We start from the raw sequence: 63,433 nt of genomic DNA on the forward strand, positions 1-63,433 counted from the left end.
CTATTCCCCTCTCTTCTCCTCTATTCTCCTCTATTATGCTCTATTCTACTCTATTCTCCTCTATTCTCCTCTGTTCTCCTCTGTTCTCCTCTATTCTCATCTATTCTCCTTTCATCTATTCTCCTCTATTATGCTCTGTTCTCCTCTATTCTCCTCTATTCTGCTCTATTTTCATCTTTTCTCATCTATTCTCCTCTATTATCCTCTATTCTCCTCTATTATCAAATATTCTGCTCTATTTTCATCTTTTCTCATCTATTCTCATATATTCTCCTCTATTCTCCTCTATTCTCCTCTATTCTCATCTATTCTCCTATATTATCATATATTCTCCTCTATTCTCCTCTATTCTCATCTATTCTCATCTATTCTCCTCTATTCTGCTCTATTTTCATCTTTTCTCATCTATTCTCATATATTCTCCTCTATTCTCCTCTATTCTCCTCTTTTCTCATCTATTCTCCTCTATTCTCATCTATTATGCTCTATTCTCATCTATTCTCCTCTATTCTCCTCTATTCTCATCTATTTTCCTCTATTCTAATCTATTCTCCACTATTCTCATTTATTCTCCTTACATCTATTCTCCTCTATTCTCCTCTATTCTCCAATATTCACATCTATTCTCCTTTCATCTATTCTCCTCTATTATGCTCTATTCTCATCTATTCTCCTCTATTCTCATCAATTCTCCTCTATTCTCATCTATTCTCCTCTATTCTCCTCTATTCTCATCTATTCTCCTTCTCTATTCTCCTCTATTCTCATCTATTCTCCTCTATCATCTATTCTCCTCTATTATCATCTATTCTCCTCTTATTATTATCTATTCTCCTCTATTATTATCTCTTATCATCTCTCCTATTATTGTCTCTTCTCATCTGTTCTTTTCATCTATTCTCCTCTATTCTCATCTATTCTCCTCTATTCTCATCTATTCTCCTCTATTATCATCTATTCTTATCTATTATCAAATATTCTCCTCTATTATCATCTATTCTCCTCTATTCTCATAAATTCTCCTCTATTCTCCTATATTCTCCTCTTTTTTCATCTTTTCTCATCTATTCTCATCTATTCTCCTCTATTCTCCTCTATTCTCCTCTATTATTATCTATTCTCCTCTATTATCATCTATTCTCCTCTATTATCGTCTATTCTCATCTATTCTCCTTTCATCTATTCTCCTCTATTATCCTCTATTCTCATCTATTCTCCTTTCATCTATTCTCCTCTATTCTCATCTATTCTCCTCTATTCTCCTCTATTCTCATCTATTCTCCTCTATTATCATCTATTCTCATCTATTATCAAATATTCTCCTCTATTATCATCTATTCTCCTCTATTCTCATAAATTCTCCTCTATTCTCCTCTATTCTCCTCTAATTTCATATTTTCTCATCTATTCTCATCTATTCTCCTCTATTCTCCTCTATTCTCATCTATTCTCATCTATTCTCCTCTATTATCATCTATTCTCCTCTATTATCATCTATTCTCCTCTATTATTATCTATTCTCCTCTATTATCATCTATTCTCCTCTATTATCGTCTATTCTCATCTATTCTCCTTTCATCTATTCTCCTCTATTATCCTCTATTCTCATCTATTCTCCTTTCATCTATTCTACTCTATTCTCATCTATTCTCCTCTATTATCCTCTATTCTCATCTATTCTCCTTTCATCTATTCTCATCTATTCTCCTCTATTCTCCTCTGATCTATTCTCCTCTATTCTCATCTATTCTCACCTGTTCTACTCTATTCTCCTCTCCTCTATTCTTCTCTATTCTCCTCTCCCCTCTCCTTTCTCTATCCTCCTCTCTCTATTCTCCTCTCCTCTCTCCTCTCTCTATTCTCCTTTCCTCTCTCCTTCCCCTGTAAAACTGTCTCATTCCTTTATTTAGTGAGCCCCACTTTATAGGGAGCCGAGCACCTTGTGGAAATTTGAAGAACATAAATAATCTACAGAGCAACAAGGCATCTTAGCATTTTGACTGTAAAGCAATCAAGTGAAACAGGTCCACATCTCTAAGGCACTGATGCAATTTGTGTTCTTTATTGTCACGTACAGTAATTAGTCAGATGTATATTTAGTGTGAACCCAAGGGTATCAATTGTTACATGCGTAATTAACATGTATGTACAATAGGTCTCGTACCGCATCTTGTCATCACCAAAAACGATAGTGATACATGTATTCACAACAAGCTCAGGAGTCACTCTGACAATCAACGAGGCACGGAGGACTGTCATGTTATCAGCCAATAGTCTGGAATATATCCCCCTTTAACGAGAGGACACCAGACGGTAGCTGTAAGCTAACAAGCGCTAGTTAGTATTTCCAAATGAGCGTTTTGTTGTTTCACACCCATCTTCAACGACTGCTTTCAGGAAGCGTTTTACTTACTGTACACATTGAGACAAAACAGTGATGTGTTTTGAAAAATAAGTATAAGGACGGGATTGAATCCATCTGTTGACCTTCTAACGGCTATGTTACAGCGGTCACGGAGATGGCATTCATGTAACCGCTGCAGATGGCCCAAGTCTCCCGCTAGTTCACATCAATAGCTCTTGACTGAGATATGTGTCTGCCTTTGTTGAACACACTGACTGTTAAGTCGCTCTGAAGAAGAGCGCCTGCTAAATGTCCAACATTTAAAAAATATACAATGATTTTATTTCCCGTGCAGTGCTGTTACATTTCAACACAAACTGGTGTCTTTGAGGGGTACATCGAACTTGTAAATCATACGAGCAATTTTTTTTTTTTTTACAAAAGAATATGAAGTCAAGATTCTGCAGACGAGGGAGATGAGAGAATTGGAATTGTAACCATTAGAATGTATTCAGTCCATTCCATCATCAGTCTTCAGACACACATTTAGCCACAACTATTATGGTGTCATGAGGAAGTGTTGAAGAAATAGCTTTCATTACATTCTATCCTTTGGAAACATAAAATGGTTCTGAAATTCATTCCAAGTGTCACGGTGCCGACAATCTAATCATAACAGAGCCCTTACTTGCTCAGACTTTGCTGATAGCCACTTTATTGACGAAATATGTACTTACAATGACTGAGATATGTGGTTGTCCCACCTACAGCATCTTAAGATGAATGCACTAACTGTTAGTCGCTCTGGACAATGTAAATCGGTACCAGATTATTTTCAGAGAAATAAGACCGGAATTCTCCCTGCTGAAGTTTTGATCAAAGAGGAAGTTAATGTTAATGTGTGTGTGTGCATGTGTGTGTGTGCATGTGTGCATGTGTGTGCATGTGTGTGCATGTGTGTGCATGTGTGTGCATGTGTGTGTTGATGATAAAGTATGTAGACGCCATTCTTACCGTATGGGGTTAACATAAACAACACGAGCTGGGATCCCCTAAGCCACTGTACTCTGGCTCATTATCTCTACACTCAAAACCACAGCATATCAGTTGCTACGGCAACTCCTGCTGAGTGTTAGACTGTCCGACAATGGACACCGTGACGTACAGTAAATCTCTACCTGTTACGGTTTGGGACACGACTACATGCATTCCCAAGGCTCGGCATGTAAAGTAATGAGTGAGGAGAGATTACACACGCCTGATAAAACGGACTCCGTTAGTCTCTTACTCAGCCATTTCTCATGTCATACACTGTTTTTCATGGATGTTGGCTAGGGAGATAAGACTACTCAATTGCATGTTGAAAACTATAGTATGGAGGACTATGATTTTCTTGGGAAGAGGTGTAACCTTGATACGGTAGAGGAGGGAGGGAGGGAGGGAGGGAGAGAGAGAGAGAGAGAGGGAGGGAGACTTGTTTTTGCATGGACATTTCCATGGAGGACTTTGACCAATTGGAAGTTGTCAACTGGGTGGATCACACAATTCCATCCATGTTATTAATAGGGATCAGCTAATGAATTATACTTGTGAGCAGACATTCTATAACTGCAGGTTGCAGTAAATAGCCAACCTTGTCTTTATACCTGTTCAAACAACACACTCTGGGTGGCAGAGTAAAGTAACCCTTTCAGGATGTTTACCAACTCATAAATGTAGCAGCAGAAGAGAATTGACTTCTTCAAAATGGGGATGGCCTCAATGGTGCTGTACATATGGTGCTGTACATACGGTGCTGTACATACGGTGCTGTACATATGGTGCTGTACATATGGTGCTGTACATATGGTGCTGTACATACGGTGCTGTACATACGGTGCTGTACATACGGTGCTGTACATACGGTGCTGTACATACGGTGCTGTACATACGGTGCTGTACATACGGTGCTGTACATACGGTGCTGTACATACGGTGCTGTACATACGGTGCTGTACATATGGTGCTGTACATATGGTGCTGTACATACGGTGCTGTACATATGGTGCTGTACATACGCTTACAGATGCCATAATGGGACAGATACAAAGATATATTGTCGAACTAAGTCTATGAGACAGCGATAGAGAAAGAGAGAGAAAATAAAAAATATATATATACAGTTGAAGTCGGAAGTTTACATACACTTAGGTTGGAGTCATTATATCTCGTTTTTCAACCACTCCACACATTTCTTGTTGACAAACTAATGTTTTGGCAAGTCGGTCAGGACATCTACTTTGTTTACATCAACAATTGTTTACAGACAGATTATTTAGCTTATAATTCACTGAATCACAATTCCAGTGGGTCAGGAGTTAACGTGCACTAAGTTTACTGTGAATTTAAACAGCTTGGAAAATTCCAGAAGATTATGTCATGGCTTTAGAAGCTTCTGATAGGCTAATTGACATCATTTGAGTCAATTGGAGGTGTACCTGTGGATGTATTTCAAGGCCTACCTTCAAACCCAGTGGCTCTTTCCTTGACATCATGGGAAAATCAAAAGAAATCAGTCAAGACCTGGTTCATCCTTAGGAGCAATTTCCAAATGCCTGAAGGTACCACGTTCATCTGTACAAACAATAGTACGCAAGTATAAATGGGACCATCATGGGACCACACAGCTGTCATACCGCTCAGGAAGGAGACGCGTTCTGTCTCCTTGAACGTACTTTGGTGTGAAAAGTGCAAATCAATCCCAGAACAACAGCAAAGGACCTTGTGAAGATGATGGAGGAAACAGGTACAAAGTATCTATATACACAGTAAAACGAGTCCTATATCGACATAACCTGAAGGCCGCTCAGCAAGGAAGAAGCCACTGCTCCGAATCCGCCATAAAAAAGCCAGACTACAGTTTGCAACTGCACATGGGGGCAAAGATCATACTTTTTGGAGAAATGTCCTCTGGTCTGATGAAACAAAAATAGAACTGTTTCGCCAGCCTAGTTGTTAGAGTGTTGGACTAGTAACCGGAAGGTTGCAAGTTAAAATCCCCGAGCTGACAAGGTACAAATCTGTTGTTCTGCCCCTGAACAGGCAGTTAACCCACTGTTCTTAGGCTGTCATTGAAAATAAGAATTTGTTCTTAACTGACTTGCCTTGTTAAATAAAGGTAAAGTAAAAATGAATAATGACCATTGTTATGTTTGGAGGAAAAAGGGGGATGCTTGCATGGCGAAGAACACCATCCCAACTATGAAGCACGGGGGTGGCAGCATCATGTTGCGGGGGTCCATTGCTGCAGGAGGGACTGGTGCACTTCACAAAATAGATGGAATCATGAGGAGGAAAATTATGTGGATATATTGAAGCAACATCTCAAGACATCAGTCAGGAAGTTAAAGCTTGGTTGCAAATGGACAATGACCCCAAGAATACTACCAAAGTTGTGGCAAAATGGCTTAAGGACAAGAAAGTCAAGGTATCTGGACTGGCCATCACAAAGCCCTGACCTCAATCCTATAGAACATTTGTGGGCAGAACTGAAAAAGTGTGTGAGAGCAAGGAGTCTATGTTTGTTTTTCTATGTTTGGTTTCTGTTTCGGCCTAGTATGGTTCTCAATCAGAGGCAGGTGTCGTTAGTTGTCTCTGATTGAGAATCATACTTAGGTAGCCTGGGTTGCACTGTTGGTTTGTGGGTGTTTGTTTCCGTGTCAGTGTTTGTCGCCACACGGTACTGTTTCGGTTTCGGTTCTTCACGTTTCTTTTGTTACTTTTTATTCATTGTTCAGTGGTTTCTTTGATTAAAGTTTTGGAGACTTACCACACTGCATCTTGGTCCGATCCTTACTCCTCTTCAGACGAAGAGGAGATCTGCCGTTACAGAATCACCCACCAAAACAGGACCAAGCAGCGTGGCAACAGGCAGCAGCAGCAGGAGCAGCGCTATAAGGAGGAATGGACATGGGAGGACATTTTGGACTGCAAGGGTTGCTACCCATGGGAACAGGTGGAGGCAGCTAGGAGAGCAGAGGCAGCCGGAGAGAGGAGCCAGCGATACGAGGGAACACGGCTGGCAAGAAAGCCCGAGAGGCAGCCCCCCCCAAAACATTTTTTTGGGGGTGGACACGAGGAGTGTGGCTAAGGCAGGTAGGAGACCTGCGCCAACTCCCTGTGCTTACCGGAGAGCGAGAGGGACCGGGCAGGCACCATGTTATGCGGTGGAGTGCACGGTGTCCCCAGTGCGTGTGCCTAGCCCGGTACATTCCAGCTCCTCGTATCAGCCGGGCTAGAGTGGGCATCGAGCCAGGTGCCATGAAGCCGGCTCTACGCAGCTGGTCTCCAGTGCGTCTCCGCGGGCCGGCATACATGGCACCAGCCCTATGCATGGTGTCCCCGGTTCGCCATCACAGCCCAGTGCGGGCTATTCCACCTCGCCGCACTGGCCTGGCTACGGGGAGCATTCAACCAGGTAAGGTTGGGCAGGCTCGGTGCTCAAGAGCTCCAGTGCGCCTGCACGGTCCGGGCTATCCGGTGCCACCTCCACGCACCAGCCCTCCGTTGGCAGCCCCCCGCACCAGGCTGTCACTCCGTCTTCACCCTACAGGTGCTCCCGCCTGTCCAGCGCTGCCAGAGCCTCCCGTCTGTCCTGAGCCGCCAGAGCCTCCCGTCTGTCCTGAGCCACCAGAGCCTCGCATCTGTCCTGAGCTGCTAGAGTCTCCCATCTGTCCTGAGCTGCTAGAGTCTCCCGTCTGTCCTGAGCCGCCAGAGTCTCCCGTCTGTCCTGTGCCGCCAGAGTCTCCCATCTGTCCTGAGCCGCCAGAGTCTCCTGTCTGTCCTGAGCCGCCAGGAGCTGCCAGAGCCATCAGTCAGCCAGGAGCTGCCAGAAGTTACAGGTCTGTGAGAGCCAGAAATCTTGCTTTTTTTGTAGGTGACCAAATACTTATTTTCCACCATAATTTGCTAATAAATTCATTAAAAATCCTACAATGTGATTTACTGGATTTTTTTTCTTCTCATTTTGTCTGTCATAGTTGAAGTGTACCTATGCTGAAAATTACAGGCCTCTCTCATCTTTTTAAGTGGGAGAACTTGCACAATTGGTGGCTGACTAAATACTTTTTTGCCCCACTTTAACTACATATAGAGACAGAGATGTAGCTACATACAGAGACAGACAGAGTTATAACTACATACAGTTGATGTCGGAAGTTTACATACACCTTAGCCAAATACATTTAAACTCAGTTTTTCACAATTCCTGACATTTAATTACAGTAAAAATTCCCTGTCTTAGGTCAGTTAGTATAACAACTTCATTTTGAGTATGTGAAATGTCAGAATAATAGTAGAGAGAATGATTTGGTCAGCTGTTATTTTTCTCCTCACATTCCCAGTGGGTCAGAAGTTCACATACACTCAATTAGTATTTGGTAGCATTGCCTTTAAATTGTTTTACAAACGTTTTGGGTATCCATCTACAAGCTTTCCACAATAAGTTGGATGAATTTTGGCCCATTCCTCCTGAAGAAGCTGGTGTATCTGAGTCAGGTTTGTAGGCCTCCTTGCTCACACAGGCTTTTTAAATTCTGCCCACAAATTTTCTAAAGGATTGAGTTCCGGCCTTTGAGATGGCCACTCCAATATCTTGACTTTGTTGTCCTTAAGCCGTTTTGCTTTGGAAGTATGCTTTGGGTCATTGTCCATTTGGAAGACCCATTTGCGACCAAGCTTTAACTTCCTGACTGATGTCTTGAGATGTTGCTTCAATATATTCACATATTTTTTCCTCCTCATGATGCCATCTATTTTGTGAAGTGCACCAGTCCCTCCTTATTGATTTGCACTTTTCGCCACCGAAGTACGTTCATCTCTAGGAGACAGAACGCGTCTCCTTCCTGAGTGGTATGACGGATCTGTGGTCAGATGGTGTTTATACTTACGTAGGTCTTGTCTGATTTCTTTTGATTTTCCTATGATGTCAAGCAAAGAGGCACTGAGTTTGAAGGTAGGCCTTGAACTACATCCACAGGTACACCTCCAATTGACTCATATTATATAAATTTGTCTATCAGAAGCTTCTAAAGCCACGACATCATGTTCTGGAATTTTCCAAGCTGTTTAATGGCACAGTCAACTTAGTGTATGTAAACTTCTGACCCACTGGAATTGTGGTACAGTGAATAATAAATGAAGTAATCTGCCTGTAAACAATTGTTGGAAACATTTCTTGTGTCGTGCACAAAGTAGATGTCCTACCCGACTTGCCAAAACATTAGTTTGTTAACAAGAAATTTGTGGAGTGGTTGAAAAACAAGTTTTAATGACTCCAACCTAAGTGTATGTAAACCTCCAACTTCAACTGTACATATATACTGATAGCATTAGAGAGATGAAATGTGTGAGTAGAAACAGAGAAGGAGGATGTAAACACTGGTTAGGAAGGAAACAACAGAAACGTTCAGAACAGACGCCCTGCGCCTGTCGCTCTACTCTCCGGCTCAGGAATACAAAGCCTTGATTACAGGAGGAGAGAACAACATAAGCCTTGTGATGAGCCTTATGGCTCCTTGTAATCACTGGGCTAGAGGGATCAGGAGAGAAAGAGAGGAAAGATAGGAGGAGTGAGAAAGAATGAAAGAAAAACTAAATAAACAGACGTAGATGGTGGAATTCAGAACAACAAAGAGAGAGGACTGTAGAGAAAGAAGAGAGGGACAGAGAGATAGAATACAGAGAGATACAGAGAGGAGTACAGAGAGATAGAATACAGAGAGATACAGAGAGGAGTACAGAGAGATGAAGAGAGGAATACAGAGAGATACAGAGAGGAGTACAGAGAGATAGAATACAGAGAGATAAAGAGGGGAGTATAGAGAGATAAAGAGGGGAGTATAGAGAGATAAAGAGAGGAGTACAGAGAGATAGAATACAGAGAGATACAGAGAGGAGTACAGAGAGATAAAGAGAGGAGTACAGAGAGATAAAGAGAGGAGTACAGAGAGATAGAGGAATACGGAGAGATATAGAGAGGAATACAGAGAGATGAAGAGAGGAATACAGAGAGAGGAATACAGAGAGATGAAGAGAGGAATACAGAGATAAAGAGAGGAGTACAGAGAGATAAAGAGGGGAGTATAGAGAGATAAAGAGAGGAGTACAGAGAGATAAAGAGAGGAGTACAGAGAGATAAAGAGAGGAGTACAGAGAGATAAAGAGAGGAGTACAGAGAGATAAAGAGAGGAGTACAGAGAGATAAAGAGGGGAGTACAGAGAGATAAAGAGGGGAGTATAGATAGATAAAGAGGGGAGTATAGAGAGATAAAGAGAGGAGTACAGAGAGATAAAGAGAGGAGTACAGAGAGATAAAGAGAGGAGTACGGAGAGATAGAGGAATACGGAGAGATATAGAGAGGAATACAGAGAGATGAAGAGAGGAATACAGAGAGAGGAATACAGAGAGATGAAGAGAGGAATACAGAGATAAAGCGAGGAATACAGAGAGATGAAGAGAGGAATACAGAGAGATAAAGAGAGGAATACAGAGAGATAAAGAGAGAAATACAGAGAGATAAAGAGAGGAATACAGAGAGATAAAGAGAGGAATACAGAGAGAGGAATACAGAGAGATGAAGAGAGGAATACAGAGAGATAAAGAGAGATGAATAAAAGGTGGGAGAACATGTGTGTGTGCATGCAATAGAGAAAGAGATAGGGAGGGGAGAGAGGGTTGGAGGGGAGGGAGGGAGGGACAGAGACAAGGGGGAAGGTGTAATTGGCGGTGTGTTTAACACCTCTGTATGTGTGCTGAGCCAGAGCAGACTAGTGAACAAGCCTCTGTCTGTATCTGAACCATAATACTCCATCCTGTCTGACACCCTCAGCCCCTCCTCTCCACCTCACACAATAGCAGCCTGATAAAGACGGAAGGAAGGACAGAGTGAAATCAAAGAGCAAGAGAGGAAAAAACGGGAAAGATTGAGAGAGATTGGCGGGGGGGCGAGAGGAGAGGAAGAGGAGTGAAAGGGAAAGTGGAGGCAGTGGCTTGATACAGCTGCAATTAAGGGAGCGATGCTCTGCCAGGGGAAAATGCTCATTTTAATTTAGCTTCCTTTGTGTAAGCAGCTGATTGGCTATCTATTAGGATGCAAGGGTCTCTGGGGAAAAAAATATGTGTTTGGCACAACGTCAATCACAGGGCCTCATTTAGTTTGATTATTGGCATACATACACACACACACACACACACACTCATGCACACGCACACACACACACACACACACACACACACACACACACACACACACACACACACACTGTCGTGGGCCTTCAGGAGATGCTTTGTCAGCCATCTTCCTCAGCCACAACTCCTTGTTCCATCCTGGGGTTGTTCTGACCTACATGACACTACAGTTCAGGAGCAAGTCACCATCTGGAGGGAGGGCACAGCAGTATCCCTCACGGCCCACGCGATATCAGGCACACACAGGCCCTGCCATCCACACCTTCTGCTGCCAGGTACAGAAACACAGTCACCCTATCTGCTATCCCAATCGCTATCTAGCACTACGGCCAGTTCCACTGTTCATACGAAGTAGGATGCATGCTCAATTATCACAGCATACAACTACTTACAATGCATTACGTTACTGCCTCAGCATATTTCCTCGAATACATTAATTCAAGTACATTATGCATGTATGCATGTCCAATCTACACTATGATTTAATTCCAAGTACACTACACTCTTCAATCCATGTTAAGCCAGTTTATTTTAAATCTACATGGGGCCCATAGTGAATGTGGATCAACTAATTTTTGTATTTATTTTAATTTGATTTTTTTTAACCTTTATTTAACTAGGCAAGTCAGTTAAGAACAAATTCTTATTTTCAATGACGGCCTAGGAACAGTGGGTTAACTGCCTGTTCAGGGGCAGAATGACAGATTTGTACCTTGTCAGCTCGGGGATTTGAACTTGCCTTCCAACCTTCTAGTTGATAGTCCAACGCTCTAACCACAAGGCTACCCTGCCGCCCCAACAGATTATAGTGATCAAATTGTCCTGAAGAGTATTGATCATTATTAGAGGGGTGCATTAGTATAGTGTGGATATTGGAAAAGGAAATATGGCTCCCATGGCCACAGACATTATCCTGCATACACAGAGATATACAGCACATAACAACATGGTATCACTGCAATGAAGAAAAAGAGAGATCCCATGAGACATCTCATTTTCTCCTCCACCTTTGACTCTCTCAATCCTCCTTTATTCTCACAACTAGCTGTCTGGGGTTCTCTCATTCTCTGTCTGGTTTCCACTCTGTCTGGTTCCCTCTGGTTTATCTCTGTCTGGTTTACTCTATCTGGTTTATCTCTGTCTGGTTTACTCTATCTGGTTTATCTCTGTCTGGTTTCCACTCTGTCTGGTTTATCTCTGTCTGGTTTCCACTCTGTCTGGTTTATCCCTGTCTGGTTTCCACTCTGTCCGGTTTATCTCTGTCTGGTTTATCTCTGTCTGGTTTATCTCTGTCTGGTTTACTCTGTCTGGTTTATCTCTGTCTGGTTTTGCTCTGTCTGGTTTACTCTGTCTGGTTTATCTCTGTCTGGTTTATCTCTGTCTGGTTTACTCTGTCTGGTTTATCTCTGTCTGGTTTCCTCTCTATCTGGTTTATCTCTGTCTGGTTTCCACTCTGTCCGGTTTATCTCTGTCTGGTTTCCTCTCTGTCTGGTTTATCTCTGTCTGGTTTATCTCTGTCTGGTTTATCTCTGTCGTATTCCTCTTTGTCTTGTTTCCTCTCTGTCTGGGTTCCACTCTGTCTGGTTTATCTCTGTCTGGTTTCCACTCTGTCTGGTTTATCTCTGTCTGGTTTATCTCTGTCTGGTTTCCTCTCTGTCTGGTTTATCTCTGTCTGGTTTATCTCCCTCTGGTTTATCTCTGTCTGGTTTATCTCCCTCTGGTTTATCTCTGTCTGGTTGATCTCTGTCTGGTTTATCTCTGTCTGGTTTATCTCCCTCTGGTTTATCTCTGTCTGGTTTATCTCTGTCTAGTTTCCTCTCTGTCTGGTTTCCTCTCTGTCTGGTTTCCTCTCTGTCTGGTTTATCTCCCTCTGGTTTATCTCTGTCTGGTTTATCTCCCTCTGGTTTATCTCTGTCTGGTTGATCTCTGTCTGGTTTATCTCCCTCTGGTTTATCTCTGTCTGGTTTATCTCTGTCTAGTTTCCTCTCTGTCTGGTTTCCTCTCTGTCTGGTTTATCTCTGTCTAGTTTCCTCTCTGTCTGGTTTCCCGCTCTGTCTGGTTTATCTCTGTCTGCTTTCCACTTTGTCAGGTTTATCTCTGTCTGGTGTTCCACCCTGTCTGGTTTAATCTCTGTCTGGTTTAATCTCTGTCTGGTTTCAGCTCTTTCTGGTTTTCTTATTTCTTATTTCTTATGATAAATATAATTCAAAATAAGTATAGCCAGTTATAATTGAAATGGCTTAGGAGATAACAAAAAAAGACTATCAGTATTTACCTGGCTAAAAGAGAAGAAATATAATATCTATTGTTTACAGGAAACTCATTCAACAATTTTAGATGAAATTTTGTGGGAAGAGCAATGGGGAGGATGAAATATATTTCTCCCATGGGCAAAAACATTCAAAAAGGGGTGATGATATTAATTAACAGTAACTTTGATCAAAATGTGCAACAGATCCTCAAGGTAGAGGAATGATTGTAAATATGTTATTGGACCATAACAGATATGGCTCATTAACCTGTACGGTCCAAATAATGATGATCCATGCTTCATTAAAAATATAAACTCAGCAAAAAAAGAAACGTCCTCTCACTGTCAACTGTGTTTATTTTCAGCAAACTTAACATGTGTAAATATTTGCGTGAACATAACAAGATTCAACAACTGAGACATAAACTAAACAAGTTCCACAGACATGTGACTAACAGAAATTGAATAATGTGTCCCTGAACAAAGGGGGGAGGGGTCAAAATCAAAAGTAACAGTCAGTATTTGGTGTGGCCACCAGCTGCATTAAGTACTACAGTGCACCTCCTCCTCGTGGACTGCACCAGATTTGCCAGTTCTTACTGTGAGATGTTACCCCACTCTTCCACCAAGGCAAGTTCCGGACATCTCTGGGGGGGAATGGCCCTAGCCATCACCCTCCGATCCAACAGGTCCTCGACGTGCTCAAAGAGAATGAGATCCGGGCTCTTCGCAGGCTATGGCAGAATACTGACATTCCTGTGTTACAGAAAATCACGCACAGAACGAGCAGTATGGCTGGTGGCATTGTCATGCTGGAGGGTCATGTCAGGATGAGCCTGCAGGAAGGGTAACACATGAGGGAGGAGGATGTCTTCCCTGTTTTTTAAATTTTTTATTTCACCTTTATTTAACCAGGTAGGCTAGTTGAGAACAAGTTCTCATTTGCAACTGCGACCTGGCCAAGATAAAGCATAGCAGTGTGAACAGACAACACAGAGTTACACATGGAGTAAACAATTAACAAGTCAATAACACAGTAGAAAAAAAGGGGAGTCTATATACATTGTGTGCAAAGGCATGAGGAGGTAGGCGAATAATTACAATTTTGCAGATTAACACTGGAGTGATAAATGATCAGATGGTCATGTACAGGTAGAGATATTGGTGTGCAAAAGAGCAGAAAAGTAAATAAATAAAAACAGTATGGGGATGAGGTAGGTGAAAATGGGTGGGCTATTTACCGATAGACTATGTACAGCTGCAGCGATCGGTTAGCTGCTCAGATAGCAGATGTTTGAAGTTGGTGAGGGAGATGAAAGTCTCCAACTTCAGCGATTTTTGCAATTCGTTCCAGTCACAGGCAGCAGAGAACTGGAACGAAAGGCGGCCGAATGAGGTGTTGGCTTTAGGGATGATCAGTGAGATACACCTGCTGGAGCGTGTGCTACGGATGGGTGTTGCCATCGTGACCAGTGAACTGAGATAAGGCGGAGCTTTACCTAGCATGGACTTGTAGATGACCTGGAGCCAGTGGGTCTGGCGACGAATATGTAGCGAGGGCCAGCCGACTAGAGCATACAAGTCGCAGTGGTGGGTGGTATAAGGTGCTTTAGTGACAAAGCGGATGGCACTGTAATAAACTGCATCCAGTTTGCTGAGTAGAGTGTTGGAAGCAATTTTGTAGATGACATCGCCGAAGTCGAGGATTGGTAGGATAGTCAGTTTTAGTAGGGTAAGTTTGGCGGCGTGAGTGAAGGAGGCTTTGTTGCGGCATAGAAAGCCGATTCTTGATTTGATTTTCGATTGGAGATGTTTGATATGAGTCTGGAAGGAGAGTTTACAGTCTAGCCAGACACCTAGGTACTTATAGATGTCCACATATTCAAGGTCGGAACCATCCAGGGTGGTGATGCTGGTCAGGCGTGCGGGTGCAGGCAGAGAACGGTTGAAAAGCATGCATTTGGTTTTACTAGCGTTTAAGAGCAGTTGGAGGCCACGGAAGGAGTGTTGTATGGCATTGAAGCTCATTTGGAGGTTAGATAGCACAGTGTCCAAGGACGGGCCGGAAGTATATAGAATGGTGTCGTCTGCGTAGAGGTGGATCAGGGAATCACCCTCAGCAAGAGCGACATCATTGATATATACAGAGAAAAGAGTCGGCCTGAGAATTGAACCCTGTGGTACCCCCATAGATACTGCCAGAGGTCCGGACAACAGGCCCACCGATTTGACACACTGAACTCTGTCTGCAAAGTAGTTGGTGAACCAGGCGAGGCAGTCATTTGAGAAACCAAAGCTAAGGAGTCTGCCGATAAGAATACGATGATTGACAGAGTCGAACGCCTTGGCCAGGTCGATGAAGACGGCTGCACAGTGCTGTCTTTTATCGATGGCGGTTATGATATTGTTTAGTACCTTGAGCGTGGCTGAGGTGCACCCATGACCAGCTCGGAAACCAGATTGCACAGGGGAGAACGTACGGTGGGATTCGAAATGGTCAGTGATCTGTTTATTAACTTGGCTTTCGAATACTTTAGAGAGGCAGGGCAGGATGGATATAGGTCTATAACAGTTTGGGTCTAGAGTGTCACTCCCTTTGAAGAAGGGGATGACCACGGCAGCTTTCCAATCTTTAGGGATCTCGGACGATTCGAAAGAGAGGTTGAACAGACTGGTAGTAAGGGTTGCAATTCAAGTCACACTTAACCAGCATGGCTACCACAGCACTCTGCAGCGATACGCCATCCCACCTTGTTTGCGCTTAGTGGGACTATCATTTGTTTTTCAAGAAGACAATGACCCAACACACCTTCAGGATATGTAAGGGCTATTTGACCAAGAATAAGAGTGATGGAGTGCTGCATCAGATGACCTGGCCTCCACAATCACCTGACCTCAACCCAATTTAGATGGTTTGGGATGAGTTGGACCGCAGAGTGAAGGAAAAGCAGCCAACAACTACTCAGCATATGTGGGATCTCCTTCAAGACTGTTGGAAAAGCATTCAAGGTGATGCTGGTTGAGAGAATGCCAAGAGTGTGCAAAGCTGTGATCAAGGCAAAGGGTGGCTAGTTTGAATAATCTAAAATCTAAAATATACTTTGATTTGTTTAACACTTTTTAACTTACTACATGATTCCATATGTGTTATTTCATAGTTTTGATGTCTTCACTATATTCTACGATGAAGAAAATAGTAAAAATAAAGAAAAACCCTTGAATGAGTAGGTGTGTCAAATGTTTTGACTGGTGCTGTATATATACATAGAAATATATATATTTACAAAATCAATACTGTATATGGGGGATTGTAAATGATGCAGACAATTAAATTGATGGAAGTTACAATCTATCTGTAATATAAAAAACATATAAATGAGAAAAATAATAAGAAATAAATATAACCAAGCAGAGGTGGAGTTGCCTACTCACTATCAAAGGAGTTATAGGCAGGAGGCGGAAATCTATCAAGGTGGAGTGAACGACGTGTAGGAATCTGCTTTATTTTGGAGAACTCCACTCCACCACATCGCTTCCTGTCTGGAAAGCCCTTAATACACACACACACACACACACACACACACACACACACACACACACACACACACACACACACACACACACACACACACACACACACACACACACACACACACACACACACACACACACACACACACACACACACACACACACACACGGATACAATCTCTTACAGAGAGTAAGTAGTAAGGGAGCTTCTTCAAGCCCAAAGCATCCAATCACTATAGGTGGAGGTAGTCTGAAAAGATCTTTACCCTTGATTTAGAGGCCATTTAAGATGCATTAGCTCCTCAGTAATTACGTGGAACTCAATTATGACAGTCCACTGAAGACAAGGAAAAAAACGTAGGGCTTAGGTTTTTAAGCAGTGGTAAATGTGGTATATTCATTTGGAGTTAATTTAGTTAGTTGAGGGGTAAAATAGCCAATGGTGATGTTTTAAACTGCAAAACTGGATGTAGTTTGTGCCGAGACTACTGGAATTACCGGAACTATAGTGACTACAGGGATTACAGGAACTATAGGGGCTACTGGGACTACTGGGAAAACAGGGACTACAGGAACTATAGGGACTACTGGGACTACTGGAATTACAGGAACTATAGGGGCTACTGGGACTACTGGATTTACAGGAACTATAGGGGCTACTGGGACTACTGGATTTACAGGAACTATAGGGGCTACTGGGACTACTGGGAAAACAGGGATTACATGAACTATAGGGGCTACTGGGACTACTGGGACTACAGGGATTACAGGAACTATATGGGCTACTGGGACTACTGGGAATAAAGGGACTATGGTGACTACAGTGACTACTGGGACTACAGAGACTACAAGTACAACAGGGACTACTCAGATTACTGGGACTATAGTGACTGCTGGGACTACAGTGACTACTGGGACTACAGGGACTGCTGGGACTACAGTGACTACTGGGACTACAGAGACTACTGGGACTACATAGACTACAAGTACAGCAGGGACTACTCAGATTACTGGGACTACAGTAACTACTGGGACTACAGAGACTACAAGTACAACAGGGACTAATCAGATTACTGGGAGTACAGTGACTACTGGGACTACAGTGGCTACAGTGACTACAGGGACTGCAAGGACAACAGGGACTACTCAGACTTCTGGGACTACCATGACTACTGGGACTACAGTGACTACAGGGACTGATGTGACTACAGTGACTACAGTGACTACTGGGACTACTGGGACTACAGACACTACAGTGACTACAGGGACTACAGGGACTACTTGGATTACAGTGACTACTGGGACTACTGGGACTACAGACACTACAGGGACTACTGGGACTACAGACACTACATGGACTACTGGGATTACAGTGACTACAGGGACTACTTGGATTACAGTGACTACAGGGACTACTTGGTCTTCCAGTCTTGCTGTTCTGCTGGCCTGCTGGCCTGCTTTTAGTCTCCATAATAGGGCCTAATCTAACTACTCAAGAGCGATCAGCACACTGTGATACATGGGATTTTCACACAGCCTACCCTCTCTTCCTCTCTTACTCTCCTCCTCTGTCAACATATGAATAAATTAAGAGCTGATTCGCCCCGAGTAAGAAACAGTGGGCAGAGAGAGCAGGGCTGTATCCCAAATGGCACCCTATTCCCTATTTAGTGGACTAAATTTGACCAGAGCCCTGTAGGATTTCAGGTCAAAACTAGTGCACTGCATAAGGAATAGCGCTCCATTTGGGACGAAGCCCAGTTCCTTACTTAATACAGTATTCCTCCAGGGGCTACTCCCTGCATGGGCTCTTCCACATGAAAGATGGAATGTGTTTTATAGTAGGACAATATCTCTACCTTGTCAAATTATCTCTCACACTATATGTGTGTGTTTGTGTGTGTGTGTGTGTGTGTCTGCATCTCTTCGCTTTCATCTTTCTCTTTATTTCTATCCCAGTGTGATGTTGTTCAAGTGTACATTCACCACACAGACATGGACAACATATGCTCATGAACACCTACATATGCCGTGGTGCAGGTGTACCATAGCCACAACCCGTGGTCAGTTGCAGCAAACTAACAGAGAGAGCTTCACCTAGATTAGGCCCACAGAGCCTCAAACGGTCAGTCAGTTTATATCTCTTGCTAATCCCCCACTTTTTAAAAGTCAAACAAAGTGGGATTAGCCCGTGTAACAGGAAGTGAGATAGACAGGAACAGCTGGCGACGCTTTTCAGCAAGTCCCCTCCTCCCCTCTCCTCCCCTCCTCCCCCTATTCTCCCCTCCCCTCCTCCCCCTATTCTCCCCTCCCTTCCTCCCCCTATTCTCCCCTCCCCTCCTCCCCTATTCTCCCCTCCCCTCCTCCCCCTATTCTCCCCACCCTCCTCCCCCTATTCTCTCCTCCCCTCCTCCCCCTATTCTCCCTCCTCCCCCCCTATTCTCCCCTCCCCTCCCCTATTCTCTCCTCCCCTCCTCCCCTATTCTCCCCTCCCCTCCTCCCCCTATTCTCTCCTCCTCTCCTCCCCCCCTATTCTCCCCTCCCCTCCTCCCCCTATTCTCTCCTCCCCTCCTCCCCCCTATTCTCCCCTCCCCTCCTCCCCCTATTCTCTCCTCCCCTCCTCCCCCTATTCTCCCCTCCTCCTTATTCTCTCCTCCCCTCCTCCCCCTATTCTCTCCTCCCTTCCTCCCCCTATTCTCCCCTCCCTTCCTCCCCCTATTCTCTCCTCCCCTCCTCCCCCTGTCCCCCCTCCCCTCCCCCTCCTCCCCTATTCTCTCCTCCCCTCCTCCCCTTATTCTCTCCTCCCGTCCTCCCCCTATTCTCTCCTCCCCTCCTCCCCCTATTCTCCCCTCCCTTCCTCCCCCCCTATTCTCTCCTCCCTTCCTCCCCCTATTCTCGCCTCCCCTCCTCCCCCCCTATTCTCCCCTCCCTTCCTCCCCCTATTCTCTCCTCCCCTCCTCCCCCTATTCTCCCCTCCCCTCCCCTCCTCCCCCTATTCTCTCCTCCCCTCCTCCCCCTATTCTCCCCTCCCTTCCTCCCCCTATTCTCTCCTCCCTTCCTCCCCCTATTCTCTCCTCCCTTCCTCCCCCTATTCTCCCCTCCCTTCCTCCCCCTATTCTCTCCTCCCTTCCTCCCCCTATTCTCTCCTCCCCTCCTCCCCCTATTCTCCCCTCCCTTCCTCCCCCTATTCTCTCCTCCCTTCCTCCCCCTATTCTCTCCTCCCTTCCTCCTCCTATTCTCTCCTCCTCTGTGAAACCTAACTTTGTAAAGGCAAATGAGGGCACAAGAAGCAATGAGAGCGGCAAGTGTGAGGAGAGCTAGATGTGCCGTCCTCGTGGGCTTTCTTTCTGAACGGGTTGTTTTGTCAAGTCTTCTTCTTCTCCAGATTGATTGGGATTTGAAGCCCCCCTCTATCTCCTGTCTGTTGTGGAATTTACTCCATGGAGACAAGGGTCCTTGAGATTAGATGAGGTGTTGTTCTATTTCTCTTGCAAAGCTGAGTCTTTTTAGATTGTAGAATTTGCCCGGCAGAGGGAATGCGTTGACTCAAGCAGAGATGTCAGTTGATGTGTCAGGTTTGACAAATAGCTTTTGGTCAAGAGGCTACGATAGTGCATGTGTTGATGTGTCTGTCTCTGTGTAGCCAAGACATGTACAGAAACCATTCTACAAACAAACACAAACACCACTCTTCTAGAGACAGCAAGCTGCCGGAGGCTTTGCAGATTCTTTTAGCTAGGCCTTCATTGCCTTATTAACTCTGACCATTGATGAGAGCGGGAAAACGCAGAGGGAGAGCAAAAACAGCCGAGATATCGAGAGATATCGAGAGAGATATTGAGAGAGAGAGAGAGAGAGAGAGAGAGAGAAGGGATGGAGAGAGGTGCACACACAGAGAGGTGATTGGATTTCAAAGTGGGGTCAGTTCCAATTGGAGTGAGAGGTCAAGGGTCATATTAAAGCATGAGAATAACATCTGGTTAAAGGTATAAGCACTGTTTCCAGTATGGATACCCTGGGAGTCCCTCCAACTTAACCTTTGACCCTTAACCTCAGGACACCATAATGCAACACTCATCATTACTCAGTCGTTTTATTCCCATGTGTAAAACCCTAATTCATCAATAAAGAGACCAGAGATTTGTTTGTCTACTTTTCAGGCTCCTGAGTGGTGCATGGTCTAAGGCACTGCATCTCAGTGCAAGAGGTGTCATTACAGTCCCTGGTTTGAATCCAGGCTGAATCACATCTGGCTGGGATTAGGAATCCCATAGGGTGGCGCACAATTGGCCCAGCGTTGTCTGGGGCAGGCTGTCATTGTAAATAAGAAATTGTTCTTAACTGACTTGCCTAGTTAAATAAAGGTTACATTTTAAAAAATGTATGCACTTTTCACACACACACACACACAAACACACACACACACACACACACACACACACACACACACACACACACAATGGATAAATTGTGTGTTTAATCCCAGGGGTAGATACTAATTTGTATTTTTTAATTTATTTTTTAAATCTAAAACATTAATCCTTAATTTATAAATTTGATGTTTATTAAAATTGAACGATGCTGAGCAAGAGGAGTCAACCCAGGGTGTCAAAAACACCTCGGAATTTGACGTTTGGAGCAAATTAGAAATTTGACGTTTGAGAAACATGGATAAACGTCAGATTCTAAAGTCAAATTGGTAAAATTGTGAGATCTTGTTGCACGCACACACACACACACACACACACCCCTCCATTCACCACCCACACTCACACACATCACATACACACATACACACACATACAGTCTTGTATAGCTAATCTTGTGGGGACACACAATTCAGTCCCATTCAAAATCCAATTTCCCTAACCCTTAAAACCTAACGCTAACCCGTACCCTTACAAAAAGCCTAACCCATGACCTAACCCTAACCCTAGCACTAAACATAACCTTAACCACCCCCCACCCCCCACACACACACACACACAAGGTGTTTGACCCTGTTGAATGGCTGTCAGTTGTGCTCAGCCTACGCCGTAGTAGTTCTGCTCCGTGTGTGAATGTGAGCCAATAGATCCAGCAGTAGCACACAGACATGAAAGAGCAGGCATAGCAGAACACACAGTAATGCCCACTTTAGGTCACTACACACTCACACACATACACACACACACAAACTCACACACACGCGCAAGAACATGCACACGCACACACACACACACACACACACACACACACAAACACACTCACACACACACACTCACACGCAAGAACATGCACACGCACACACAGACACACACCCACGCACATACACACAAACACACACACACACACACACTCACACACACACACACACACACATTTACACACACACACACTCACACGCAAGAACATGCACACGAACACACAGACACACCCACGCACATACACACAAACACATACTCACTCACACACACACACACACACACACACACACACACACACACACACACACACACACACACACACACACACATACACACATATGCAAACATATGCACACGCACAAACACACACACCCACATGCACACACACACACTCACACTCTCACAAACAGAAGGATGTATTCACACACATGCCACACACACACACACACACACACACACACACACACATACACACATATGCAAACATATGCACACGCACAAACACACACACACACACCCACACGCACACACACACTCACACTCTCACAAACAGAAGGACGTAATTCACACACATGCCACACACACACACACACACAGAGACACACACACACACACAAGACTCTAAGGGGAATGAGATGACCCTATGTTAAGGCTGGATGGAGGTGTTCTGACAATAGATACATGACCCTTAGCTCAGTGTCTGTCACTATATACATTATCTAGGCTACAGTTCTGTCTGTCTCTATATACATTATCTAGGCTACAGTTCTGTCTGTCTCTATATGTAGTTATATCTCTCTCTGCCTCAGTATGTAATATCTCTGTCTGTCTCTATATGTAGTTATATCTCTGTCCTTCTCTATATGTAGTTATACCTCTGTCTGTCTCTATATGTAGTTATATCTCTGTCTCTATATGCAGTTATATCTCTGTCTGTCTCTATATGTAGTTATATCTCTGTCTCTATATGCAGTTATATCTCTGTCTGTCTCTATATGTAGTTATATCTCTGTCTGTCTCTATATGTAGTTATATCTCTGTCTGTCTCTATATGTAGTTATATCTCTGTCTGTCTATATGTAGTTATATCTCTGTCTGTCTCTATATGTAGTTATATCTCTGTCTGTCTCTATATGTAGTTATATCTCTGTCTCTATATGTAGTTTATATCTCTGTCTGTCTCTATATGTAGTTATATCTCTGTCTGTCTCTATATGTAGTTATATCTCTGTCTGTCTCTATATGTAGTTATATCTCTGTCTTCTCTATATGTAGTTATATCTCTGTCTGTCTCTATATGTAGTTATATCTCTGTCTGTCTCTATATGTAGTTATATCTCTGTCTGTCTCTATATGTAGTTATATCTCTGTCTGTCTCTATATGTAGTTATATCTCTGTCTGTCTCTATATGTAGTTATATCTCTGTCTGTCTCTATATGTAGTTATATCTCTGTCTCTCTATATGTAGTTATATCTCTGTCTGTCTCTATATGTAGTCTATATGTAGTTATATCTCTGTCTGTCTCTATATGTAGTTATATCTCTGTCTGTCTCTATATGTAGTTATATCTCTGTCTGTCTCTATATGTAGTTATATCTCTGTCTGTCTCTATATGTAGTTATATCTCTGTCTGTCTCTATATGTAGTTATATCTCTGTCTGTCTCTATATGTAGTTATATCTCTGTCTCTATATGTAGTTATATCTCTGTCTGTCTCTATATGTAGTTATATCTCTGTCTCTATATGTTATATCTCTGTCTCTATATGTTATATCTCTGTCTCTGTCTGTCTCTATATGTAGTTATATCTCTGTCTGTCTCTATATGTAGTTATATCTCTGTCTGTCTCTATATGTAGTTATATCTCTGTCTGTCTCTATATGTAGTTATATCTCTGTCTCTATATGTAGTTATATCTCTGTCTCTATATGTAGTTATATCTCTGTCTGTCTCTATATGTAGTTATATCTCTGTCTGTCTCTATATGTAGTTATATCTCTGTCTGTCTCTATATGTAGTTATATCTCTGTCTCTATATGTAGTTATATCTCTGTCTTCTCTATATGTAGTTATATCTCTGTCTGTCTCTATATGTAGTTATATCTCTGTCTGTCTCTATATGTAGTTATATCTCTGTCTGTCTCTATATGTAGTTATATCTCTGTTATATCTGTCTCTATATGTAGTTATATCTCTGTCTCTATATGTAGTTATATCTCTGTCTCTATATGTAGTTATATATCTCTGTCTCTATATGTTATATCTGTCTCTATATGTAGTTATATCTCTGTCTCTATATGTAGTTATATCTCTGTCTGTCTCTATATGTAGTTATATCTCTGTCTCTATATGTAGTTATATCTCTGTCCTTCTCTATATGTAGTTATATCTCTGTCTGTCTCTATATGTAGTTATATCTCTGTCTCTATATGTAGTTATATCTCTGTCTGTCTCTATATGTAGTTATATCTCTGTCTCTATATGTAGTCATATCTTTGTCTCTATATGTAGTCATATCTCTGTCTCTATATGTAGTCATATCTCTGTCTCTATATGTAGTTATATCTCTGTCTCTATATGTAGTTATATCTCTGTCTCTATATGTAGTTATATCTCTGTCTCTATATGTAGTTATATCTCTGTCTGTCTCTATATGTAGTTATATCTCTGTCTCTATATGTAGTTATATCTCTGTCTGTCTCTATATGTAGTTATATCTCTGTCTGTCTCTATATGTAGTTATATCTCTGTCTCTATATGTAGTTATATCTCTGTCCTTCTCTATATGTAGTTATACCTCTGTCTGTCTCTATATGTAGTTATATCTCTGTCTCTATATGCAGTTATATCTCTGTCTGTCTCTATATGTAGTTATATCTCTGTCTCTATATGCAGTTATATCTCTGTCTGTCTCTATATGTAGTTATATCTCTGTCTCTATATGTAGTTATATCTCTGTCTGTCTCTATATGTAGTTATATCTCTGTCTGTCTCTATATGTAGTTATATCTCTGTCTCTATATGTAGTTATATCTCTGTCTGTCTCTATATGTAGTTATATCTCTGTCTCTATATGCAGTTATATCTCTGTCTGTCTCTATATGTAGTTATATCTCTGTCTGTCTCTATATGTAGTTATATCTCTGTCTGTCTCTATATGTAGTTATATCTCTGTCTCTATATGTAGTTATATCTCTGTCTGTCTCTATATGTAGTTATATCTCTGTCTGTCTCTATATGTAGTTATATCTCTGTCTCTATATGTAGTTATATCTCTGTCTGTCTCTATATGTAGTTATATCTCTGTCTGTCTCTATATGTAGTTATATCTCTGTCTCTATATGTAGTTATATCTCTGTCTGTCTCTATATGTAGTTATATCTCTGTCTGTCTCTATATGTAGTTATATCTCTGTCTGTCTCTATATGTAGTTATATCTCTGTCTGTCTCTATATGTAGTTATATCTCTGTCTGTCTCTATATGTAGTTATATCTCTGTCTGTCTCTATATGTAGTTATATCTCTGTCTGTCTCTATATGTAGTTATATCTCTGTCTGTCTCTATATGTAGTTATATCTCTGTCTGTCTCTATATGTAGTTATATCTCTGTCTGTCTCTATATGTAGTTATATCTCTGTCTCTATATGTAGTTATATCTCTGTCTGTCTCTATATGTAGTTATATCTCTGTCTGTCTCTATATGTAGTTATATCTCTGTCTGTCTCTATATGTAGTTATATCTCTGTCTGTCTCTATATGTAGTTATATCTCTGTCTGTCTCTATATGTAGTTATATCTCTGTCTGTCTCTATATGTAGTTATATCTCTGTCTGTCTCTATATGTAGTTATATCTCTGTCTGTCTCTATATGTAGTTATATCTCTGTCTGTCTCTATATGTAGTTATATCTCTGTCTGTCTCTATATGTAGTTATATCTCTGTCTTCTCTATATGTAGTTATATCTCTGTCTGTCTCTATATGTAGTTATATCTCTGTCTGTCTCTATATGTAGTTATATCTCTGTCTGTCTCTATATGTAGTTATATCTCTGTCTGTCTCTATATGTAGTTATATCTCTGTCTGTCTCTATATGTAGTTATATCTCTGTCTCTATATGTAGTTATATCTCTGTCTGTCTCTATATGTAGTTATATCTCTGTCTGTCTCTATATGTAGTTATATCTCTGTCTCTATATGCAGTTATATCTCTGTCTGTCTCTATATGTAGTTATATCTCTGTCTCTATATGTAGTTATATCTCTGTCTCTATATGTAGTTATATCTCTGTCTGTCTCTATATGTAGTTATATCTCTGTCTCTATATGTAGTTATATCTCTGTCTGTCTCTATATGTAGTTATATCTCTGTCTGTCTCTATATGTAGTTATATCTCTGTCTCTATATGTAGTCATATCTCTGTCTGTCTCTATATGTAGTTATATCTCTGTCTCTATATGTAGTTATATCTCTGTCTGTCTCTATATGTAGTTATATCTCTGTCTCTATATGTAGTTATATCTCTGTCTGTCTCTATATGTAGTTATATCTCTGTCTCTATATGTAGTTATATCTCTGTCTCTATATGTAGTTATATCTCTGTCTCTATATGTAGTTATATCTCTGTCTCTATATGTAGTTATATCTCTGTCTGTCTCTATATGTAGTTATATCTCTGTCTGTCTCTATATGTAGTTATATCTCTGTCTCTATATGTAGTTATATCTCTGTCTGTCTCTATATGTAGTTATATCTCTGTCTGTCTCTATATGTAGTTATATCTCTGTCTCTATATGTAGTCATATCTCTGTCTCTATATGTAGTTATATCTCTGTCTCTATATGTAGTTATATCTCTGTCTCTATATGTAGTTATATCTCTGTCTGTCTCTATATGTAGTTATATCTCTGTCTGTCTCTATATGTAGTTATATCTCTGTCTCTATATGTAGTTATATCTCTGTCTCTATATGTAGTTATATCTCTGTCTCTATATGTAGTCATATCTCTGTCTCTATATGTAGTCATATCTCTGTCTCTATATGTAGTCATATCTCTGTCTCTATATGTAGTTATATCTCTGTCTCTATATGTAGTTATATCTCTGTCTGTCTCTATATGTAGTTATATCTCTGTCTCTATATGTAGTTATATCTCTGTCTGTCTCTATATGTAGTTATATCTCTGTCTCTATATGTAGTTATATCTCTGTCTCTATATGCATTTATATCTCTGTCTGTCTCTATATGTAGTTATGTCTCTGTCTGTCTCTATATGTAGTTATATCTCTGTCTCTATATGTAGTCATATCTCTGTCTCTATATGTAGTCATATCTCTGTCTCTATATGTAGTTATATCTCTGTCTCTATATGTAGTTATATCTCTGTCTGTCTCTATATGCATTTATATCTCTGTCTGTCTCTATATGTAGTTATGTCTCTGTCTGTCTCTATATGTAGTTATATCTCTGTCTGTCTCTATATGTAGTTATATCTCTGTCTGTCTCTATATGTAGTTATATCTCTGTATGTCTATATATGTAGTTATATCTCTGTCTGTCTCTATATGTAGTTATATCTCTGTCTGACTCTATATGTAGTTATATCTCTGTCTGTCTCTATATGGAGTTATATCTCTGTGTAACGCTCGAAGAGTGATGGGTGAAGAGTGATGGGTGAAGAGTGATGGGTGAAGAGTGATGGGTGTGGAGTGATGGGTGAAGAGTGATGGGTGAAGAGTGATGGGTGTGGATGGGTGAAGAGTTATATCTCTGTCTCTATATGTAGTTATATCTCTGAAGAGTGATGGGTGAAGAGTGATGGGTGAGGAGTGATGGGTGTGGAGTGATGGGTGAAGAGTGATGGGTGTGGAGTGATGGGTGTGGAGTGATGGGTGAGTGATGGGTGAAGAATGATGGGTGAAGATGGGTGAGTGATGGGTGTGGAGGATGGGTGAAGAGTGATGGGTGTGGAGTGATGGGTGAAGAGTGATGGGTGAAGAGTGATGGGTGTGGAGTGATGGGTGAAGAGTGGAGTGATGGGTGTGAAGAGTGATGGGTGAAGAGTGATGGGTGAAGAGTGATGGGTGTGGAGAGTGATGGGTGAAGAGTGATGGGTGAAGAGTGATGGGTGTGGAGTGATGGGTGAAGAGTGATGGGTGAAGAGTGATGGGTGAAGAGTGATGGGTGAGGAGTGATGGGTGTGGAGTGATGGGTGAAGAGTGATGGGTGTGGAGTGATGGGTGTGGAGTGATGGGTGTGGAGTGATGATGGGTGAAGAATGATGGGTGTGGAGTGATGGGTGTGGAGTGATGGGTGTGGAGTGATGGGTGAAGAGTGATGGGTGTGGAGTGATGGGTGAAGAGTGATGGGTGAAGAGTGATGGGTGTGGGGTGAGTGATGGGTGAAGAGTGATGAGTGAAGAGTGATGGGTGAAGAGTGATGGGTGTGGAGTGATGGGTGAAGAGTGATGGGTGAAGAGTGATGGGTGAAGAGTGATGGTTGAAGAGTGATGGGTGAAGAGTGATGGGTGAAGAGTGATGGGTGAAGAGTGATGGGTGAAGAGTGATGGGTGTGGAGTGATGGGTGAAGAGTGATGGGTGAAGAGTGATGGGTGAAGAGTGATGGGTGAAGAGTGATGGGTGTGGAGTGATGGGTGAAGAGTGATGGGTGAAGAGTGATGGGTGAAGAGTGATGGGTGTGGAGTGATGGGTGAAGAGTGATGGGTGAAGAGTGATGGGTGAAGAGTGATGGGTGAAGAGTGATGGGTGAAGAGTGATGGGTGTGGAGTCAGGCGCAGAGAGCAGAGGATTCGGGAAAAAACGCTTTAATGTCCAAACAGGAAAACGTACAATGGGTGACGCCGAACACAGGCCTAAATACACATACCCAAGTACAAACTGGTACCTCCCTGGACAGCGGAAAAACCCAACAATAATCAATAACACCTCTTGACATAAACAGTAACAAGCCCACACAAACACAGGCGGGCTAACCAAACTTAATTAACCCCAACCCAAAAACCCCAACAAGGAACAGGTGAAACCAATTAGACAAAACCAAACAAAAAGGGAAAAAGGGATCGGTGGCAGCTACTAGACGGGCGATGACGAGCGCCGAGCGCCACCCGAACGGGAAGGGGAGCTACCTCCGGTGATATTCGTGACAGTACTGTCACGTCCTGGTCTAAGTATTTTGTGTTTTTCTTCATGTATTGGGTCAGGCCAGGGTGTGGCATGGGGTTTTTGTATTGTGGTGTGTTTTGTCTTGGGGTTTTGGTGTGTATGTATTGGGATTGTAGCTAGTGGGGTTATCTAGCAAAGTCTATGGCTGTCTGGAGTGGTTCTCAATCAGAGGCAGGTGTTTATCGTTGTCTCTGATTGGGAACCATATTTAGGCAGCCATATTCCATATTCATATTTGTCGTGGGTGATTGTCCTTAGTGTCCTTGTTCCTGTCTATGTGTTAGGTTACACAAGTATAGGCTGTTTCGGTTTTCATTACTTTTGTAGTGTTTGTATTTAGGTTCGTGTTACGTTTGCTTATTAAATTATGGATCGCAATCTACACGCTGCATTTGGGTCCGACTCTCCTTCACACCTAGAAAACCGTAACAGAATCACCCACCACCAACGGACCAAGCAGCGTGTCAACAGGCAGGAGCAGCCCAAAGAGGAGATGCGCTATAAGGATTTCTGGACATGGGAGGAAATCCTAAACGGAGAAGGACCCTGGGCTCACCTTGGAGAATATCGCCGCCCCAAAGAAGAACTGGAGGCGGCGAAAGCGGAGAGGCGCCGGTATGAGGAGGCAGCACGGCGACTCGGAAGGAAGCCTGAGAGTCAGCCCCAAAAATTTCTTGGGGGGGGGCTCAGGGAGAGTGTGGCAGAGTCAGGAGTCAGACCTGAGCCAACTCTCCCTGTTTATCGTGAGGAGCCAAGGAAGAGACCAGGGCCAGAGCCGGTGTTGGAGGTGAGCGAAACAGAGACTGTGAAGGAGTTAATGGGGAAATTGGAGGAGAGAGAAATGAGGGATGTTGACAAATGCAGCACAACAAATGCTGTGTTGGTGCTTTTTGCATGGAATTCGCCCGACGGAACGTGTCGGGGATTTGATGGCACCTGGGTTAGCGCTCCATACTCGTCCTGAGGTGCGTGTTAGTCGGCTGGTGAAGTTGGTGCCAGCATCACGCACCAGGCCTCCTGTGCACATCCCTAGCCTTGCACGTCCTGTGCCAGCACTGCTCTCAAGATCTCCAGTACGCCTTCACGGTCTAGCCCATCCTGTGCCACCTCCACACTCCAGCCCTCCGGTAGCAGCTCCCCGCACCAGGCTTCCTGTGCGTGATCTCGGTTCAGTACCACCAGTACCAGCACCACGCATCAGGCCTACAGTGCGCCTCGCCTCTCCAGCGCTGCCGGAGCCTTTCTCCTCTCCTGCGCTGCCGGAGTCTCCCGTCTGTTCAGCGCTGCCGGAGCCTTTCTCCTCTACAGCGCTGCTGGAGTCTCCCGCCTGTTCAGCACAGCCAGAGCCTTTCTCCTCTACAGCGCTGCTGGAGTCTCCCGCCTGTTCAGCGCAGCCAGAGCCTCTCTCCTCTCCTGCGCTGCCGGAGTCTCCCGCCTGTTCAGCGCAGCCAGAGCTGCCAGCCTGCATGGAGAAGCCAGAGCTGCCAGCCGGCATGGAGTAGCCAGAGCTGTCAGTCTGCATAGAGCAGCCAGAGGTGTCAGTCTGCATGGAGCAGCCAGAGCTGCCAGCCTGCATGGAGCAGCCAGAGATGTCAGTCTGCATGGAGCAGCCAGAGCTGTCAGTCTGCAAGGAGCTGTCAGTCTGCAAGGAGCTGCCAGTCTGTAAGGAGCTGCCAGTCTGTAAGGAGCTGCCAGTCTGCAAGGAGCTGCCAGTCTGCACGGAGCCGCCAGAGCTGCCAGTCTGTAAGAAGCCGCCAGAGCTGTCAGCCTACATGGAGCAGCCAGAGCCGCCAGTCAGCATGGAGCAGCCAGAGCCGCCAGTCAGCATGGAGCAGCCAGATCTTTCAGTCTGCCAGGATCCGCCAGTCGGCCAGACTCTTCCAGATCTGCCAGTCAGCCAGACTCTTCCAGATCTGCCAGTCAGCCAGACTCTTCCAGATCTGCCAGTCAGCCAGACTCTTCCAGATCTGCCAGTCAACCAGACTCTTCCGGATCTGCCAGTCAACCAGACTCTTCCAGATCTGCCAGTCAACCAGACTCTTCCAGATCTGCCAGTCAACCAGACTCTTCCAGATCTGCCAGTCAACCAGACTCTTCCAGATCTGCCAGTCAACCAGACTCTTCCAGATCCGCCAGTCAGCCGGGATCTGACAGAACTGCCAGTCGGCCAGGATCTGCCAGTCGGCCAGGATCTGCCAGTCGGCCAGGATCCGCCAGTCGGCCAGGATCCGCCAGTCAGCCAGGATCCGCCAGATCCGCCAGTCAGCCAGGATCTGCCAGTCAGCCAGGATCTGCCAGTCAGCCAGGATCTGCTGAAACCACCAGCCAGCCAGGATCTGGTAGATCTACCTACCTGCCTGAGCTTCCTCTCACTCCTGAGCTTCCTCTCACTCCTGAGCTTCATCTCACTCCTGAGCTTTCTCTCACTCCTGAGCTTTCTCTCACTCCCGAGCTTTCTCTCACTCCCGAGCTTTCTCTCACTCCCGAGCTTTCTCTCACTCCCGAGCTTTCTCTCACTCCCGAGCTTCCCCTTAGTCCCGAGCTGCCTCAGTCCCGAGCTGTCCTTCAGTCCCGATCTGCTCCTCAGTCCAGTGGGTTTCTGGGTGAGGACTACTAAGGCCATGGTCGGCGGCGAGGGTGGACTATCCAGGGACGCGAGGAGAGGGGACTAAGACATTGACTGGGAGGGTTCCATGTCCCGCGCCGGAGCCGCCACCATGGACAGACGCCCACCCGGACCCTCCCTATTGTTTTGAGGTGCGTTTGGGAGTCCGCACCTTAGGGGGGGGGTTCTGTCACGCCCTGGTCTAAGTATTTTGTGTTTTTCTTCATGTATTGGGTCAGGCCAGGGTGTGGCATGGGGTTTTTGTATTGTGGTGTGTTTTGTCTTGGGGTTTTGGTGTGTATGTATTGGGATTGTAGCTAGTGGGGTTATCTAGCAAAGTCTATGGCTGTCTGGAGTGGTTCTCAATCAGAGGCAGGTGTTTATCGTTGTCTCTGATTGGGAACCATATTTAGGCAGCCATATTCTTTGAGTTTGTCGTGTGTGATTGTCCTTAGTGTCCTTGTTCCTGTCTATGTGTTAGGTTACACAAGTATAGGCTGTTTCGGTTTTCATTACTTTTGTAGTGTTTGTATTTAGATTCGTGTTACGTTTGTTTATTAAATTATGGATCGCAATCTACACGCTGCATTTTGGTCCGACTCTCCTTCACACCTAGAAAACCGTAACAAGTACCCCCACTGCGCCGACACCGGCTTCGAGGATGACACGGGCGACACGCTGGGCGATCCGGGTGTAGGCGATGGAACTCCCTAAGCATAGATGGATCCAATATGTCCCCCACCAAGACCCAGCACCTCTCCTCCGGCCCGTACCCCTCCCAGTCCAGGAGGTACTGCAGGCCCCTCACCCGGCATCTCGAGTCCAGAATGGCCCGTATCGTGTATGCCGGGGACCCCTCGAAGTCCAGAGGTGGGTGGAGGGACCTCCGGAACCTCACCTTCCTGCAGGGGACAAGCTACAACTGGCCTGTGGTGAGACACATGAAACGAGGGGTTAATACGATAATACGAAGGAAGTAATAATCGATAACACACCTCGTTTATTCTCCTCAGGACTTTGGCCCCACACACTGCGGACCCAGCTTCCGGCAGGGCAGGCGGAGGGGCAGGAGAGCTAGACCCTGTCCCCCGGTGTGAACACGGGGGCCTCACTGCGGTGACGGTCAGCGCTCCTCTTCTGCAGTCCACTCGACTGACGTAATGATTCCTGGACTGCCCTCCAGGTCTCCTTAGAGCGCTGCACACACTCGTCCACCGCAGGAGCCTCTGTCTGGCTCTGATGCCATGGTGCCAGGACCGGCTGGTACCCCAACATGCACTGAAACGGTGACATGTTGGTAGAGGAGTGGCGTAGTGAGTTCTGGGCAATTTCAGCCCAGGGGATGTATCTCGCCCACTTCCCCGGCCGGTCCTGGCAATACGACCGCAGAAACCTACCCACCTCCTGGTTCACTCTCCTCACCTGCCCATTACTCTCCGGGTGATACCCCGAGGTCAGGCTGACCGAGACCCCCAGACGTTCCATAAACATCTTCCACACTCGGGATGTAAACTGTGGACCCCGATTAGAAACGATGTCCTCGGGCACCCCGTAGTGCCAGAAGACATGGGTGAACAGAGCCTCCGCAGTCTGTAGGGCCGTAGGGAGACCGGATAACGGGATAAGACGGCAGGACTTAGAGAACCGACCAGGATTGTCGTGTTTCCCTGAGACGGGGGAAGATCAGTGAGAAAGTCCACCGATAGATGGGACCACGGCCGTTGTGGAACGGGGAGGGGTTGTAACTTCCCTCGTGGCAAGTGCCTAGGAGCCTTGCTCTGGGCGCACACCGAACAGGAGAAGACATAGAATCGCACGTCCTTAACTAAGGTGGGCCACCAGTACTTCCCCCTAAGACCCCGCACTGTCCTTGAAATTCCCGGGTGACCCGACGAGGGTAGACTATGAGCCCACCGAATCAATTGATCAGGAACAGCGAGCGGCATGTACCTACGACCCTCCGGGCACTGTGGAGGCGCAGGTTCCTCCCTTAGTGCCCGCTCGATGTCCGTGTCCACCTCCCATACTACCGGTGCCACCAGCCTAGCCGCCGGAATGATGGGAGTTGGATCGATGGACCGGTCCTCGGTGTCGTAGAGACGGGACAGCGCGTGGGCCTTAGTGTTGAGGGAACCTGGTCTAAAAGAGATTGTGAATCGAAATCTGGTGAAATACATGGCCCACCTTGCCTGACGAGGATTCAGTCTCCTAGCTGCTCGGATATACTCCAGGTTATGGTGGTCAGTCCAGATGAGGAAAGGGTGCTTAACCCCCTCGAGCCAGTGTCTCCACACCTTCAGGGCGTTAACCACAGCCAACAACTCTCTGTCCCCCACGTCATAGTTTTGCTCCGCCGGCCCAAGCTTCTTCTTCAAAAAAAACATGGGGGCGGAGCTTCGGTGGCGTACCCGAGCGCTGTGAGAGCACGGCTCCAACCCCAGCCTCGGATGTGTCCACCTCTACTATGAACGCCAAAGAGGGGTCCGGATGTGCCAACACTGGCGTGTCAGGTGAACAGCGCCTTCAAACGACGGAAAGCTCCATCCGCCTCTGCCGACCACTGCAAAAGCACAGGCACCCCCTTCAGCAGTGAGGTAATGGGAGCCACTACCTGACCAAAACCACAGATAAACCTCTGGTAGTAATTGGCAAACCCTAAGAACCGCTGCACCTCCTTTACCGTGGTTGTAGTCGGCCAATTACTCATGGCCTTGACGCAGTCACACTCCATCACCACGCCCAAGGTGGAAATGCGATAACCCAGGAAGGAAACGGCTCGTTTGGAAAACTTACATTTCTCTTCCTTCATGTACAGGTCATGCTCCAGCAGTCGCCCAAGAACCTTGAGCACCAGAGACACATGCGCGGCACGTGTGGCGGAGTAGATCAAGATATCGTCAATATACACCACCACACCCTGTCCGTGCAGGTCCCTGAGAATCTCGTCGACGAAGGATTGAAAGATGTCTGGAGCATTCTTTAACCCGTACGGCATGACGAGGTACTCATAATGGCCAGATGTGGTACTAAACGTGGTTTTCCACTCATCTCCCTCCCGAATACTCACCAGATTATACGCGCTCCTGAGGTCCAGTTTTGTGAAGAACCCCGTGAAATTATTCCACAGTAGCGATGAGAGGTAGTGGGTAACTAAAACCCACCGTGATGGAATTGAGACCTCGATAATCAATACACGGACACAAACCACCCTCCTTTTTCTTCACAAAAAAGAAACTTGAGGAGACGGGTGACATGGACGGCCGAATGTACCCCTGTCCCAGAGCTTCCGTGACATATGTCTCCATAGCCAACGTCTCCTCCTGGGACAAAGGACACACGTGACTCCTGGGGGCAGTGCAGCGTTTACCTGGATGTTTATCACGCAATCCCCCTGTCATTGGGGTGGCAATTGGGTCGCCTTCTTTTCACTGAAGGCGATAGCCAAATCGGAATACTCAGCGGGAATGCGCACGGTGGAACCCTGGTCTGGACTCTCCACCGTTGTCGCACCGAAGGAAACTCCTACACACCTGCCTGAACACTCATCAGACCACCCCTGGAGAGTTCCTGTTTCCACGTAATCGTAGGATTGTGAATAGCCAGCCAGGGAATCCCCAGCACCACCGGAAACGCAGGTGAATCGATAAGGAACAGACTAATCCGCTCCTTATGATTCCCCCGCGTAATCATCTCCTGAGGAACCGTGGCCTCCCTGACCATCCCTGACCCTAACGGTCGACTATCTAGGGAGTGCACGGGGAAGGGGGGTCTACCTGTACTAACGGAATCCTCAACCTCTGGGCGAGTCCGCGATCAATAAAGTTCCCAGCTGCGCCTGAATCGACTAGCGCCTTATGCTGGAGAGAAGGAGAAAACTTAAGGAAACAAATTAATAAAAACATGTGACCAACAGGAAGCTCTGGGTGAGTGTGGTGCTGACTCACCTGGGGTGTCCGAGAAGTGTTCTGCCTGCCCTCTCGACTCCCAGATGGACTCCTCCAGCACCGACCGGAAGTGTGCCCTCTCCGGCCACAGCTGGTGCAGGAGGAGCCTCCTCCTCCGGTCTCCCTAGATGCAGCCCCCCCTAGCTCTATAGGTATGGGAGCGGGAGGGCCTTGAGGTGGAACAGACAGGACCCTTTCAGAACGTCCGCGAGCAGCCAGCAGATTGTCTAGCCAGATCGACAGGTCTATGAGCTCGTCCAGGGTGACGCTCCAGCGGCCAAGATCCGGAACTCCAGCGCGAAGTCCTGTGCGCTCCTCGTCCCCTGCCTGAGATGGAACAATCTCTCACCCACATCTCGGCCCTCCAGAGGGTGATCGAACACGGCCCGAAAACGGCGCGTGAACTCCGGGTAGGGACCCCTCGCAGAGTCGGCCCGTTCCAGGTGGCATTGGCCCACTCCAGGGCTCTACCTGTCAAGAAAGAGACGAGGACACTCACGCTCTCCTCGTCCGAGGGAGCCGGCTGAACAGTGGCCAGGTACAGCTCGAGTTGGAGCAGGAATTCCTGGCATCCCCGGTGATATTCGTGACACTGTCTGTTTCTATATGTAGTTATATCTTTGTCTCTGTATGTAGTTGTATATCTGTCTCTATATCTAGTTATATGTATTTTTATTTATTTTATTTCACCTTTTTTTTAACCATGTAGGCAAGTTGAGAACAAGTTCTCATTTACAATTGCGACCTGGCCAAGATAAAGCAGAGCAGTTCGACACATTCAACAACACAGGGTTACACATGGAGTAAAACAAACATACAGTCAATAATACAGTAGAAAAATAAGTCTATATATAATGTGAGCAAATTAGGTGAGATAAGGGAGGTAAAGGCAAAAAAAAGGCCATGGTGGCGAATTAAATACAATATAGCAAGTAAAACACTGGAATGGTCGATTTGCCATGGAGGAATGTGCAAAGTAGAGATAGAAATAATGGGATGCAAAGGAGAAAAATAAATAAATAAATAAATAAATGCAGTAGGGGGAGAGGTAGTTGTTTGAGCTAAATTATAGATGGCCCATGTACTGGTGCAGTAATCTGTGAGCTGCTCTGACAGCCGGTGCTTAAAGCTAGTGAGGGAGATATGTGTTTCCAGTTTCAGAGATTTTTGTAGTTCGTTCCAGTCATTGGCAGCAGAGAACTGGAAGGAGTTTTGGGGCTGAGATAAGGGGGGACTTTACCTAGCATGGTCTTGTAGATGACCTGGAGCCAGTGGGTTTGGCGCTGAGTATGAAGCGAGGGCCAGCCAACGAGAGCGTACAGGTCGCAGTGGTGGTTAGTATATGGGGCTTTGGTGACAAAACGGATGGCACTGTGATAGACTGCATCAAATTTATTGAGTCGGGTATTGAAGGCTATTTTGTAAATGACATCACCGAAGTCAAGGATCGGTAGGATGGTCAGTTTTATAAGGGTATGTTTGGCAGCATGAGTGAAGGATGCTTTGTTGCGGAATAGGAAGCCAATTCTAGATTTAACTTTGGATTGGAGATGTTTGATGTGAGTCTGGAAGGAGAGTTTACAGTCTAACCAGACACCTAGGTATTTGTAGTTGTCCACATATTCTAAGTCAGAACCGTCCAGAGTAGTGATGTTTCGGTTTCACTTGTATTTAAGAGCAGGCCACGGAAGGAGAGTTGTATGGCATTGAAGCTCGTCTGGAGGGTTGTTAACACAGTGTCCAAAGAAGGGCCAGAAGTATACAGAATGGTGTCGTCTGCATAGAGGTGGATCAGAGAATCACCAGCAGCAAAAGCGACATCATTGATGTATACAGAGAAGAGAGTCGGTTCAAGAATTGAACCCTGTGGCACCCCCATAGAGACTGCCAGAGGCCCCAACAACAGGTCCTCCGATTTGACACACTGAACTCTATCAGAGAAGTAGTTGGTGAACCAGGCAAGGCAATTATTAGAGAAACTAAGGCTGTCGAGTCTGCCGATGAGGATGTGGTGATTGACAGAGTCGAAAGCCTTGGCCAAGTCAATGAATACGGCTGCACAGTATTGTTTCTTATCGATGGCGGTTAAGATATCATTTAGAACCTTGAGCGTGGCTGAGGTGCACCCATGACCAGCTCTGAAACAAGATTGCATAGCGGAGAAGGTATGGTGGGATTCGAAATGGTCGGTGATCTGTTTGTTGACTTGGCTTTCGAAGACCTTAAACCTTATCATGCTCTATTACAAACGCAACATGTACAGTTCATATATTGAAATCAGTCAAATTAAATAAATTCATTAGGCCCTAATATATGGATTTCACATGACTGTGAATACAGATATGCATCTGTTGGTCACAGAGAACCTTTTTTTAAAGGTAGGGGCGTGGATCAGATAACCAGTCAATATCTGAAAACCATTTGCCTCATGCATCGCAACACATTTCTTCACATAGAGTTGATCAGGCTGTTGATTATGGCCTGTGGAATGTTGTCCCTCTCTTCTTCAATGGCAGTGCGAAGTTGCTGGATATTGGCGGGAACTGGAACACGCAGTTGTACACGCCGGTCCAGAGCATCCCAAACATACTCAATGGGTTGACATGTCTGGTGAGTATGCATGCTGGGGCATTTTCAGCTTCCAGGTCTTGTGTACAGATCCTTGCAACATGGGGCCATGCATTATCATGCTGAAACGTAAGGTGATGGTGGCGGATGAATGGCAAGACAATGGACTTCAGGATTTAGTCACGGTATCTGTGCATTAAAATGACCATTGATAAAAAGCAATTGTGTTTGTTGCCCGTAGCATATGCCTGCCCATACCATAACCCCACCTCCACCTCCACCTCTGTTCACAAGGTTTACATCAGAAAGCTGCTCACAACAAATCTGGTAGGGTGGACATTCCTGCAGTCAGCATGTCAGCTGCATTCTCCTTCAAAATTTGACACATCTGTAGCATTGTGTTGTGTGACAAAACTGCACATTTTAGAGTGGCCTTTTATTGTTCCCCAGCAGAAGACGCACCTGTGTAATGATCATGCCGTTTAATCAGCTTCTTGAATATTCCACACCTGTCAGGTGAATGGATTATCTGGGCAAATAAAAAATGCTCAGTAACAGGGATGTAAACACAGTTGTGCAGTTTTTTGTGCATATTAGTGTGTCCCCCAAACTGTTCGTACACTACAGACAGAAGTCGGCTGTATCAACTTCAGATGAGTCCTAAGACACTTGTGTGGGGTCCTGCACACTACACTTCCTTGGATGGGTGACACGGCCTCAACAGGCTTTGCATTCTCTACAGAAGGTAGAGGTGGTAGGTGCTTTTCATTGTTCAGCAAAGTGAAACACAACATGTTGCGTTCTCTCTGTAGCTCTCTCCTATCAATCTGTCCTTCAATCCTATGGTATCTCAGCGTTTTATTCATATTTTATCTGTGGGTTACCATCATAGTGTACGTGCTACATGCACAGGGAAGTGCCATTGCGATAGGATGTGGGAGTGAAGTTGTCATGTCGCAACTTCCTCTTTTCTACCGAAGATGCTATAGTAATGTACCTCTCTCTCTCTCTCTCTCACATACATACACACACACATATACACACACATACACACCTCTCTACCACCCCTGTATAGGCACTTTCAACAGCACTCTACACACATCTTGGGTGGAACCGCAGATACAACTGAAAGGGAGAGTGTAGTAGGATCAAGGAACAGGTTGTTTTTATTGATGTGTGTGTTTGTAGGGGGTGTTTGAGTGTGTGTTTGAGAGAGAGAGATAGAGGGGGAGAGAGAGAGAGAGAGAGGGGGAGACATATTTGTAAGAGTCAGTATGTGCATGATGTTAGGAAGATAAAAGTCCATTGTGAATTCTTATCCAAACTCTTTTAAAAAGGAAAATCTAACACATTTTTAACAATAACATTGCAATCATTTAGAGTCAAGCTGGGATTGCCTGGATAGTTTGTGAAGCTTTTATATTATTCACTCAGCACTCAGTGAAAGCCTACCAACTTTCTATCCAAGAAATGCAGCTGGGAGAAAAAGAAGAAGATGAAGGAAGAGGAGGAAGAAGGGAGGGCTTTCTTGGCTTCTTTTGTGGCTTTGATTTGTATTGGTCAGTATCCTTTCTAAGCTGGAATGTGTTTCACTCCCTCTTTTCTGCCTCTGTTCCCTCTATATATCTATCTATCTATCTATCTATCTATCTATCTATCTATCTATCTATCTATCTATCTATCTATCTATCTATCTATCTATCTATCTATCTATCTATCTATCTATCTATCTATCTATCTATCTATCTATCTATCTATCTATCTATCTATATATCTATCTATCTAGCTGTGGATAGAGGTCCCTCTATCTATCTATCTATCTATCTATCTATCTATCTATCTATCTATCTATCTATCTATCTATCTATCTATCTATCTATCTATCTATCTATCTATCTATCTATCTATCTATCTATCTATCTATCTATCTATCTATCTATCTATCTATCTATCTATCTATCTATCTATCTATCTATCTATCTAGCTGTGGATAGAGGTCCCTCTATCTATCTATCTATCTATCTATCTATCTATCTATCTATCTATCTATCTATCTATCTATCTATCTATCTATCTATCTATCTATCTATCTATCTATCTATCTATCTATCTATCTATCTATCTATCTATCTATCTATCTATCTATCTATCTATCTATCTATCTATCTATCTATCTATCTATCTATCTATCTATCTATCTATCTATCTATCTATCTATCTAATTCAATTCAAGGGGCTTTATTGGCATGGGAAACATGTTAACATTGCCAAAGCAAGTGAGGTAGATAATATACAAAAGTGAAATAAACAATAAAAATTAACAGTAAACATTACACATACAGAAGTTTCAAAACAATAAATACATTACAAATGTCATATAACGTATATGTACAGTGTTGCAACGATGCACAAATGGTTAAGGGTACACAAGGGGAAATAAATAAGCATAAATATGGGTTATATTTACAATGGTGGTTGTTCTTCCATCTATCTATCTATCTATCTATCTATCTATCTATCTATCTATCTATCTATCTATCTATCTATCTATCTATCTATCTATCTATCTATCTATCTATCTATCTATCTATCTATCTATCTATCTATCTATCTATCTATCTATCTATGTGTGGACAGAGGTCCCTCTATCTATCTATGTGTGGATAGAGGTCTCTCTCTCTCTCTCTCTCTCTCTCTCTCTGCGTGTGTAAGTGAGGCAGCGGAGTGCTCCAGTCTGTCACAATCGCAATGTTCCCCATTAATATGACAAACACACTCGACATCCCATTTCCCCACACGCGACACCAAATGGATGATGGGAAGTTGATATCCTGCCATCGCCGAGCAGCGCATGCATGCTACAGCCCCATCTGGGGCCCCAGAGGAGCTGCCGCTGCCACTCTCCAAGATGGCTGACACGCATGACTGTCACCTGACGCCGTACCGAGTGAAGGGCAGTTTCAGGAGGAGTAAGAAAAAAGGGAAGAAATACATTGTGACACTCTTAAGTAAGCTGACCAGACGTTTCGATGCTCAACATGCTGCTTCTTGACATGAGATAACATTTGGCGGATTCATCGGAGCATTGGGACTGTGGTGGATACGCGGTGTCACAAAGTTCTGAGCTCCAACTGTGTACTGTACCGTATGTTGCTGTGTGTGTCCATCCGTCCGTGAGTGTGTATGAGTGTGTGTGTGTGCACGTGTGTGTGTGTGAGTGTATCTGGTCACAAGCTCTACTGATGTCAGCGATATTGACTCTTTGATGCTCGTTTTGAGGTGGGCCATTATAGCTGTTGATGGTGGTAGTGTGAAGGCCTGGTGGTGGATGGTGTCTCATCAGCATTCAGTTGCTGCCATCTTGTGGTTTACATGGAGAACTGCATATTTCTGCTCTAGTTGCTGCCCCTGTCAGTAATGTTTCAGTCACATCCTGTGAGAACCACCTCTAGGGCCCAATACTGATCTTTTGCCACTAACTGGTCTTTAGACCATTCCGATCCGACCTTTTGGCCTGCTAGCATGGCAGCTTATTGGTACTGGTGAGTAGCCTGTAGGCTCTAGCATTCACCAGTTGGCTAAAGCTGATCCAGTTTACCTGTAGTGGAGAGTGGGTTAAGTTGAGCCAGCGGGGTAATTTGATCCACCCTTGATTACTAAGGAAACAATACACAAAATGTTTAGGGCGAGGTCATCACTACATGGAGTCTGTGAAGGAAGAAACCACGTGAACAAAATGTTTAGGGCGAGGTCATCACTACATGGAGTCTGTGAAGGAAGAAACCACATGGACAAAATGTTTAGGGCGAGGTCATCACTACATGGAGTCTGTGAAGGAAGAAACCACGTGGACAAAATGTTTAGGGCGAGGTCATCACTACATGGAGTCTGTGAAGGAAGAAACCACGTGGACAAAATGTTTAGGGCGAGTCATCACTACATGGAGTCTGTGAAGGAAGAAACCACGTGGACAAAATGTTTAGGGCGAGGTCATCACTACATGGAGTCTGTGAAGGAAGAAACCACGTGGACAAAATGTTTAGGGCGAGGTCATCACTACATGGAGTCTGTGAAGGAAGAAACCACGTGGACAAAATGTTTAGGGCGAGGTCATCACTACATGGAGTCTGTGAAGGAAGAAACCACGTGAACAAAGTGGCAAAAAAAAAACGTATTTTCACCAAGTCACATTCATTTATTGTGTTAGAGGTTTCATGATTCTTGTATCTAAACCAAAGTAGATCATTGTAAGATTGTTCTATACATCAGTTGGAGTCTCTATAAGCTTCAATATGAGGTCCTAAACCTGGCATGAAAGAGCATCCTTGTAGCTGTGAGGGCTAATAGAGTCAAAATGTTTGCCTTGGAGTAAGTTGACCCAATGGCCATGGGGTAAGTCGAGCCAATAGTTGACCCAATGGCCATGGGGTAAGTCGAGCCAATAGTTGACCCAATGGCCATGGGGTAAGTCGAGCCAATAGTTGAGCCAATGGCCATGGGGTAAATCGAGCCAATAGTTGACCCAATGGCAAGTTTAGCAAATTGAAGTTTCCAGGTGTAATGCAAGGCATTATCGCTGGGATATGAGGTAACTGGCCTATGTTAAAAGTGTTTTAAGTGTTCGTTAGGTGGATGCTACCATGAATACGGATAATCATAGTAGCGTCCACATTCATGTAGAAGTGTTTAGAAACATTCATTTGTTTTTTTACCATAAAATGACACAAAATGACACAATACGTTATTTACCATTCATTTCAATTGGGCACAAAATACTTTTAAAAACAACCAAAACAAACAGCAAAAGCATCCAACAAATTAGTAGTCAGAACCTTGTTGTAGTCATTGTGTACTATGAACATGGGACCAAATAGTTAAACTTTTGACTACTTTAATACACATATTATTGAATATGTCCCAATACTTTCAGTCCCCTAAAGTGGGGACGACGACAGTTGAAGTCAGAAGATTACATACACCTTAGCCAAATACATTTAAACTCCGTTTTTCACAATTACTGACATTTAATCCTAGTAAAAATTCCCTGTCTTAGGTCAGTTAGGATCACCACTTTATTTTAAGAATGTGAAATGTCAGAATAATAGTAGAGAGAACGATTTATTTCAGCTGTTATTTCTTTCATCAAATTCCCAGTGGGTCAAAAGTTTACACTCAATTAGTATTTGGTAGCACTGCCTTTAAATTGTTTAACTTGGGTAAAACATTTCAGGTAGCCTTCCACAAGCTTCCCACAATAAATTGGGTGAATTTTGGCCCATTCCTCCTGACAGAGCTGGTGTAACTGAGTCAGGTTTGTAGGCCTCCTTGCTCGCACACACTTTTTCAGTTCTGCCCACAAATTTCCTATAGGATTGAGGTCAGGGATTTGTGATGGAAACTCTAATACCTTGACTTTGTTGTCCTTAAGCCATTTTGCCACAACTTTGGAAGTATGCTTGGGGTCATTGTCCATTTGGAAGACCCATTTGAGACCAAGCATTAACTTCCTGACTCATGTCTTGAGATGTTGCTTCTATATATCCACAAAATTTTCCTCCTCATGATGCCATCTATTATATGAAGTACACCAGGCTCTCCTGCAGCAAAGCACCCCCACAACATGATGCTGACCAGAGGACATGTCTCAAAAAAGTTCGATCTTTGTCCCCATGTGCAGTTGCAAACTGTAGTCTGGCTTTTTTATGGCGGTTTTAGAGCAGTGGCTTCTTCCTTGCTGAGCGGCCTTTCAGGTTATGTTGATGTAGGACTCGATTTACTGTGGATATAGATACTTTTGTACCCGTTTCCTCCAGCATCTTCACAAGGTCCTTTGCTGTTGTTCTGGGATTGATTTTCACTTTTCGCACCACAGTATGTTCATCTCTAGGAGGCAGAACGTCTCGTTCCTGAGCGGTATGATGGCTCCATGGTGTTTATACTTGCGTACTATTGTTTGTACAGATGAACGTGGTACCTTCAGGCGTTTGGAAATTTGAATGAATTTATTTGCAAATTATGGTGGAAAATAAGTATTTGGTCAATAACAAAAGTTTATCTCAATACTTTGTTATATACATTTTGTTGGTAATGATAGAGGTCAAACGTTTTCTGTAAGTCTTCACATGGTTTTCACACACTGTTGCTGGTATTTTGGCCCATTCCTCCATGCAGATCTCCTCTAGAGCAGTGATGTTTTGGGGTTGTTGCTGGGCAACACGGACTTTCAACTCCCTCCAAAGATTTTCTATGGGGTTGAGATCTGGAGACTGGCTAGGCCAGTCCAGGACCTTGAAATGCTCAAAATGTATATAACAATGTATTGAGAATACTGTATTGAGAATACCAAATACTTATTTTCCACCTTAATTTGCAAATTAATTAATTAAACATCCTACAATGTGATTTATCTATTTTGTCATCGTTGAAGTGTACGTATGATGAAAATTACAGGCCTCTCTCATCTTTTTAAGTGGGAGAACTTGCACAATTGGTGGCTGACTAAATACTTTTTTGCCCCACTGTATCTATGGTAGTGTTTATCATGTTACCTCATCAGCATAGCAGGTATCTATGATTGTGTTCATCATATTACCTCATCATTTTAGCAGGTATCTATGGTAGTGTTTATCATGTTACCTCATCAGCATAGTAGGTATCTATGGTAGTGTTTATCATGTTACCTCATCAGCATAGCAGGTATCTATGGTAGTGTTTATCATGTTACCTCATCAGCATAGCAGGTATCTATGGTAGTGTTTATCATGTTACCTCATCATTATAGCAGGTATCTATGGTAGTGTTTATCATGTTACCTCATCATTATAGCAGGTATCTATGGTAGTGTTTATCATGTTACCTCATCAGCATAGCAGGTATCTATGGTAGTGTTTATCATGTTACCTCATCAGCATAGCAGGTATCTATGGTAGTGTTTATCATGTTACCTCATCATTATAGCAGGTATCTATGGTAGTGTTTATCATGTTACCTCATCAGCATAGTAGGTATCTATGGTAGTGTTTATCATGTTACCTCATCAGCATAGCAGGTATGTATGGAAGTGTTTATCATGTTACCTCATCAGCATAGCAGGTATCTATGGTAGTGTTTATCATGTTACCTCATCATTATAGCAGGTATCTATGGTAGTGTTTATCATGTTACCTCATCAGCATAGCAGGTATCTATGGTAGTGTTTATCATGTTACCTCATCAGCATAGCAGGTATCTATGGAAGTGTTTATCATGTTACCTCATCATTATAGCAGGTATCTATGGTAGTGTTTATCATGTTACCTCATCATCCTATCCCAAACGATTCAATAAAATAAAAACATTGTTTTTGGTCTCTGTCATTCAGTTAAACCTGTATTTGATTGAACACTGTTTCCAAGTCATTCCAATGAAATGATGTTGAACCAATGTGGAATAGAGGTCGAATTGACATCTGTTTCCAAGTCATTCCAATGAAATGATGTTGAACCAATGTGGAATAGAGGTCGAATTGACAACTGTTTCCAAGTCATTCCAATGAAATGATGTTGAACCAATGTGGAATAGAGGTCGAATTGACAACTGTTTCCAAGTCATTCCAATGAAATGATGTTGAACCAATGTGGAATAGAGGTCGAATTGACAACTGTTTCCAAGTCATTCCAATGAAATGATGTTGAACCAATGTGGAATAGAGGTCGAATTGACAACTGTTTCCAAGTCATTCCAATGAAATGATGTTGAACCAATGTGGAATAGAGGTCGAATTGACATCTGTTTCCAAGTCATTCCAATGAAATGATGTTGAACCAATGTGGAATAGAGGTCGAATTGACAACTGTTTCCAAGTCATTCCAATGAAATGATGTTGAACCAATGTGGAATAGAGGTCGAATTGACATCTGTTTCCAGTGGGATGTTTTCCAAATCTGTAACGTTCACATGAATTCTGATTATTTCCAGGGATACACAACATCCTGAAATATATGTAGACAACGTTGTTAGATAGAATACTATATTTCCTTTGATAGAAGGACACTGAATGTAACAAATGGCTCAATTCGGCCCACTCTGAAGGATAGATGGTTTAGCCTCTTGTACATACCTGTGCTAAAAGGCCAAACTGTGTTTCTAATCTACTGAACACAGATTGTGCACTAGACATTACCAAGGTACAATTCCTCTGAGATTTAAAGTTGAGCTCTATCATGTAAATATAAACATAAAAATACAAATATCATGTAAATATAAACATAAAAATACAAATATCATGTAAATATAAACATAAAAATACAAATATCACGTAAACATAAATATACAAATACCATGTAAATATACACATAAATATACAAATACCATGTAAATATACACATAAATATACAAATATCATGTAAATATAAACATAAATATACAAATATCATGTAAATATAAACATAAATATACAAATATCATGTAAATATAAACATAAATATACAAATATCATGTAAATATACACATAAATATACAAATAGCATGTAAATATACACATAAATATACAAATATCATGTAAATATAAACATAAATATACAAATATCATGTAAATATAAACATAAATATACAAATATCATGTAAATATAAACATAAATATACAAATATCATGTAAATATAAACATAAATATACAAATATCATGTAAATATAAACATAAATATACAAATATCATGTAAATATAAACATAAATATACAAATATCATGTAAATATAAACATAAATATACAAATATCATGTAAATATACAAAATATCATGTAAATATACACATATCATGTAAATATAAACATAAATATACAAATATCATGTAAATATACACATAAATATACAAATATCATGTAAATATAAACATATAAATATACAAATATCATGTAAATATAAACATAAATATACAAATATCATGTAAATATAAACATAAATATACAAATATCATGTAAATATAAACATAAATATACAAATATCATGTAAATATAAACATAAATATACAAATATCATGTAAATATAAACATAAATATACAAATATCATGTAAATATAAACATAAATATACAAATATCATGTAAATATAAACATAAATATACAAATATCACGTAAATCATGTAAAAGGCCCTGAAGCCAAACTGCTGAATGTAAGCCAGTGGAGGCTGCTCAGAGGACGGCTCAAAATAATGGCTGGAACGGAGCGAATGGAACGTATCAAACACATCGAAACCATGGAGAACATGTGTTTGATATATCTGATACCATTCCACTCATTCTAGCCGTTACCACGAGCCCGTCCTCCCCAATTAAAGTGCCACGACCTCCTGTGGCGTAAGCCTATACTGTATTGCTGCGTTTACACAGGCAGCCCAATTCTGATCGTTTGCCAATAATTGGCCTTTTGACCAATCAGATCAGAGCTTTTGCCAACAATTGGGCAAAAGATCAGAATTGGGCTGCTTGTATAAATGCAGTCTACACGTGAACAACAGAGCTCGATACACTAATACAATCAGATCATGAAGCCTGCCTAACAAGCAGTTGTTTCCCCCCTTTAAAACACCACATTCATTAATACAGTATAGTTTCCTGCTTTCCCGCTCAATCTCTCTCCTTTTGTCTTCATTGATAGAACTATGTGTGGTTAGTTACTGCTTCCAACAACACCTCGGGATGTTTTCGCTCATCCCACTCCTCATGGTGTGGACTGGACTCCCTCTTTGGTAGGATATGCTTGGAATCAAAAAGGCAAATTATAACACCCTAATTGGTTTCTGTGGGATAGGTAAAACAGATTTAAATGGATTGCCATTAATTGTCTTTTGTGAGACCACATTATCTTCCACAATTCGAGGAGGCTTTAAACAAACCAATTAATTTACTTCGCTCCCCTCCTTTCCTTCCCTCTCTCTCACACTTTCTTTCGGCTCTTGTATTTCTCTCGCTCTCTTTCTGTAACACCACAGTTTCTCAGGCCAGATGTATATACCTCTCTCCTCTCTTTCTGTAACACCACTGTTTCTCAGGCCAGATGTATATACCTCTCTCCTCTCTTTCTGTAACACCACTGTTTCTCAGGCCAGATGTATATACCTCTCTCCTCTCTTTCTGTAACACCACTGTTTCTCAGGCCAGATGTATATACCTCTCTCCTCTCTTTCTGTAACACCACTGTTTCTCAGGCCAGATGTATATACCTCTCTCCTCTCTTTCTGTAACACCACTGTTTCTCAGGCCAGATGTATATACCTCTCTCCTCTCTTTCTGTAACACCACTGTTTCTCAGGCCAGATGTATATACCTCTCTCCTCTCTTTCTGTAACACCACTGTTTCTCAGGCCAGATGTATATACCTCTCTCCTCTCTTTCTGTAACACCACTGTTTCTCAGGCCACCACTGTTTCTCATGTATATACCTCTCTCCTCTCTTTCTGTAACACCACTGTTTCTCAGGCCAGATGTATATACCTCTCTCCTCTCTTTCTGTAACACCACTGTTTCTCAGGCCAGATGTATATACCTCTCTCCTCTCTTTCTGTAACACCACTGTTTCTCAGGCCAGATGTATATACCTCTCTCCTCTCTTTCTGTAACACCACTGTTTCTCAGGCCAGATGTATATACCTCTCTCCTCTCTTTCTGTAACACCACTGTTTCTCAGGCCAGATGTATATACCTCTCTCCTCTCTTTCTGTAACACCACTGTTTCTCAGGCCAGATGTATATACCTCTCTCCCCTCTTTCTGTAACACCACTGTTTCTCAGGCCAGATGTATATACCTCTCTCCCCTCTTTCTGTAACACCACTGTTTCTCAGGCCAGATGTATATACCTCTCTCCTCTCTTTCGGTCATACCACCGTTTCCCACACATGCTGAGCACTTGTTGGCTGCTTTTACTTCACTTTGCGGTCCAACTCATCCCAAACCATCTCAATTTGGTTGAGGTCGGGTGATTGTGGGGGCCAGGTCATCTGGTGCAGCACTCCATCACTCTCCTTCTTGCTCAAATATCCCTTGCACAGCCTGGAGGTGTGTTGGGTCATTGTCCTGATGAAAAACAAATTATAGTGGGACTAAGTGCAAACCAGATGGGACGGCGTATCGCTGCAGAATGCTGTGGTAGCCATGCTGGTTAAGTGTGCCTTCTAAATAAATCACAGACAGTGTCACGAGCAAAGCACCCCCACACCATCACACTGCCTACTCAATGCTTCACGGTGGGAACCACACGGGTAGAGATCAATCGTTCACCTACTCTTCACGGAGGTTGGAACCAAAAATCTCAAATTTGGACTCATCAGAGCAAAGGACAGATTTCCACCGGTTTATTGTCCATTGCTCGTGTTTCTTGGCCCCAAGCAAGTCTCTTCTTATTATTGATGTCCTTTAGTAGTGTTTTCTTTGCAGCAATTCGACCATGAAGGCCTGATTCACATCGTCTCCTCTGAACAGATGATGTTGTGAAATGTCTGTTACTTGAACTTTGTGAAGCATTTATTTGGGCTGCAATTTCTGAGGCTGGAAACTCTAATGAACTTATTCTCTGCAGCAGAGGTGACTCTGGGTCTTCCTTTCCTGTGGTGGTCCTCATGAGAGCCAGTTTCATCATAGTGCATGATGGTTATTGTGACTGCACTTGAAGAAACGTTCAATATTCTTTACATTTTCCACATTGACTGACCTATTGATGGACTGTTGTTTCTCTTTGCTTATTTGAGCTGTTCTTGCCATAATATGAACATTGTCTTTTCCCAAATAGGGCTATCTTCTGTATACCACTCCTAACCTTGTCACAACACAACTGATAGGCTCAAACATTCCAAATGAACTTTTAACAAGGCACACCTGTTAATTAAAACGCATGCTAGGTGACTACCTCATGAAGAGAGAATGCCAAGAGTGTGCAAAGCGGTCATCAAGGCAAAGGGTGGCTACTTTGACGAATCTCAAAACTCAAGATTTGTTTAACACTTTTTTGGTTACTACATGATTCCATGTGTTATTTCATAGTTTTGATGTCTTTTTGAAACCAAGCCATGAGTTTTGAAACCAAGCCATGAGGTTGAAGGAATTGTCCGTAGAGCTTCTAGACAGGATTGTGTCGAGGCACAGATCTGGGAAAGAGTACCAAAAAAATGGAAGAAGTTCTTAAATGGAAGAAGTTTGGAACCACCAAGACTCATCCTAGAGCTGGCCACCCGGCCAAACTGAGCAATCGGTGGAGAAGGGCCTTGGTCAGGTAGGTGACCAAGAACCCAATGGGCACTCTGACAGAGCTCAAGAGTTCCTGAGGGAGAACCTTCCAAAAGGACAACCATCTCTGCAGCACTCCACCAATCAGGCCTTTATGGTAGAGTGGCCAGACGAAAGCCACTCCTCAGTAAAAGGCACATGACAGCCCACTTGGAGTTGCCAAAAGGCAGCTAAAGGACTCTCAGATCATGAGAAACAAGATTTTCTGGTCTGATGAAATTAAGATCGAACTCTTTGGCATAAATGCCAAGCGTGACGTCTGGAGGAAACCTGGCACCATCCCTACGGTGAAGCATGGTGGTGAGGGGATGTTTTTCAGCGGCAGGGACTGGGAGACCAGTGAGGAATGAGGGAAAGATGAACGGAGCAATGTACAAAGAGATCCTTGATGAAAACCTGCTCCAGAGCACTCAGGACTTCAGACTGGGGTTGAAGGTTCACCTTCCAACAGGACAACAACCCAAAGCACACAGTCAAGACAACGTAGGAGTGGCTAAGTCTCTGAATATCCTTGGGTGGCCCAGCCACAGCCTAGACTTGAACCCGATCGAACATCTCTGGAGAGAACTGGAAACAGCTGTGCAACATCGCTCCCCATCCAACCTGACAGAGCTTGAGAGGATCTGCAGAGAAGAATGGGATAAACTCCCCAAATACAGGTGTGCCAAGCTTGTTGCATCATACCCAAGAAGACTTGAGGCTGTAATTGCTGACACCGGTGCTTCAACAAATTCCTGAGTACAGGGTCTGAATACTTACGTAAATGTGATACTTCCATCTTTATTTGTATTAGATTTGCAAAGTTTTCAAAGAAAGTGTTTTGTTTCGTCATTATGGGGTATTGTGATGTCATTATGGGATATTGTGATGTCATTATGGGGTATTGTGTGTAGATTGATGAGAAAAAACAATAACAATTTAGTCCATTTTAGAATAAGGCTGTAACGCAACAAAATGTGGATAAAGTCAAGAGGTCTGAATACATTCCATATGCACTCTGTGTATGTGACCAATCCAATTGGATGACTAAGGGTTGAAAGATCCCCTCACTTCTCAGAAAGGGAGTTTAGTGATTGTGGAAGATTTCCCTCAATTCTACTTAGTTTACGTTTACTCATCATGACCGGCACTGCACACAAACACGTACGCACGCGCACAGCCACGCACACACACACACACATAAGCACAGCTACGCACGCGCACAGCCACACACACAGACATAGCCACACACACAGACATAAGCACAGCCACGCACACACACACACACACATAAGCACAGCTACGCACGCGCACAGCCACACACAGACATAAGCACAGCCACGCACACACACACAAAACAGCACGCACGCGCACAGCCACACACACACACACATAAGCACAGCTACGCACGCACACAGCCACACACACAGACATAAGCACAGCTACGCACGCGCACAGCCACACACAGACATAAGCACAGCTACGCACGCGCACAGCACACACAGACATAAGCACAGCTACGCACGCGCACAGCCACACACAGACATAAGCACAGCCACGCACGCGCACAGCCACACACACAGACATAAGCACAGCCACGCACACACACACACACGCACGTACGCACAGCCACACACACACACACAACAACACACACACACACACACGTACGCACGCACAGCACACACACACATAAGCACAGCTACGCACGCGCACAGCCACACACAGACATAAGCACAGCCACACACAAACACACACACACACACACACACACACACACACAACACGTATGCACGCACACACACACATAAGCACAGCTACGCACAGCACAGCCACACACACACACACACACACACACAAGCACACCCACACACACACACATAAGCACACCCACGCACATTACATTGTGAAAAAGCATTTCTTACCATAAAGTAACAACAAAATGCCAACAGTAAAGCTGCCGTTCAACTTTATTTACTGTAAATTAAATGTGTAAAGTTCAAAGGTTTTGTAGTCTATTTCTTATTTTATGTATATTTCCTTCATATTACAATGTCGTCTTGTTGTAAAACAAGCATTTGGACCTACGTATTCATCAAGCAGCCACAGACCTCGTGTTGTTTCTATGTCAGAAAGCAGGAAGACAAACTTTGAGATCTAACTATCATTCTTCTCTTCCTGACAGCTCCTCCTGCCACCACAGCAGACCTCGTGTTGTTCCTGTCAGAAAGTAGAGAAGCTCATAGAAGATTACAGCAGCATACTGTATGAAACCCAGGGATGCATTCATGAACACAATGTTTAAACGTGTTAGAAAAAGACGTTGGGGTACCAATCAAACAAGAATTCAATGAATTCAAATCATTAAAACTGACTGGTACCAAGGCTACTCTAACAAATCCTAAGAAGTAAGAAGAAGAATGACTTGGTGTAAATGGTAACATACCAAGTCAGACATGTGGTTCATGCCACATTCGAAGGTTGACTCTCCACTGTCATATTTCTTGTTGTGTTCTATGACCCTGGTCCTACACTCGAGCCAGATCTTCTTGCGCTTGGCTTCCTCCTCCTTGGATTTGTACTTCTTCCCTGTAAATACACACATTCTGTAAATGAGAATTATAAGTACTTTGTTAAACTGTGCAGTGTACAAGATTTTCAGTCTCATCACTGTATTCTTCGTGTTGTATGGAAGGAAGTGTTCTGTCTACATGACGAACACAGGCTAGGATTGTTTTTCCGACAGGGGGTATTTGATTATGCCCTAATTATTTTTCAACATCTGGGGAGAAGGAAACATGTATTGTCTGTGTGAATTCATCTCATCATGATCATGCGACAGTCGGGTACATGCTACAATGATCAATTATGCATAAAACAAATCTAATTTTGTTTTGAGTTTTGTAGAACAAGCAATTGACACAGGCACACACCTTTGGTTTATAAGCTGTGTTTTATATGGGTTGTGTAACCAAAATGTGTGACAGTGAAGGGAAAAAAAAATATTATAAAGAAAGTAATCACATTCTATCAGGTACACAGAGGAAAAAAAGCTAACTTCAGCACACTGGTAATCTTACAACAATTTAATGGATCTTATTTAACCTATCATTATTACCATGTTTTTCTTTCCACTCTTCAAACTCTTTGTCCACATCTTGACGTTCACTTGCCATATTCACTCACAGCCACAACCAGGCAGAACAGAAGAAGCTTCAAACTGAAAAAAAACATGACAAGTTATGTCCTATGTGATTATGTGCAACTATATTTATTAAAGTCACAATCCTAAATTGTGAGTTTATCAACAGTAGTTCTAAGTTCATGAGGCTTTATATTCTTCATGAATCAATGGGTAGACAGTAAACACACTCCTGGAATAAACTAAATAAAAAAGTGGAATTAAAATGGATGTAATTCCCAACGATTTACACAAAATACTCTAATGTCAAAGTGTAAGACACATTCTAACATTTGTATTCTCCTGCTGAAAAGGTAAATGCGTCTCTCAGTGTCTGTTGGAAAGCAGACAACCAGATTCTCCTGTAGGACTTTTCCGTTGCTCAGCGTGATTCTGTATTTTTTTTTTTATCCTTAAAAAAAATCCCCATACCTGGCCAATGACAAGCATACCCATAACCACCATGCTTGAAAATATGAAGAGTGGTACTCAGTAATGTGATGTATTGGATTTTCCCCAAACATAACACTTTGTATTCAGGACATAAAGTTAATTTCTTCAGTGCCTTGTTGCAAACAGGATGCATGTTTCGGAATATTTTTAATTCTGTACAGGCTTCCTTCTTTTCACTCTGTCATTTAGGTTAGTATTGTGGATGTAAAGGATGTGAAACGCTAGCTTAGTTAGCGGTGGTGCGCGCTAAATAGTGTTTCAATTGGTGACGTCACTTGCTCTGAGACCTTGAAGTAGTAGTTCCCCTTGCTCTGCAAGGGCCGCGGCTTTGGTGGAGCGATGGGTAGCGATGCTTCGAGGGTGACTGTTGTTGATGTGTGCAGAGGGTCCCTGGTTCGCGCGAGGGGATGGTCTGAAGTTATACTGTTACATGGAGTAACTACAATGTTGTTGATCCATCCTCAGTTGTTTTCTTCTATCACAGTCATTAAACTCTGTAACTGTTTTAAAGTCCCCATTGGCCTCATGGTGAAATCCCCGAGAAGTGTCCTTCCTCTCCGGCAACTGAGTTAGTAAGGATGCCTGTATCTTTGTAGTGACTTGGTGTATTGAAACACCATCTAAAGTGTAATTAAGAACTTCATCATGCTCAAAGGGATATTCAATGTCTGCTTCTACCAATAGCTGCCCTTCTTTGTGAGGCATTGGAAAGCCTCCCTGGTCTTTGTGGTTGAATCTGTGTTTGAAATTCACTGCTCGGCTGAGTGAGATCATGCAACTTAGGTGACTTGTTATGCACATTTTCACTCCTGAATGTATTTAGATTAGGCATAAAAGTGTTCAATACTTATTGACTGGGGTATTGTGTGCAGGCCGGTGACACAAAATCTCTATTTAATACATTTCAAATTCAGGCAGTAACACCACAAAATGTTTCTGAAGGCACTGTATATAATTAATTGATCTTTGTTTTATTTAAACTTGGCAAGTCAGTTAAGAACAAATTCCTATTTACAATCACAGCATACACCGGCCAAACTCAGACGATGCTGGGCCAATTGTGCACCGCCCTATGGGACTCTCAACCACGCCCGGTTGTGATACAGCCTGGGTTCTAACCAGGGTGTCTGTAGTGACGCCTCAAACACTGAGACGCAGTGCCTTAAACTGCTGCGTCACTCGGGAGCCCACAGGGAATTGACCAAGGAACAGCTGTACATATTGAAGATTCTACCTTTAATGAAGCTATTAGTATAAACGTTCCTCAGACAATATTGTCACACTCTATGAGAGAGAAAATGTAGGGTTTTTCCCTTACCTGTTCCAGAGTGCAGGAGCAAAAATACGTTTTCAAATAAGCAGTGCAGATACTCTCTAACGAAGGGAGGGATGAGGAAAGGACGTCAGAGGAAAAGGGACGTACATGGTCAATGGAGAGGAAGTCGTATTTCTTTGCCCAATGTTATATTCTCTCATTAGCTGCCAATCTTTATTCTCATAGTTGAAACACCAGATTTGCCATGTAAACTGCCAACAGTGTATTTGGTAAATGGAATCGGATAAATATTAGATGCACTATGTGTGTAGGTTACTATTTACTAACACTACAAACCCTTTCTACACTTGACTCGATGTATGCGTTTTGTGTTGTGGATTATTAATCTAGCAATCAGAATATCAGAGTTTAGCGCACAGTAAAGTTGTACTGTACAAAACAATGAGAAAAACCTTCTGAAAAACTGTGAATCTGGAATTTTCTGCGGTAACACTCAACGGACAAAATGAAAGCTAGAAAATGGTACTGCCCACTTCCTGAAGCAGAACCATAGATATATATCATATAGAACGGCTATGGCTTAATACACATGGCTTTCTATGAAAATAACCCTTCTATAAAAGTATTTATTCTCTGTAATGCTTTGGAGCGTGATGCCCGTGTGGTAAATTACCGTAACTCGATCCGTTGCCACCATATATGACGATACGAGCCCTTCTTTCAACGAGCGCTTGTATTGCAGTTAATTGAGTCTTTGATTTCATAAAATATCTTTGAGGAGTAAACAGGGAAACAACAACGAGTCGCAGACAGTTCGCAATAGAACATACCAGAGGAGGGTATTGTTTACTAGGCTATCTAAATGATTGGGATCATCTGGTTCTCATGATGTGTCATCTCCATCAATCCTATTGGAATCCTATTGTTCTACCTTTTGTTCTATTGGAAATCAAAACTCATCCGATTGGATCATATATATTTTTTTATCCGTTTTGTAGGATTTTGTCTAATCAGAATCCTAATACCGGTATTGCTATGTCCTTACTAAAAGGGTGAATAAAGGAATATAGAATGGTTTCATTTTCAATTAAGGCACAATGAAGATTTAATGTGTGTTTTTATACATTCTGTTTCTCTGTATTACAGCAAGTCTGATAAAGATTATTGCCAACTGAAAGTGTGACTTCTTTCCCTAATGATTTCCTAAGGCTGCAGTATTTTGTCAGATATCTGTTATTCCATACCAAGGCTAGACGAGGCTGAATGGCAAGTTGGCAACTAATTCATCTCAGTGATACATGACTATTCAGTCTGTTCAATCTAATTCATCTCATTGGTACATGACTGTTCAGTCTGTTCAATCTAATTCATCTCATTGGTACATGACTGTTCAGTCTGTTCAATCTAATTAATCTCATTGGTACGTGACTATTCAGTCTGTTCAATCTAATTCATCTCATTGGTACGTGACTGTTCAATCTAATTCATCTCATTGGTACATGACTGTTCAGTCTGTTTAATCTAATTCATCTCATTGGTACATGACTGTTCAGTCTGTTCAATCTAATTCATCTCATTGGTACATGACTGTTCAGTCTGTTCAATCTAATTAATCTCATTGGTACGTGACTATTCAGTCTGTTCAATCTAATTCATCTCATTGGTACGTGACTGTTCAATCTAATTCATCTCATTGGTACATGACTGTTCAGTCTGTTTAATCTAATTCATCTCATTGGTACATGACTGTTCAGTCTGTTTAATCTAATTCATCTCATTGGTACATGACTGTTCAGTCTGTTTAATCTAATTCATCTCATTGGTACATGACTGTTCAGTCTGTTCAATCTAATTCATCTCATTGGTACGTGACTATTCAGTCTGTTTAATCTAATTCATCTCATTGGTACATGACTGTTCAGTCTGTTTAATCTAATTCATCTCATTGGTACATGACTGTTCAGTCTGTTTAATCTAATTCATCTCATTGGTACATGACTGTTCAGTCTGTTCAATCTAATTCATCTCATTGGTACATGACTGTTCAGTCTGTTTAATCTAATTCATCTCATTGGTACATGACTGTTCAGTCTGTTTAATCTAATTCATCTCATTGGTACATGACTGTTCAGTCTGTTTAATCTAATTCATCTCATTGGTACATGACTGTTCAGTCTGTTCAATCTAATTCATCTCATTGGTACGTGACTATTCAGTCTGTTCAATCTAATTCATCTCATTGGTACATGACTGTTCAGTCTGTTTAATATTCCATAATTGAAAATATAGATTTCTTGGCTGAATTAACATTTTTATCAAAACTTCAAAAGGGACATACATACACAATAAAGGAAGTTTTTAATTTACATAATTTATAGTCACAGACACTCCCTTTCATCTGCTTAACTAGGGGAATGGGATGGAGAAATGATTTACAATAGGCAGGGTGGGGTTAACTAGAGTAATGGGATGGAGAAATGATTTACAATAGGCAGGGTGGGGTTAACTAGAGTAATGGGATGGAGAAATGGTTTACAATAGGCAGGGTGGGGTTAACTAGAGGAATGGGATGGAGAAATGGTTTACAATAGGCAGGGTGGGGTTAACTAGAGGAATGGGATGGAGAAATGGTTTACAATAGGCAGGGTGGGGTTAACTAGAGTAATGGGATGGAGAAATGATTTACAATAGGCAGGGTGGGGTTAACTAGAGTAATGGGATGGAGAAATGATTTACAATAGGCAGGGTGGGGTTAACTAGAGTAATGGGATGGAGAAATGGTTTACAATAGGCAGGGTGGGGTTAACTAGAGGAATGGGATGGAGAAATGGTTTACAATAGGCAGGGTGGGGTTAACTAGAGTAATGGGATGGAGAAATGATTTACAATAGGCAGGGTGGGGTTAACTAGGGGAATGGGATGGAGAAATGATTTACAATAGGCAGGGTGGGGTTAACTAGAGTAATGGGATGGAGAAATGGTTTACAATAGGCAGGGTGGGGTTAACTAGAGTAATGGGATGGAGAAATGGTTTACAATAGGCAGGGTGGGGTTAACTAGAGTAATGGGATGGAGAAATGGTTTACAATAGGCAGGGTGGGGTTAACTAGAGTAATGGGATGGAGAAATGGTTTACAATAGGCAGGGTGGGGTTAACTAGAGTAATGGGATGGAGAAATGGTTTACAATAGGTAGTAGGGTGGGGTTAACTAGAGGAATGGGATGGAGAAATGATTTACAATAGGCAGGGTGGGGTTAACTAGAGTAATGGGATGGAGAAATGGTTTACAATAGGTAGTAGGGTGGGGTTAACTAGAGGAATGGGATGGAGAAATGATTTACAATAGGCAGGGTGGGGTTAACTAGAGTAATGGGATGGAGAAATGATTTACAATAGGCAGGGTGGGGTTAACTAGAGTAATGGGATGGAGAAATGGTTTACAATAGGCAGGGTGGGGTTAACTAGAGTAATGGGATGGAGAAATGGTTTACAATAGGCAGGGTGGGGTTAACTAGAGTAATGGGATGGAGAAATGGTTTACAATAGGCAGGGTGGGGTTAACTAGAGTAATGGGATGGAGAAATGGTTTACAATAGGCAGGGTGGGGTTAACTAGAGTAATGGGATGGAGAAATGGTTTACAATAGGCAGGGTGGGGTTAACTAGAGGAATGGGATGGAGAAATGGTTTACAATAGGCAGGGTGGGGTTAACTAGAGGAATGGGATGGAGAAATGGTTTACAATAGGCAGGGTGGGGTTAACTAGAGGAATGGGATGGAGAAATGGTTTACAATAGGCAGGGTGGGGTTAACTAGAGGAATGGGATGGAGAAATGGTTTACAATAGGTAGTAGGGTGGGGTTAACTAGAGGAATGGGATGGAGAAATGGTTTACAATAGGTAGGGTGGGGTTTAACTAGAGGAATGGGATGGAGAAATGGTTTACAATAGGCAGGGTGGGGTTAACTAGAGGAATCTGATGGAGAAATGGTTTACAATTGGCATGGTGGGTTTAACTAGAGGAATGGGATGGAGAAATGGTTTACAATAGGTAGTAGGGTGGGGTTAACTAGAGGAATGGGATGGAGAAATGGTTTACAATAGGCAGGGTGGGGTTAACTAGAGTAATGGGATGGAGAAATAGTTTTCAATAGGCAGGGTGGGGTTTAACTAGAGGAATGGGATGGAGAAATGGTTTACAATTGGCATGGTGGGTTTAACTAGAGGAATGGGATGGAGAAATGGTTTACAATAGGTAGTAGGGTGGGGTTAACTAGAGGAATGGGATGGAGAAATGGTTTACAATAGGCAGGGTGGGGTTAACTAGAGTAATGGGATGGAGAAATGGTTTACAATAGGTAGTAGGGTGGGGTTAACTAGAGGAATGGGATGGAGAAATGGTTTACAATAGGCAGGGTGGGGTTAACTAGAGTAATGGGATGGAGAAATAGTTTACAATAGGCAGGGTGGGGTTAACTAGAGGAATGGGATGGAGAAATAGTTTTCAATAGGCAGGGTGGGGTTTAACTAGAGGAATGGGATGGAGAAATGTTTTACAATAGGCATGGTGGGGTTTACCAAGGGGAATGAGTCCCAAAGGGCACCCTATTTCCCATTCCTGAACCGACGTGGGTGGACAGAGGTAGGGCGGAGAGGTAGGGAAGGGACTAGGGGGGTTGGGTGGATGTGTTGTATGGAGGCAGGGTGGTTGGGAAATGGCAAAATTTTTGTACTTACATTGATGTACATTTTGTAAAACTTGAACAAAAATATATATACCAACAACAACAAAAAGTTTGATGACAGCTTTGCCACAGTACTACCTGGCCTGATGACCCCTGGCTGTTCCCAGTCCACCTGGTCGTGCTGCTGTTCCAGTTTTAACTGTTCTGCTTGCAGCTATGGAGCCCTGACCTGTTCACCCGACGTGCTACTTTGCCCCAGACCTGCTATATTAGATTGAAGGTCCTTCACGCCAGCAGGAATTTTAAAGAATAAGGCCGGGAGAAAACAGCAGCCTAGGTTGTAGCTCCTGAGGAGCAACAGCTCTCTCTCTCTCTCTCTCTCTCTCAATTCAATTTAATTCGCTGTATTGGGATGACGTCACAATGTACATATTGCCAAAGATTATTTTGGATATTTACAATATAAAAATAAATAAAAATGAGAATCAAAATTGTCAACGGGATAACAGTAACAACAATAACCAAGGGTCAAAATAACCATACATTCAACAATAACAATAAGCATACAGTAGTCTCTCTCTCTCTCTCTCTCTCTTTCGCTCTCACTCTACCACGCCTCTCGACCTCTGAATGCTCGGCTATGAAAATCCACCTGACATTTACTCCTGAGGTACTGACCTGTTGCTCCCTCTATAACCACTGGTATTATTTGTTGACCCTGCTGGTCATCTATGAACGTTTGAACATCTTGAAGAACAATTTGGCCTTAATGGCCATGTACTCTTATAATCTCCACCTGGCACAGCCAGAAGAGGACTGGTCACCCCTCAGAGCCTTCTGTAACCCTAACCTTCACCCTAACCTAATTCTAACCCTAATTCTAACCCCAACCTTAAACCTAACCCCTAAGCTTAAAATAGCCTTTGTTCTCATGGGGATGCGGGAAATGTTCCCACAAGGTGAAATTGTCCTTGTTTTACTATCCTTGTGAGGACTTTTTGGGGATTTTAGGTCCCCTCAAGGGTAGAAGAACCAACCAACCCACCCACCCACACACACACACACACACACATACCCCACACACACACACACACACACACACACAAAGTGGAGAGTGATTTCTGATGCTTGACCTCTGGGGTCAAGATACTGTAAGGTTAGGACTAAGGTTGAAATATCACCTCACTTCAAAGGAAGTATGTGAAAGTGACAGATTGGGCCATGGTGGTCATGGTAAGGTTATGGTCAGGACCAAGAATGTCAACATAATCATCAGCAACAAAAGAAGGTTCCTTCGGGGGTCGAGTAGGGATAGTTGTGTGCTCAGGTTGGGGTCAGGGGCAGGACGTGCCATGGGGTGGAGATGCTTACGAAGTGGCTTCTTAGGCTGTTAGGGATCAGAAAAACAGTTTTATTGAAACACAAGACAAAGCCTTTCACCATAACCTACTGACTGTATGATCAGCTCACTGATCAGCTCACTCACCTTATCTCAGCTCACTGGTCACCATAGCAGCACCCACTGTATTATTGACTGTATGTTTTGTTTATTCCATGTGTAACTCTTGTGTTGTTGTATGTGTCGAATTGCTACGCTTTATCTTGGCCAGGTCGCAGTTGCAAATGAGAACTTGTTCTCAACTAGCCTACCTGGTTAAATAAAGGTGAAATAAAAATAAAATAAAAAAATAAATATGAGGAGCCATATAGAATCTTGGGTATTTTCTTTTCTTCTACCTGGAAGCTTTTTGCTTCGTCAACATGATCAGATCATGTAGTGGTTGAGGATGATCATGTCAAGAAGTGCATGAATATCACTAATATATAGTGAACGCTCTATTGGCTGTCCCAATAGGAGAACCCTTTTTTGTTCCAGGTAGAATCCTTATTGATTTTAGGTAGAACCCTTTTGTGTTCTGTGTAGAACCCTCTGTGGAAAGGTTCTTCATGGAACCCAAAAGGGTTCTACCTGGAACCAAAATTAATTACTCAAAGGGTGCTCCTATGGGGACAGTCGAAGAACCATTTTAGGTTCTATGTAGCACTTTTTTGTGTACCTTGTTAGCAGAAATGACTGGAGCTGGACGGTCGCATTTACGGTCTCTCTGGTACCAATCCCTTTTCTGTAAGAGGAAACAACGTCAACAACTGAGAGGCGTGACATAAATGACATCCCATAATCCATCATTCTACTCTGTGATCCTGTGCAATGTAATGACTCACTCATGCTGCCAAACATGCCCTCGTAAAACTGACCATCCTAAAGATCCTCGACTTCGGCGATGTCATCTATAAAATAGCCTCCAACACTCTACTCATTAGACTGGATGCAGTCTATCACAGTGCCATCCGTTTTGTCACCAAAGTCTCATATACTACCCACCACTGTGACCTGTTCACTGTCGTTGTCTGGCCCTCGCTTCATACTCGTCACCAAACCCACTGGCTCCAGGTCATCTACAAGTCTCTGCTAGGTAAAGCCCCGCCTAATCTCAGATCACTGGTCACCGTAGCAGCACCCACCCGTAGCACGCGCTCAAGCAGGTATATCTCACTGGTCACCCCCAAACCCAATTCTTCCTTTGGTCGTCTTTCCTTCCAGTTCTCTGCTGCCAATGACTGAAACGAACTGCAAAAATCACTATAGGTGGAGACTCTCATCTCCCTCACTAGCTTTAAACACCATGTCACGCCCTGGTCTTAGTATTTTGTGTTTTCTTTATTATTTTGGTCAGGCCAGGGTGTGACATGGGTTTATTATGTGGTGTGTTTTGTCTTGGGGTTTTAGTAGGTATTGGGATTGTGGCTTAGTAGGGTTATCTAGAAAAGTCTATGGTTGCCTGAAGTGGTTCTCAATCAGAGGCAGGTGATTATCGTTGTCTCTGATTGGGAACCATATTTAGGCAGCCATATTCTTTGAGTGTTTCGTGGGTGATTGTTCCTGTCTCTGTGTTTGTTTGCACCAGATAGGCTGTATAGGTTTTCACGTTCCGTTTGTTGTTTTTGTATTGTTCGGTTTTTTTCTTCGTCATTAAACATGTATCAAGAATACCACGCTGCATTTTGGTCTGACTCTCCTTCACCGGAAGAAAACCGTAACACACCAGCTGTCAGAGCAGCTCACAGATCACTGCACCTGTACATAGCCCATCTGGAAATAGCCCATCCAACTACCTCATCCCCATACTGTATTTATTTATTTATTTTGCTCCTTTGCACCCTAGTATCTCTACTTACACATTCATCTTCTGCACATTCTACCATTCCAGTGTTTTATTGTAATTACTTCACCACCATGGTCTATGTATTGCCTTACCTCCCTTAGCCTGCCTCATTTGCACACACTGTATATAGACTTTTTCTACTGTATTATTGACTGTATGTTTGTTTATTCCATGTGTAACTCTGTGTTGTTGTATGTGTCGAACTGCTTTGCTTTATCTTGGCCAGGTCGCAGTTGTAAATGAGAACTTGTTCTCAACTAGCCTACCTGGTTAAATAAAGGTGAAATATATATATATATATATTTTAAATGAGACATACCATATCCGTGAATGGCTGGATTTCTACACCTGCATTGCTTGCTGTTTGGAGTTTTAGGCTGGGTTTCTACACCTGCATTGCTTGCTGTTTGGAGTTTTAGGCTGGGTTTCTGTACAGCACTTTGTGATATCAGCTGATGTAAGAAGGGATTTATAAATACATTTGATTGAATAAATACATTTTATTGATTGGAGCACCATGTGGGAAGGTCAAAAATCCTAGAG

General features: G+C 43.0%; 1 protein-coding gene and 1 long non-coding RNA gene across 2 annotated transcripts; both read right to left on the reverse strand.

Annotated features, from left to right (window-relative positions):
• Positions 1–47,781: 47,781 nt before the first annotated feature.
• On the reverse strand, positions 47,782–48,734 carry LOC121847824. Its single transcript, XR_006084688.1, has 2 exons — positions 48,254–48,734; positions 47,782–48,190 (listed from the first exon to the last, which is right to left on the reverse strand). It is a non-coding gene; the product is annotated as an uncharacterized LOC121847824 (long non-coding RNA).
• Positions 48,735–52,023: 3,289 nt separating this feature from the next.
• Positions 52,024–55,507, reverse strand: LOC112262068 (cathepsin K). Its single transcript, XM_024437758.1, has 4 exons — positions 55,024–55,507; positions 53,190–53,291; positions 52,518–52,660; positions 52,024–52,291 (listed from the first exon to the last, which is right to left on the reverse strand). Exons 2-4 carry the CDS (start codon positions 53,245–53,247, stop codon positions 52,229–52,231), a joined length of 264 nt encoding a protein of 87 aa, XP_024293526.1. The 5' UTR covers positions 53,248–53,291; positions 55,024–55,507; the 3' UTR covers positions 52,024–52,228.
• Between the last annotated feature and the right edge of the window lie 7,926 nt (positions 55,508–63,433).

This window comes from Oncorhynchus tshawytscha, linkage group LG11, assembly GCF_018296145.1.
Source record: "Oncorhynchus tshawytscha isolate Ot180627B linkage group LG11, Otsh_v2.0, whole genome shotgun sequence".
Taxonomy (NCBI): Eukaryota; Metazoa; Chordata; class Actinopteri; order Salmoniformes; family Salmonidae; genus Oncorhynchus; species Oncorhynchus tshawytscha.

What these genes read in the sequence shown, in the direction of transcription:
- LOC112262068 (XM_024437758.1), bottom strand. Translation starts at nt 53,247, where the DNA reads ATGGCAAGTGAACGTCAAGATGTGGACAAAGAGTTTGAAGAGTGGAAA. An exon ending in AGAGTGGAAAGAAAAACATG is followed by an intron (nt 52,661 to 53,189) that starts GTAATAATGATA and finishes GTGTATTTACAG; the next exon opens with GGAAGAAGTACAAATCCAAG. An exon ending in TGAACCACATGTCTGACTTG is followed by an intron (nt 52,292 to 52,517) that starts GTATGTTACCAT and finishes ACTTTCTGACAG; the next exon opens with GAACAACACGAGGTCTGCTG.